Source organism: Dasypus novemcinctus, chromosome 9, assembly GCF_030445035.2.
Source record: "Dasypus novemcinctus isolate mDasNov1 chromosome 9, mDasNov1.1.hap2, whole genome shotgun sequence".
In the NCBI taxonomy this organism is placed as follows: Eukaryota; Metazoa; Chordata; class Mammalia; order Cingulata; family Dasypodidae; genus Dasypus; species Dasypus novemcinctus.
Window position 1 is genome coordinate 430,985 of NC_080681.1, and position 72,089 is coordinate 503,073.

A 72,089-nucleotide genomic window follows, 5' to 3' on the forward strand; every position below is an offset into this window, starting at 1 on the left:
ATAACTTCTGAAGCAAGAAAATCTACCAAATAAATCAAAATATTTCATGCACAGAAATAATTTTCAGGTCATCATATATTCCCATATTTTAAATCAACATCTTATAGTCTTAGAACCATATTCCAAAATCATTTTCCATAAATCTTTAACTACATCCAAGATCTAGGGTTTATAAGAGAAAAAACATCGTCAATACTTTGTTTCTAGAGAAACTTGAAGGACATTTTTAAAATGTAGAATAAAAGGGCCTTAAAGGTTATTTTTGTTGAATGAATTTTTTTTGCTTTGTTGTAGGGTGCATTTATTTTCACTTTTCCCAGTAAAGAAAACTTTAGAAATAACATAAATTAAAATACATTTTTAAGCCTTAAAATATTAGCTTATTTAATCAATGAGTTTCCTTACATGCTTTACTTCCAAAAAGGTCTTCAGGAAATGCCAGTATTAATCAATATAATGAAAACAGGAAGAGAAGAGTGAAAGTATCTTACATAATATAGGACAAGAGAATAACTGAGAAGTATTTAAAATGACTAAATTCATTTACAGACGCTGAAACATAGAAATATAGACTAGATCTTCTATTCTTTCAATCCCCAAAGGCAATATATCCACACACACCAATTCAAGTAAACCTCATACATCAAATCTCTAATCTCTGTGAAAGATACAACAGGAGATATCTGGATTCTTAAAATCCACAAAAAATCATTAATAAAGACTACTTGATTTATTAAAAAACTTACAGAAAAAGGAAGGAAGTATAGTCTCTGAACTGGTAAGGTCATAACTATCCATTTAATTACCAATGATTAGCAGTAATTCATGAAATTTAGTTTTTTTTTTTTAAAGATTTATTTTTTTATTTATTTAATTCCCCTCCCCTCCCCCAGTTGTTTGTTTTCTGTGTCTTTTTTTTGCTGCGTCTTTTTTTTTTTTTTTTTCTTTGTCCGCTTGTTGTCGTCAGCGGCACGGGAAGTGTGGGCGGCGCCATTCCTCGGCAGGCTGCTCCCTCCTTCGCGCTGGGCGGCTCTCCTTATGGGTGCACTCCTTGCGCGTGGGGCTCCCCTACGCGGGGGACACCCCTGTGTAGCACGACACTCCTTGCGCGCATCAGCACTGCACATGGGCCAGCTCCACACGGGTCAGGGAGGCCCGGGGCTTGAACCACGGACCTCCCATGTGGTAGACGGACGCCCTAACCACTGGGCCAAAGTCCGTTTCCCTGAAGTTTAGTTTTAATAAATAATTAGGGTATTAGTTAAGAGCACTTTACTTTCTGACTTGGGATAATTGTGGGACAGGTCAATTATCTATCTTCTCTCAAGCATACCAGTATTTTATGTCACAATATTTATCTATTTAAATCTACACAGATAAAACACAAATGGATAAAAAATTTGGTACAGTCTTTTTAATAACATTTGCCACCACTTATGCAACAGTTCCTAAGTGTTAGATACTATGCTAAGTACTTGACACACGAATCTCAGTTATTCTAGAGACAAGGAAAATGGAATTTAGAGAAATGTAGTAACTTTCCTAAAGATGCACAAGTATTACATTAAGGAACTTGGATTCAAAACCAGGCTTTGTGATTTCAAAGCCCCTGCTTGTAACTACTCACTCTGCTTAAAATTTTCTTACCAAAAATCCCGAAGTTTGGTCATCTAGTTGCTTTCTACCTCTTTAAATAGATTGTTTATAATTGGAATTACTCAATATTTATTTATTTATTTAGGATATGTCTCCTTTGCAGGCAAAGTTCTGGGGTCATGCCTCTGTCATTGAGAAGCTCACCGTCTATCTGGAAAGACAGATAATAGAACTGCTTGGCTTTGTTTATTGAAGGAAGAATAAGATGACATATAAACTAAGTTTAATGCATTTTAACAATTTTTTTTCAAAACTATTATAACTTGGAAGCTTTTAGTAGTTGTCAACTGTAAAGACTGAAATGAGTTTATGACATCTTATACTCTATACATAGGTACATGTAGGAACTGTGAAAGCTACTATTAAAATAAGAAAAGCCAAGAGTTTCGAATGAATTTAGCAAGTGGATGGCTAAGAATTGAGAGAATATAAATTTAGGTTACCATGACTGTTATTAACGCTTTAATAGTTTTTACTTAGGTATTTCCCTAAGCATTGATTTAATCTGAATTCTTCAGTCCATTTGTGATAATGATAAATAATGAAACTTAAATGTCACTTCCTCAAAGGAGTTATCCCAGATTCCCAGACAGGGTCAAATTAAATATTTTCACAACGTTCCCTATTTGTTTTGGACTCACTACAAAATAGTGCTTTAAACATCCACTGTGTAATTTTTTGCTTTCTATGTTTCCCTTGATAAACGATAATCTTCATAAGGGTAGGGACAGTATATCTTGTTCATAACTATACCCTCAGCATCTACTAAGACTTGCAAGGAGTAAATACTCAATAAATGTTATTCAATGAATTAATGAACAAATATTATAAACAGTTACCTTTTTCTAAATACAATTCAACTAAGAGAAACTTAGATCTCTAAATTAGGGGTCACAAATAAGAGTTCTTGTTCTTCCTCCATTATTATTTATCACCCTTATGTCTTACATACCTTATCTCAATTTCATCATGGAGGTACTCTGGTAAGCCTTCATAAAATTTGAGTCTCAGCAGAAAAATATGGTTGTTCCTGAAGATAATTTCTAAGGAACAGATAGAAAGGCTTACAATTCATAAGACAATCATTCATTTTGTTACCAAACTAACAATTTAATGTAAACCCAAAACTGATTCCATGAGTGTTTATCCAAAATATCAAATTAGGGAAGGAGACTTGGCCCAGTGGTTAGGGCATCCATCTACCACATGGGAGGTCTGCAGTTCAAACCCTGGGCCTCCTTGACCCGTGTGGAACTGGCCCATGTGCAGTGCTGATGCATGCAAGGAGTGTCCTGCCATGCAGGAGTGTCCCCCGCATAGGGGAGTCCCACATGCAAGGAGTGCACCCCATAAGGAGAGCCACCCAGCATGAAAGAAAGTGAAGCCTGCCCAGGAATGGTGCTACGCACAGAGAGAGCTGACACAACAAGATGACACAACAGAAAGAAACACAGATTCCCATCCCACTGACAACAACGGAAGCAGACAAAGAGCATGAAGCAAACAGACACAGAGAACAGACAACCGGGGTGGGGGGAAAGGGGAGAGAAATAAATAAATAAATAAATCTTTAAAAAAATACCTAATTATTCTTAGGTCAATGGAAAATAAATAGCAAATAGAACAGTCTCAAATAATGCCCTAAATGGAGGAAACAGAAAAATGTAATTTGTCTTCTTGGTCCTAGGTAGAATGAGGGAAGGAGGGAGAGAGTGAAAGAGGAGAGGAAGAGAGGAAGGAAGGGAGGAAGGGTGAGAGGGGAGTGAGGGAGGGAAATAAAGGAGAAAAGACGCACTCTCTACTAGGCTTTCAAATTATATGTTCACCATCATTTGTTACTATCCTCTTTCCAATGTAAATTTGGGTTGCACAGGAACCTACCACTTCTTTTCAACATCTTTTCTCTTCTCTTGAAAAAGAAACTTTAAATTTGTCATAATTAGTATCTTTAATTTTGTGATTATCAATTGCTGGCTATTTTTCAGAGGTAAAGCACATTTTTAAATCCCAAAAATACATATTGAGTATTTTGTAGACTTTCTACAATACTCATAAATTTGTTCATTATTCTTGTCTTCTTATATGCCTTTTCTTATCATTCAAAATTAGATTGGCAAGATTCTTCCACGTTGTTGTGAGTGGTTATAATTTTTGTAGCAGTCATTGTTGCATAGAATTCAAAGAATTTCTTTTACAATTCCTTTTTCTACTCTTTTATGAACATCTTGGTCATTTTTCAGTTTTTTTGTGATACAAGAGTAATTTTTTAAAAAAGTCTTTTAAACAGGCTATTCCATGTATCCTTGGGCACATGTGCAATGCCCCAGGGTGCATATCTAGTAGTGGAATTGCTGGGTCAAACTTCAATGCACTGTTTCTGCACCAATGTACAATTTCAGCATCAGTATAGGAAAATGCTCTTTGTTCTATTTGCTTGCAAACACTGTCTCTATTTTATAGAAATATAAAATATATTTTAGTCTTTAATTTTCATCAACCAATAATGATGAGCAGTTTCTCCTTTCTCCGGTATCCCAATTCCCTTTATCCCTTCTAATTGTTTTCACACTCAGGATAAAGGCCAAAAGAGTCTCCTACCCCAGGCTGTTAACATGTTGTCACACTTTTAGGGAAGGGGTTTTAGTTGTGAACTCAGGCTGTTGCCTTCCTCTTAGAAAAAAGAACTTGGATGTCTTTCTGAGATCTACTTCCTCCACATCTTCTCCCCTGCTTTTCCTACATCTATGTACAATTTTCCACTAACTTATGGATCACCTTTCCAGATGCTTTTAGTTGAAGTGAGGAAGGCATTCCATTTGTCTCCAATTTTCCTGGTTGATTTCACTAATTTGGGGGAAAAAGTGGTTTCAAGTACAGAGTGAGAATTAAACTAAGGAAGTTTTAAATAACTAAAGTTCACATACATACAAAACAGTGTAGTATATTTTGTGAATATAAACTAATTTTCAATTCATTAAAATATGAGAGTAACAACATTTTCTAATTAGTAAAGAATCAATTCACAGCTAAAAATAGCAGGGACAATTAGATTTAAGTATTAAACAAGCATTGTAGTACAGTGCAAGATGGCTTGGCTTCCTATCAGAATCAGTTAGGGACTAAGAAAAAAGTAAATGACTTCTTTGACTATTTTATGTATTTGCATTTTACCCCCACAGCAAATAAAGGACAACATGAGTTCATCTGATCATAATTAAGTTTATATGTTTACTGGAACTGTTTTATCTGGAAAACAGCTATACTCTCTAAATGAAATTACTTAGGAAACAAATTCATCCTTGATAGGATTTAAAAAATAATGTGATGATAAAATGAATAGAAAATAAAAATCCTTCACATAACATTAACATTTATTTGATTTACACTTATTTACAAAAATCTACATTTCTATCTTTACACTGACCTCTAAACTAATGGCAAAAATTGGACATGATCATGTATTTTCTATGTCCACCTCTGCAAAAACATGCAGTTGTGAATCTGAATTCCCTTTTACTGACCCCTAATGGTGTTTGGTGTAGATCATGAGCTCTGGCAGCTAGGGCTTGTTGTTTAGACCCATTCCTGACTCAGGCAGATGCTAAATAAACAGATTCTCTCATGAGAGCTGTGCCCAGGAGCACTGCACAGACACCAACCAAAACTGCCCACAGCTGTTTTTCTTTCAAAATCACAAAGGCAGAAAGTGGCCTATTATAAAGGTCATGATTCACTTTTAAGCACAGATTTTTAAAAAGAGTCACTGTACCCAAGGTGAAACTATGTACAATCATAGAGTATTGAGTATCAAGGATCTCCCCAAACATGGTGTTTAGTCAGTCTTTAAACACTGTGCACTAATAGTTTGTCCTCAGCATACAATGAGTACACATTCCATTTATAATTAAAAAGCTATTTTTATAAACATTCTTTCATGTTCTCAGTCTTGGATTATAGCATCCCTACTATTTAATCTCTATAACTTTTAATCTATATTCATTTAATACAATTTAAAATAAAAGGAAAGAAAGAACACTGAAATAAAATCTGAATATGAATAAAAGGGGGAAATGTTAGATTGTATATATGGTAACAATTTTTTAATGAAATTTTTAAAAAAATCCAAAGTAGTACACTACATAAATAGTGAACCTTAAGTTATATTCATGAACTTTAATAGTACAATCATGGATGATGGATGCAATTCTCCTGCTTGCAGTTGTAGGCACTCTCGGCTGCTTTGTGTGGTGGTTGACCATCTTCACCTGCCTCTTAGCTCGCCAGGTAAGTCCAATAAACTAGAGGGTAGGAGTTGCAAGTCTGTTGAGGCTCAGGGCCTGCCTGTCACATGGACAGTCCAGAGATTCAGGTCTCCTGAGTATACACCAACTCCAGTGCCAACCACAGGTCCTGTAAAAGTAACAGAAAAGGCATGTGTAGAAAGGTCATATCTGAGTCCAACTCCATCACACTCAGGAACACAAACTCCAAAGTAGAGCCAACTGGCATGTAGAATCTAAGCCCCCTCTTGATATAGAGGGGGACTGGACATAACCATCCCAGGGTCCACAGGATGGAGGAACGGATTATGCATTAGAGTGCACTTACTGATATTCTACTATGGAACTACTGTGATTAGTAATGGAAAAAATTGTATCATTGATGCAGAGAAAGTGACCACAGTAGCTGCTCAGGGTAGGGAGAGGGAAGAAGAGATATGATGTGGGGGCACTTTCAGGACTTGGAGTTGTCCCGGGTGGTACTGCAGGGAGAGATGCTGGACTTTGTATGTCCTGTCATGGCCCACTGAGTGGACTGGGGGAGAATGTAAACTACAATGTAAACCACTATCCACGTGGTGCAGCAGTGCTCCAAAATGTATTCAAAAATGTATTCCAAAATGCAATCAATGTGCCACGATGAAGAAAGGGTTGTTAATGTAGAAGTGGGGTGAGTGGGGTGGGGGTATTATATGGGGACCTCATTTTTTTAGTGTAAGAAAAAAAATAAAAAATACTACAATCATAAAAAGGTACTTTCCTCAATTGTAACAAATGTCTCATATCACATCAAGGAGTTGGTGGGGTGGTAGTGAGAATCCTGTATTTCATGCATGATTGTTCTGAAAACCCATAAAATCCCTAATAAAGGGGAAAAAAACAATCTCTCTGGACAGAAAGACATGCACATGTATGCACACAAACAACACGAGCTGAAGACACCTGGACACACAGAAACCCAGCTATGCATGATGCATGCACACACATGGATACACACACACACCTCCTCCTTTTTCCCTCCCTTCTACCCATAGACCATGTCCTCTTCTGATCCTACTTGCCCCCTTCCCTACTGCCTTGCAGAGAGCCCTTGCTGCTGAGCCCATTGGGTAGAGGAAGCTGCTCTCATTGCCACTCCCTGCGCAGAGCAGCTCCATCCTCTCCTCCTACTACTCTCTGGACCAAGGTGCCCGGCTGGGCCTTCACCAGGACTGCAGAAGTTTATGCTATTGACAGGGGGGCCAGATGGCCAAGCCACGTGGGGGCTGAGAGGCACAAGTGAGAGGCAGGGACAGAATTCAGGGAAGAAAAGCAGGCTAAAAAAGAGGAGAGGCCTGAACACTGTGTGTGTGAACTGCCCAGGTCCCTCTGGAGGCCACTTAGGCCCTGGACCAACATGGGCATAGTTGGCATCTCCTCAGCATTCACTGGGCTGTTCTTATTGTCCCAGCCCATCAGCCTAGACCCCTGCATGAGTTTTAGAATGGAAGGGGGTCTTAAACACCTGATTGTCAGAAACATCATTGTTATAGAAGCTCATTGTTTCCTAAACAGAGGGGGGCATTAGACAACCACTCATGGCCTAATTCTTCCACCAAACCTGCTGGTTAGCATCTGCATCTGTAGGGATTGGGGACCATGTCTTGATCACTCAAAACAATGCCAATGCCAAAAACCCAATCAGCATCTGCCTTTGGGGATGTGATGATGCTAAAATGGACACATCTTAGCAGAAAATTTTCTGTTAGACTTTATATAAAGCAGCTCTTCCTAGTGGTCATTGTCAGATGGATGTAGGGGGAATATATCTTTTGGCCTGTTTATCTGTTATAGAATAATAAATCAAATGGATGTATAGAATCTGTCCAGCTAGGATGGAAATATGAAAGGGCCTTAAAAAGGAATAAAGTTCTGATACATGTGACAACATGGATGAGTCCTGAAGACATGTTATGTGAAAAAAGCCAGACACAAAAGCACAAATATTATATTATCTCAGTGATATGAAATAATTAGAATAAGCAAAGTCAAAGTCAGAACCTAGAATACTGGTTATCAGGGGATGGGGTGGGGAGAGGGAATAGGAAGATAAGGCTTAAACTGCACAAAACGTTCCTGTTTGGGTTGAATGTAAAGTTTTGGTAGTAGGTGGTGCTGATGGTAGCACTACATTGTGGATGTAAGTAACATCTCTAAAATATAGATCCAACTTTGGTTATGAAGGGAAATGTCAGCTTGTATAGAGAGCAATAAAATAATATTTTTAAAAAATCCATTGCACTGCATGACACAAAGAATGAACCCTAAGTTAAAGCATGAAATATAATCTATAGTTCAATTTTATAAAATTGCCATCCTTTAACAAATACCCCATACCAATGCTAGGTGTCAATAACAGGGTGGCATATGGGAATGTTGTATTTCATGCATGACTGCTTTGGAAACCAAACATTTCTCTATTTAAAACATATATGAATAGAGAGTAGGTTCACACATAGGAAGATATTTTCTGTCTAGATTTTGAAATTTCACTCAGGAGAAGTCCATTGAAAAGCCTGTATAAGTTTGTTCTTTAAGATTTTTTTTTTTTTTTAATTTCTCTCCTCTTACCCTCCTCCCTGGCTGTCTGCTCTCTGTGTTCATTCACTGTGTGTTCTTCTGTGACCACTTCTATCCTTACCAGTGGCACTGAGAACCTGTGTTTCTTTTTTGTTGCATCATCTTGTGTCAGCTCTCCATGTGTGTGGTGCCATTCTTGGGCAAGCTGCACTTTCTTTCATGCTGGGCAGCTCTCTTATGCCAGATAGCAAGTTACCACCAATCCAGGAGTTTCTTTGGGTCAGGAGTCTGCTAGTGTAGCTGGGTTGTCTGCTCAGGGTCTTACCAGGTAGAAATCAAGTGGTCCCCAGGGCTGTTTTTACCTGAGATTCTAGGGGCAGTTCACTTCCATCATTCAGGGGCTTGGCAAACTGGGTGTTTCTTTCTCTTGCTCTCCACATCTCCCTCCATCTTCAGGGGAGCAGTGGCACCTGGAGTCCTTCTCATGCTTCCCATCTCCCTGACATCCTCTTCCTCACTTCTTAGCATTTCAGGCTCATGTGACTGCACTGGATGCCTCCTCCTCCTTAGAGTTTTCAAGTACACAGAGCCTCATCACCCTGCAGCAGTTTGACTGACAATTGCCCCTTCCCAGCTGAATGTCCTATGCCTCCTGCCTTCCAGTCCACAGCTCACCAAGTGTCTTAAGATCTCAGTCTGTGAGCCCACCATGACCTTTACCTCCACTTTTTTCCTTGGAAATTTCCAAAAATCTACTTGCTGCCAAATTCAGGGCAAAACCAGCCCAGGTCTCCTAAGCTGGAGATATCTGTCACCCCCTACTTCTTATTTTTTTGACACTTTTATTGAAGTATATAATTCATACATGAACATACACAATAATGCATAGTAAAAGTTGTAAACTTACAAATAAACATGCATAACATCATACAAGAGTCACATGCATCATCCCAATACCTTGCATTGTTGTGATACATTTGTTACAAACCATGGAAGAGCATCACCAAATACCATCACTATTGTCTATATCCTAAACCAACACATTCTTCCCCCAACCCACCTCATTTTTAAGAATATATTTTTATAACAGATGTTGTGAACTTACAAAGCAGTCAGGCACATGAGTAATATTCCCATACAACACCCCTTCACCAACACACCACACCATGGTGGAATGTTTGTTAGATTATGAAATAGTATCATCAGATTATTACCACCAACCATGGTGCACAGCATACATTTGACACATTTTTTCCATTCCCCATTATCAACACAGTATATCTTTGACATTGATGAAGAATATTACAGTATTGCTGTTAACCACAGTCCATAGGTCACACAAACTGTATTTTTCCCATGCTTCTCCAAATCCAAACACCCTGCAACAGTGATTTACATTCACTCTATCTCACAGGACACTCTTGTATCTATACCATCAACCACAATTCTCATCCACCTCTGAATTGACTATGTTATTCAGTCCCAAGATTATTCTCTGGCTTTCTTTCAACTGGCATTTACTTCCCCAGACTGTCCTTTTCAGTCACAATCACATTTGTAGACCAGCTGCTACTCACTATGTGTTACCTTCAACTCTATCCATTTCCACACTTTTACAGTCAAGTTAACTGAAACTTCTATATGAATTAAGCATCAGAAGTTTGTCTCAGCCCTCCTCTTATCTCCTAATAACCTATACTCCAGATTTTAACTGAATGCATTTATTATTCATATTTAGTTCATATTAATGAGACCATACAATATTTGTCCTTTTGTGTCTGGCTTACTTCACTTAGCATAATGTCTTCAAGATTCATCCATGTTATCATAAGTCTCCCAATTTCATTTCTTATTGCAGCATAGTCTTCCATCAAATGTCTATACATTTTCTTTATCTATTCATTGGTTGATGGACATTTGGGTTGTTCCCATCTTTTGGCAACTGTTCATAACACCACTATGTGGTGATGCAACTAGAAAAAGACATTGAATAAAAGGGGGAAATGGTAGACACAAATGAGTTAATATGGCTAAGAGGCTTCAAAGTGAGTCGGGAGGTCATCAGAAGGGGTGCACTTACACACATCTCAGCAAGAATTCAGAGACAGCCAAAGTAGATACAATCCCAAGTAGTGGTGTTCCTGAGGGCTATGGAGACACCCAGGTCCTACGGTCATGACAAATGTCTCTGGAGTTCAGTGCCTCGCCAGTGGGCCCTACTTTGAATTTGTGCTCCTGAGTGTGACAGAGTTGGACTCAGGTGTGTCCTCTCTGCACATGCCTCTTCTGTCACTTTTACTGAACCCGTGGATGGCGCTGGGGTTGGTGTATGCTCAAGAGACTTGAGTCTCTGGACTGGTCATGTGCCAGCTGTGCCCTGAGCCTCAGCAGAGTTGTAGCACCTTTTCTATGATTCATTGGACTTGCCTATGTTGGCTAACAAGGAGGTGGGGATGGTCAACCACCACACCAGGGAACCAAGAGAGTACAACTACAAGCAGGAAAATTCCATTCATCAGCTATGTGGGATCTAAGTCCCCTCTTGAGTTAGAGGTGGGGTGGGCATCACCATCCCAGGGTCCTCAGGATTCAGGAATAAAACATGGATTAGGGGGGATGTACTGGTATTCTATTATAGAATCACTGTGACTCTAGCAATGGAAGAAACTGTATCATTGATGTGGAGACAGTGGCTATGGTAGTTGCTGAGGGTAGGGAGAGGGAAGAAGAGGTGTGATATGGGGGCATTTTCAGGACTTGGAGTTGCCCTGAATGATATTGCAGGGACAGATGCAGGACATCATATATTCTGCCATAACCCACTGAATGGACTGGGAGAGAATGCAAACAACAATGTAAACTATAATCCATGCTGTGTGGTAGTGCTCCAAAATGTATTCATCAAATGCAATGAATGTGCCACACTGATGAAAGAATTTGGTGATGTAGGAGGAATGGGGGGTGGGGATTGGGGGTACATGGGATCCTTTTTTAATGTAACATTTTGTATGCTCTATGTATCTTTAAAAAAATTTTTAAAAATCTATTAAAAAAAACTAACACCACTATAAACATTGGTGTGTAGATGCCTGTTTGTGTCATAAATGTTTTAGTTCCTTTGGATATATTCCTAGTAGAGGAATTGCTGGATCATATGACAGTTCTATAGTTTGCTTTCTGAGGAACCACTAAACTGTCTTCCACAGAGGTTGCACCATTTTACAATCCCACCAACAGTGAAGGAGTGTTCCTACTTCTTCACATCCTCTCCAGCACTTACTGTTGTCTGTCTTTTAAATAATGGATATTCTACGCGGTGTGAGATGATCCTCACTGCTGTTTTGATTTGTATTTCCCTAATAGCTATGACTATGGGATTTTTTTCATGCCCTTTGTGGCCATTTATATTTCCTCTTTGAAGAAATGCCTATTTAAATCTTTTCCTCATTTTTAAATTCAGTTACTTGCCCTTTTATTGTTGAGTTGTATGATCTCTTTATATAAAATGGAAATCAAACGCTTATTGGATATTTGGTTTCCAAATATTTTTTCCTATTGAGTGGGCTGCCTTTTCACCTTCTTGATGAAGTCCTTTGAATCACAGAAGTGTTTAAGTTTGAGGAGGTCCCATCTTTCCATGTTTTCTTTCATTGCTCATGCTTTCAGTGTACGATTTATGAATCTCCCACTAACATCAGGTCTTGGAGATGTTTCCCTACATTTTCTTCTAGGAGCTTTATGGTTCTTCCTTTAATATTTAGGTCTTTGATACATTTTGAGTTATTTTTGTATAAGGTGCAAGATATGGCTCCTCTTTCTTTCTTTTCGCCACATATCCAGTTCTCCCAGCACCATTGGTGAATAGGCTGTTCTTCCCCAGCTAGGTGGGTTTGACAGGCTTGTTAAAAATCACTGGGTCACAGATGAGTGGGTCTGTTTTTAAAGCATCAGTTCAGTTCCACTCGTCTATGTTTCTATCTTTATACCAGTGCCATGCTGTTGTTGTTGTGTTTTTTTTTAACCAGCGTACCTAGGTAATATGATTTAAAGTTCAGAAGTAAGAGTCCTCCAACTTTGCTTTTCCATTTTAAGATGTTTCTGGCTATTCAAGTCCTCTTACTTTTCCAAGTAAATTTGATAATTGTGTTTTCCATTTGTTTAGTAAATGGTCGTGTAATTTTGGGGGGGATTTCATTCAATCTGGATATCAATTTGGGTAGAATTGACATCTTAATGACAGATAGACTTCCAATCTATGAGTGTGAATGTTCTTATAATTATCAAGGTCTTGTTAAATTTCTTTTAGCAATTCATTGTAGTTTTCTGAAAACAAGTGCTTTATATCCTCAATTAAGTTTATTACTAAATATTTGATTCTTTTAGTTGCTATTATAAATGGAATTTTCCTGACTTCCTCCTCATATTGTGCATTACAATTGTATAGAAACACCACTGATTTTTGCATATCAATCTTGTATCCTGACACTGTAATGAAATCATTTATTAGCTCTAGGTATGTTGTAGATTTTTCAGGACTTTCTAGGTTTAGGATCATATCATCTGCAAATGGTGAAAATTTGACTTCTTCCTTTCTGATTTGGATGCCTTTTATTTCTTTCTCTTGCCTGACTGCTCTAGCTAGAACCTCTAGCACTATACTGAACAACAGTGGTGACTGTGGGCATCCTTATACTGTCCCTGATCTCAATGGGAATGCTTTCAGTATTTTAACATTGAGTACATTGTTAGCTGATGGTTTTTCACATATGGCCTTTATCAAGTTGAGAACGTTTCCTTCAATTATCATCTTTTGTAGTATTTTTATCAAGAACGGATGCTGTATTTTGTCAAATGCCTTTTCTGCATCAATCAATAAGATCATGTGATTTTTCTTTGATTTACTTATGCGGTGTATTATGCTGATTGATTTTCTTGTGTTACACCACCCTTCCATGCCTGATACAAAACCTACTTGATCATGATAATTCTTTTAATGTGTTGTTGGATTCAATTAGCAAGTACTTATTGAGGATTTCTGTATCCATGTTCATTAGAGAAATGGATCTGTAATTTTCTTTTTAAAATATCTTTATCTGGCTTTGGTATTAGGGTGATACTGGCATCACAGACTGAGTTTGATAGTATTCCTTCTTGTTCAATTTTTTTGGAAGAGTTGAGTAAGACTGGTATTAAATTTTCTTTGAATGCTTGGTAGAACTCACCTGTGAATTCATGTGGTCCTGGACTTTTCATTTGGGGGAGTTGTTTGATGACTGTTTCCATTCCTTTGCTTGTGACTGGATTGTTGAGATTTTCTATTTCTTCTAGGATCAGTGGAGGATGTTCAGATGTTCCTAGGAATTTTTCCACTTCATTTACATTGTCCAGCTTTTTGGCACACAGTTGTTCAAAGTATACTCTTATTATCTCTTTTATTTCTATGGGGTCAGTAGTAATGCTGCCATTTTCATTTTTTATTTCATTTCTTTGCACCTTTTTTTTTGTCAGTCTAGCTAAGTGTTTCTCAATTTTGTTACTCTTATCAAACAACCAATCTTTGGTTTTTGTTAATTCTATTTTTTTTTTATGTCAAATTATTTCTGCTCTCATCTTTGTTATTTCATTCCTTCTATTTGCTTTGGGATTAGTTTGCTGTTCTTTTTCTAGGTCTTCCAGTTGTGTAGTTAGGTCATTGCTTTTATCTCCTTTTTCTTTTTTACTGTAAGCTTTGAGGGCTATAAGTTTCTCTCTCAGCACTGCCTTCATTGCATCCCATAGGTTTTGATGTATTCTCATTGTCATTTGTCTTGTGATATTTATTGATTTCTCTCAAAATTTCTTCCTCACACTATTTAAATTTATGTTAGCTAATCTCCATACATACATGAATTTTCCATTTTCCTGCCTCTTATTGATTCACCCCCTTACCCCCAATAGTTTTTAAAGCTTCTGCTCACTGGCTCCTGGCTTCCTCCTCCCATGGAGTTCATTTCCTGTTTCATTCCCAGGCCCCTGCCTCCTGTCTCCCCAATTTTTTCAGACTCAAGCCTGAAACACACCTCACACTCTTCTCTCTGTTCCTCCCTTGAAGACATTGTCATGTGCAGAGTAAGTCACTTCACCACTTATAAATGTGCATGCTGACAGGATGTCCAATGAGGCAGCAGTGAAGGGTGATAAGGATATGAGGAGACATCTTTTTGCTGCATCTCATGATGTGAGCAGTCACATGAAGTTTTGCCTAAGCATTTTATGTGCTGTAGGAAACTCACTAAGGCCCAAGCAGGTTCCCAGGAACTTACAGTTTCTGAGGTTCTGTAGATAAAAGGGACACCATAATAATGATACTTGTAAGATGCTTTACAGGCTTCAGAGACTGTTTTTGAGCTCTTTGCCCAAAGCAAGAGTTCTTTACTGATATAGGTGCACTTTTTCTCCTCCTAGCAGAGAGAACTCCAAGAAGTTATTGCCCTGTCTTTGGAGCTTAATTCTGAGCTCTTCCTATACTGTGCACCCTCAGAGCTACTCATCACTGCTGGTGAGCAGAGGACTGGTGCGATGTAAAAACACAGGTGGGTAGGTGGGTGGACAGACACAGGCTTAATGCTTTCAAAGTACAGACTTAGAGTAGTGCTCTAATTGCTTGACTAACTAATGTCAAACATTTATAGGAGGCTCAAGGATGGTGCTCAAACTAAATGTTTTATGGGATAGAGAGGAAAATTAAAAGAAGAGGCACTTTATTTTCATTGTGGGCCTGTATGTGTGTGAGAGGAAAAGAGACATGGCATAGAGTGGGTATTATGTATGGAGTCACAGGTCAAAATTACTTCAGCACAGTGTGCTGATATCTGCACTGGATTTGGAATGCACAAAACATGAATTGGTGGGCAGAGAATTACAGGAAAAGGGTGCAGGGAAAAATTTTGTAGGATTCACAGGTCCACAGACAGAGGGCAATTGTGCTATAAAACCAACTACACCTTTCTTAGTTTGCCAAAGTGCTGTGGGTGCAAGGTACTGGAAATGGGTTGGCATATAATGAGAATTTTATTTGGGGTAAAAGCTTACAATTCCACAGTCATGAAATGTCCAGATCCAGGCACTATCAGAGAGAGAGACTTTCTCACAAATGCAGCTACTGGTGATCCTGGCATGCTGCCATGTGGAAATCAGGCATCTGGCAGGGCTTGTCTCCTCAGACTGGAGCTGCTCCATGGGCCCGTCCCCCCAGGGACCTTGTTCTGTACCTCTGTGTTCTGCTGATTCCTGACTCTGAAATCTCTCCCAGCCTCTCAGGCCTTCTCTGTGCATCTGCAGCTGTAGAAGAACCTGGAGTCCTCCTCTCTCTACTTTCTCCTTCTCTCACATAGGAGGATCAAAAGTGTCCTTTTTCTTTGTGTCTCTTCCTCTGAGTCTCCACTTACCTAAGGCCAAGCAGGAGGGTGGCAAAGTGACATGTGTCAGGCCTCACTGAAGCAGTGCAATTAGAGGCGATCCTGTCTGGGCAGCCTCACAGCAGTTCTCCTTCCCAGACTTTGTGTGTGTAGAGGGGAGGGGTATCAGGTGGTCAGGCCCTGGTCAGGAGTAGGCTCTTGGTGGGATGCAGTCCTGGTGGGCCTCTATGTTAAGACCCAGATCATGGTTGGCAGGGAGGGGAGTGCTGGAGTGGCCGTCATCTGCCCAGATGTTAATCAGCAGCTGTCACCTCCTTTCCTCATGGGCTGGAATTCTCTGGATGTAGGGTTGTGTGTCAAATATGGGGAGATGAATACCATGTGGGATCACTCCCTGTGGTGAGGGCCAGGGAAGGACCTGATGCCTCGAGGCCTGGCACCTGGGCACTCTCTTTGCAGAGCTCCACCCAGGAAATTGCTGAGGTGCTGGACAAGAGAGTCACCTACACCATGTCACCATGCAAGGAGCTGGGGCACCACACTGGCAGCAAGGGTGAGTACATGGAGACATGAGAGAGGGTGCACAGCGGTCTCCACACTCAGGGTTCAAGGCCAGTACAGGAGGGCTCCAGGACCCCAGCCTGGCAACTCCCCAGGCTCCTTCCCAGGGTTTCCTGATTATTGGTCCAGGGACCGAGTCCCAAAAGTATCTGACCATACCGCTTTCCCATCACCCAGTCCTTCCATTGGTCAGGAGGAGCCACTTTCCCTGCATTTGTAGTAACACAGAAAAGACACATTTATAATGTTTCTACTGCAGACACCCTTTTGACCTGCACCCCATGGAGCCCCCGCCGTGGCAGCCTGCACACCTCCATCCTCCACTGGAGGAAGTATGCCTCGCGTGGCATGCTGCACACACACAGAAGTCCATGGTGCCTCGTAAGGTCCCACTCATAGCCAAGTACACCAAGCACCCAGCAGATCTCCCACATCATCTCATGGGACTCCAGAGAGCTCATCATCTTCATCCTCCACTTCAGGTCACGTGACCATGGCTGGGTCCCCTGAGGGCCCACTTGGTCATTCCTCCCCCACTGGTGCTGCTGCTTGCAGGTGCACCCTAGGCACAGGTGATGCTGGATGAAAGCCAAAAAAAAAAAAAAAAGCCTCCAGGTGCTCAGCTTGCCCTGGCTGTTGGCAGAAGGGGAGGTGGGCCTCCCCCTGCAGGGCAAGTTCTGCTGCTTGCCCCTGGGGAGGCCTTACCCTTGCAAACAGTGGGCAGAGAAGTGCTTCCTTCAGGGCCTCCATCCCCACTGCAGCTGATGTGGGAAGAGGTGGTGACCACAGGGCCAAGCAGGGGACCCTCCTGATGATGCTCCTTGGGGCAGGGCCTGGTGGCCTGGCTGGGCTTCACCCAGGCCATCCAGGGCTGCTGCTACACATGAGGCAGCCCTGTGGGTGAAGTCAACATCTTGGAGGCTCCTGTCTGTGGTGTGTGCTGGCTTTCCGGGTCCTCATCCACGAAGGCCTGGCTGAGGTTGGTCATCTGCAGGAGAGGAGAACTGCAGGGCTGACCGGGACAGGGGAGGAAGCTCTGCAGGGAGGGCACAGAGGTGGGCTTCTCCCACTCCTGGCCTGGCAGGGGGCTGGCCCACGTGTTGCTCAGGCTCCAAGCCTCCCTCCCTGAATTCTGGTCCTTCTCCCTGTATTGAAGGGCTGTAGACAAGCAATCGGGGGGGAAACCGCAGGTTCGCTGCCTCTTTGCCACCTGGACTGGGCAGACACGATGTGCTGCTCCATATGTTGTGTGGAAGGAGGGTGGCTGGGCATCTGGCCATGTGAGGGCTGGGTCTGTGGGGCACTGGTAGAGGTCTCCTGCTCCCATCTGCTGTGGTCCAGCAAGGGATAGATGGCCATGATCTCATCATGTTTCACATTTCTCAAGGACTCCTGTATCTCTTCCATTTTGTAGCCCATGGTTACGATCATTGCTGTCTGATGGGGGTCCTGGCAATCTGGGAGGGGCTCCACATATGGCTTCAATTCTTTGTGCTCACAGCCCCTATTTACTCACAGGTTGCTCATCACATTCTGGTGGCTTGTCCTCTTACAGGGACCCACTATAAGGCACTTTCTGGGGAGATTCCCACAATCCACAGCCAGGTGGTATGGAATGGGGAGCTCCCACTGAGCACCTGTTCCCACAGGGTCTGGAAGCTCTGGCAGCAAATGGGAGATCCCTGCTGACCATGGTGTACAGAATCACCACCAGCCTCTTGACATTGACAGCAGGCCCATCGTATGTGTACTCCTTAAATATTTCAGGGGCAGTATAATAGGGAGTGCTGCACAGGGTTGTCAGCTTCTGGTCGATGTTAAATATATTATTCAAGCCAAAATCAGCAACTTTGACATTCCCAGCAGCATCCAAAAGCAAGTTGTCTGCTTTCAAGTCCCTGTGGGAAATAAATTTCTGTTGACAGTACTGGATGGCAGATATGATTTGGTGACATTTCCCTTGGGCTTCCTGTTCTAATAGTGGGCCCTGGGCCACCAGGTAGTTAAAGAGATCACCTCCACTGGCATACTCCATCATGAGGTAGAATTCCTTGTTCTCAATCATTTCAAACAGCTGGATGATGATGGGATGGCTCAACGTCCTCATTTTGCTGACCTCTCAGGAGAGCATGAGGAGCCTGCTGGGGTCTTCATCTTTCTGTATGATTTTCACAGCCACCTCATGGTCAGTGAGGATGTGTCATGCTAATTTTATCATAGAAAAGGCCCCCTTTCCTATGGTTCTCAGGAACCAATAGTTCTTGAAGTGGGTCTCCTCCTCAGCACTCATGGCTGCAAGAACCTGCAGCATGCTGGAGTTTATGCTGAGCTGGAGGACTGGTGACTCTAGGCAGACTTTCCAAGGGGAAGAGGTGGTGACAAGGTGGTCAAAATCACCAAAACCACAAACTCTTCCAAAGTATACCTGAATAACTGATCTAACAACAACAACAACAAAAGAAATCAAATGCTGGAAAAAAATAAACAATATAACAAAATAAATAAGAAAATAAAAAATAAACAGGAGTAAAAGAAAAAGGAAAAGATTTTTAAAAAACAGGCAAAAGAAAAAAGCAAAAGTTTTTTTAAAAAAGGAAAGAATAAAGAAAACAAAATCTGGAAAAAAGAATTAGGACAAAAAGAAAAAAATAAGAAACAAGATAAACAGAAGAATCCACAAATGAGAAATAAACTGGCTAAGAGCAGTTCTAGCCCCACAGGTCACCAAAAACAGCTTCCTGGGTAAGTGGACCCTGAGCTTCAGGTGCAGGGCCTTATAAAGGGGCACAGAGTTCCAGCACAATGGCTCCTTGTGAGGTCATCACAAGAAATGGACCAATCCAGGCTGTGGTCATCCTCTGGTGTTTCTCCTCATATTCTGGTCTCAGAAACCCTCTACACTTTTCACAAAATTACTGAGGATCCCACAGAGCTATAGGCTTATGTGGCTTACAGCTCTCTCTAGTTCCTTATCAGAAATTATAATCTAGAATGCCACAGTGGCTTCTACACTTCTACTTTGGAAATCTTAATGATATATGGTTTTGAAAGAGCTCAGTATATCTATATTGCAAATATCCAAGTCCTTTTTCTATAACTCTACATGCTCTGACTCACAGTGATCCACAACTAAAGCGATAGCATGGTTCTCTCTGAAAATGTTCTGCTGCTTAAAGCATAATAAAGTACATTATTGGTATCTATAATGCTGAGGGAGATTGCTTTCATCCTATTTTCATTCCTTACTTTCAGTTTTCCCCAGTTCTTTGTTGTAGCTGTCTCCTTTCCACAAGCCAGAAAACTCACTGGAAGGTCCTTTTTCCTGTCCTTACAAGTAGAGAGTGAAGCTGTGCATGAAGAAAGTAAGTCTTCTACCCTTTCTTGTCCAAGTCAACAATCTCTGCTCTGTGTCCCTCTTACTCAGCAGGGTGGTGGTGTCTGGGAGGTGGACATGGCACTGACACCTCATGGAAGAGAATGGTAAATCCTACATGATTGTTAAAAACTCCTTTGAAATATAACATAGCTATGCCATTTTGTTTTGCAAGTCTTCAATCTTTTTTATACCTCAAATCTTTCATTATTGCCTACTTTCATATTGATTTGATTCATGAAGTGAACCACTTTTAATCCCTTCTCAATTCTTTCTGTGTAAATTTTTCAGGTGATTGTTTTGTGGATATAGGGGGCTTAAATTCAACATTCTTATTTGATAACAATAGTTTGATCTGATGAAAACTGCAACCATTTATTAGTCAGGGTTTTCTATTCATGTGTCCAAATTCCATAAGGCATGCACTGTGTTTTGTCTGTGGAGTACAATAGTGTAGTGGAGCTGAGGAGATGCACACATTATGCAAGTCTGCCATTCTTTGCCACCCATTAGCATGTCACATTCACAACATTCCAGGAGCACAAAATTACAATGACTCCATGATGGGTGGAAGTTCAGGAAGTCTCAACACAAATACAAGGTAACCATGTTAACCTCAATCACTTGAGCAGAGGCTGACTACTCCAAAAGGCCACACTTTCCTTTCAAACTAGAGCTATTTCCAAAGGAGGAGGTAAAAAATAGCCTTCTAAGAAATACAATACAACCAAGGATTCCTATCAGATCCTTTTTCCTCCTGTAAGTCAACCTCTTACAGTGAAAATGATGAGAAAAGGAAAGGGAAAGATAGAGCAACTAATAGCTCCTTTCCCTCTAGCCCTTTCTGATTAAGCATAGGAGGAGTGTTGGTCAAATGTGTGCATATCAAAAAGTAAAACAATTTGTGCTTCCAAAGACTTTGACAAGAAGGTGAAAAGGCAGCACACTCAATGGGAGAAAATATTTGGAAACAAATATTCATTAAGGGCTTGATTGCCATGCTATATAAAAAGACCCTATGACTCAAAAAATAAAAAAAGACTCCAATTTAAAAATGGAGAAAAGACTTAAATGGCCATTTCTCAAGAGGAAATACAAATGCAAAAAAGCACATGAAAAAAATGTTCCATATCACTAGCTTTTAGGGAACTGCAAATCAAAACTACAACGAGAGGGAAGAAGATGTGGTTCAGCTGATGGAGTGTCTGCCTACCATATGGGAGGGTCCAGGTTTTGATCCCCAGACCCTCCTGACTGTGTAGTGAGCAAACCCATGCACAGAGCTGCCACACATAAGGAGTGACAGGCCACACAGGGGCACCCCCATGGGTGCCCTACACACAAGGAGTGCACCCTGCATGGAGAGCCTTCCCACGTGAAAAAAGCACAGCACACCCAGGAGTGGTGCAGCACACAGGGAGAGCTGGTGCAGCAAGATGACATAACTAAAAAGAGACTGCAGTTTCCTGGTAACACTGAGGGTGCAAGCAGGCACAATAGAACACAGAGTGAGTTGACACAGAGAGCAGACAACAGGGAGGGGGAGATGGGAGAGAAATAAATAAAAATGAATCGCTAAAAAAAAAAAAAACTACAATGAGATATAATCTCACACCTCATAGAATGGCCATTACTAAAAAAGAGAGAAAACAGTACATGCTGGAGAGGATGTGGAGAAATAGCATGCCTTCACTGTTTTTGGGATTGTAAAATGGTGCAGCCTCTGTGGAAGACACTTTGGCAGTTTCCCAGGAAGCTAAATATGGAACTGCCATATGATCCAGCTATTCCTCTACTAAGAATATACCCAGAAGAACTGAAAACTGTGATGCACACAGACAGCTGCCCACTGATGTTCATAGTAGCATTATTCACAATTGCCAAAGGATGGAAACAACCCAAGTGTCCATCAACCAAATAATGGATAAACGAAGGTCATATGATGGAATACTATGCTGCTGTAAGAAGAAGTGAACTTGGAAAACATGACAATATGGATGAAACTTGAGGACATTATACTGAGTGAAATCAGTCAGACACAGAAGGATACATATTGTATGTATTACTAATATAAACTATGAAAAATAAACACAGGGAGTTAAAAACTAGAGTATACATTACTAGGAGATAGGATGGGGGATGAGGTGTACTGATGCTTAATGTATGTAGAATTTTTAATTAGCTTGACTGTAAAAGTATGGAAATTGATAGAGTCGATGGTAACACATTATAGAAAGAATAGCTCAGCCAATTTATAAATGGGATTGTGGCTAAAGGGGGTAGTCTAGGGATATAAATGTCAGTTGAAAGTAATGCAGAGAATACTCTAGAGTCTGAAATTATACCCAGAGGTAGATGAGGATTGTGGTTAATTGTACAAATACAAGAATGTTCTCCAATGAACTAGAACAAAGGCTCATCACAATTATAAAGTGGGAAGAATATAGTGATGCATGGAAAAACACAGTTAAGGTAAATTATTGACTATAGTTAGCAGCAAGATTGTAATCTTGAATCATTGTGAAAGCAGATATAATGTCAGGTTCAATAATAGGGGTGGTATGGGAATATTCTTTTGCACTAGGGAAAATGCTCAAAAATTTACTGAGGTGATGAATGCACAACTATGTGATGACAGTGAGAGTCACTAAGTATACATTTTGGATAGACTGTTCAAGACATGGGATTGTATTACACAGTGAACCATGTAGTGGAAGTTGGACTGAGGTTAGCAGTACAAATATGTGATGGTTCTCTCATGAACTATAACAAATGTACCATACTAATAGCTTGTGCTAATGGTATGTGGTATATAGAAAAAATATACCAAATGTACACTATGGATCATAGTGGTAAGATGATGTTCTTTCATAATCTGTAACAAATATTCCACAACAATGCAAGTTGTCGATCAAGGTGTGATGTATAGGAATTCTGCACATTCATGCATGATTGTTTTGCAAACTCACAACTTCTCTAATAAAAAATATACATATTTTAAAAAGGAAAACAAAAGAGTTGAGGGAAGCAAATGTGGCTCAAGCAATTGAATTCTCATCTACTACATGGGAGGTCCTGGGATCGGTTCTTAAAGAAGGCAACCAAGACAATGAGCCAATGTGATGGGCTGGCTTGGTGAGCTGATGCAACAAGATGATGCCACAAGAGACACAATGAGAGAAAACATAATGAGAGATATAACAAAGATGGGAGTAGAGGTGACTCAAGTGATTAGGCACATCCCTCCCACATGGGATGTCCTGGGTTCAGTTCCCATGACTCCTAAAAGAAAGATGAGAACAAAATAAACAGATACAGCAAGTGCAAACAAGAGGGTGGGGAAAAATAAAATAAAATAGTTTTGTTTAGGGTTTCCACTAGTCTGGTAAGAACTAAATACCTGTATGGTGAAATAGAGCTTTGAACCAAGAATTGTGTAACTTTTGTGATTCCACATTCAAGATAAATGCTCTTGTATTTGTATTTATAAGTGATATTGCACAATATAAAGAGCAACAGTATGATTCATGGTAATAATTTAAATTTTAAAATTTTCTTTACTTAGAATGGTATTAAGTAGTAAGTAAAACATACCATGAGAAGTAGAGATATTGGGGGAGAAAGAAAAAAGCTTTATATTTTAAAATCTTTAAGGTCACTGTTTTCTCCTTTTAGAACAAGGGTCCTGCTATCATTTTGTACTGGGACCTGCCAATTTAGTAGTTGGTCTATGGGTGAATTTGTAGTTTTCACTATATATAGGGATAGAAATAGAGATGTTACATTCTTTACTTACCCACTTACATACATACATATAGACATATATACAGTATAAATATTCATATATTCCTTAGCTCTGTCTACCAAGAACTATAAATAGAGACAACACAATAGCAGTGAGCTCCCTATCACCTAGATCTTAGTATCTAAATACCAATCTCCGCTAAAAGCACACAGCTCTTTTAGAAAAATAGCTGGATCCAGGCTATGGCAGGGAAAGTATTTCTTGAGCCTTGAAAACTTGCTTTTGCCATAAATTAATGATGGAGTTCTGTCAAGAGGACATAGAAGACAGTTTGAAGTGGATCCCACTGATCAAATCTGAAACATTTTGAGAATCAAAATAAATAATTATAACCCATTGAATATAATAGGAATTCAGGAATCCATACCAAAAGAAATAAATTAATGGGTCATTTGAAAGTTTGATGAAGAACATGATATTTGCATAGTTTCTGTATTAGTCAGCCAAAGGGGTGCTGATGCAAAATATCAGAAACTGGTTGACTTTTATAAGGGGTATTTATTTCGGGTAGGAGCTTACAGATACCAGGTCATAAAGCATAAGTTACTTCCCTCACCAAAGTCTGTTTTCACTTCTTGGAGCAAGATGGCTGCCAAAATCTGTGAGGATTCAGACCTCCTGTGTTCCTCTGGGCTCAATTCCTCTGTTTTCTCCACAAAGTCACCTGTAGACTATGAGACTCTCTAGGCTTTGCCTCTCTCCCTGGGCCTCCAGCTTCAGCATCAAACTCCAACATCAAACCTCCAACAAAGCCCTCAACTCTCTCTTTGCCATGAGGTTTACATGATTACTTAATCAAGGAAACCTATGAATTCAATATTACGCTCAGAGGAAAAGATCTGTTTACAAACATAATCCAATTATTTCTTTCTGGAACTCATCAATAATATCAAACTGCTATATTCTCAAAGTAACTACCCACAAAATTCTTGTTAATTACAAAAAGGAGAAGAACAATTCTACAATGGGGGAGCCTGGCAGACACCAATGCAATTGAATGATGGAAGCACACACACCACTAATGGGGCAAATTGAACCAAGGTGCTCACTGACAGGATGTGATGATAAGAATACAACATCACTTTTTGATTTTCCTATCCAAGATGCATAACTTGATCTAATAGAAGGAAGAAGTAAAATCTCAAATTGGGGGTTAGTCTATAATCAGCTGGATTGTATTCTCCAAAGTACCAAGGTCATGGAATTCTAGAAATATTGTGGAACATGAGCAGCTTGAAAGACAGTAAGACATGACAACTAAATACAACAGATAATGCTCTACTACATCCTTTTGATAAAAAGGACATTATTGGAGCAATTAGTGAAATTTGAATGATATCAGAGTATTGCAGGTTATTAATTTGACAATGTTCATTTCCAGATGTTGACTACTGTGGCCATGTGTAAGAATGTCCTGATTTGTAAAAAATAGACATCGACAACTTATTCTCAAATGAGTTTGGATAAATGAAGTCCCTGTACTGAAACTGCATCTTTTATGTAATTTTCACTGGTTCAAAATATGAAGAATAAAAAAGATTTACAGGTGGGGCAAGATGGCATCTGAGTGAGTGCACTTCACAGTCTCTCCTGCAAAGAGGCGGCCGAGTGGGTTTGGGCTGTTTTGGGGGCTTGCAAGCAGGCAGGAGGTGTGTGGACGTCGATGTGGAGAGACAGCGACAGAGGTAGTGCTTGCTAAAGGTAGAATTGTGGGTTGTGAGTATGGAGGTCGGAGTCTGTGGGGAGGCGGGAACCTTCACCCTAGCGCTGGCTGCTGCAGTGTTGCCTGAGAACTGCTGTTTGTGTCATGGCACTCCTGGGTCCGGTGATCCTCAGATGCATAGTCCCCAGGTCCGTGTTCCCTAAGCCCCTGTAGCCCATATTCCACAGATATACATACCCTGAGTCTTCAGTGTCCCGGACTTCCCTTGCCCAAGGTCAGCACATACCCTGAGTCTTCAGTGTCCCAGACTTCCCTTGCCCAAGGTCAGCACTCCAAGAAATCTGGAAATTCCCTAGTCGTCTGGTTTAGGACTGACTGTGAGTGGGAGGGATTCGGTGTGAGGTAGAGCAGTGGGGCTGGGCGAGTATGAGTTCAATTTTCTTGTCTCCTCCCACTTTTCTTTTTGTGTGTGTGTGCTTGGAGGAGCATACCAGCTGACTTGGGGAGAGTCTGGTAAGAAAGGAGTGTGGTGAATCTGTTGAGAAAGCCTAATTCACCTAAACACCCTGGGATAGGAAACTTGGTCTGGGAGAAGGTGCAGTCAGAAAATCAACTTGCTCTCCAGTAGCACACCAAAAGGAGAGGGACTGTAAAAGGTGATTTCCAAGCTTTCAATAGTATACTTGGGGTTCCCAGTGAGGTGTGGGTGCTCTCTCTCTGGAAATTAAAGAGTCATTATTTTCTGTGCAGAGCTGGTTCAACAAGGACCCACTTGAATCTCCTACTGGACCACTCATGCAGCTTTCCTGCTGCCCTGGGAGAGAGAAATGAGGAAGGGAGAAAGGGAGAATGTCAGATCCCTAAGTGTTTTATTTAACTGCAAAGAGGATTCCTTGTTTGAAACTTTGTCTAGTATTTTGTTAGTTTATCTTATTTTCTTTCCTCTTTATTCCCCCAAGGCCTTTTCTTATTCTTTTTTTTTTCTCTTTTTTCTGCTTCTTTCTTTTTTCTTTTCTTTTCTTCCTTCCTTTCTTTTCTTTCTCTTCTTTTTTATTCTTTTTACATTAGGTGCTGCAGGGAGCTCTTGACATTTGCTGTATTTCCTCATCCCCCGTTTCCTCTTTTCTGTATTGATTTTGGCCATTAACACTATCCCCTCTCCTCTACATCTTACTATCCTCCATCATTTCTTGTTTCTCTTACATTACACCTCTCTTTGTTTGCCTGCCTATTTTTCTGACTTTTTATTTCTAATACCTTTGTTCTGTATTCTTATATTCAGTCTTTATACTACTGTACTTTCTCTTCTCTTTCCCTCTCTCCTGAACACATTGGCCTTTTAATTCACACTGTATTCCTCCCCATATTCAGTTCACTGTCTCATTATACATACACTATTTTCTTAATGTTATTACTCTAGGTACTTTACATGACTTTAATATCCATTCTCCTAGATCTCACATGGCTCCTCTGTAATATTTACTATCAATACTACCATTATTCATTTTATTTTCTTACTCCTTTTACTTTCTCTGGCCCTAACATTTTCCTTCAAAGTAACTAATCAATGACAGAGGAATAAAATAAGAAGAACAAAGTTACAAAAAGACTTAACATGCATGCAAAAACAACAACCAAGTAAACCCCAAACTAGACAAAGAAGGTAAGGAACTGATTAAAATCATCCAGATAAAATGATGACCAGACAGCAACAAAAAACTACAAACCAAACCAATAATCAGGAAAATATGGCCCAATCCAATGAAAATAGTAAAAATCAGGAAGAGGAGCAGAACATCGAACAACTAATTAAAGATCTCAAAACATATATTAGGGACCAATTTGATGACATGAAGGAAGAGATTAAGAATATGAAGAAAACACTTGGAAAGAATACAGAAGAAATTGCAATCATACTAAAAAAGATAACAGGTATGATGGTGATGAACAGCACAGTTGAAGAAATAAAAATACACTCTCAGCTAATAACAGCAGATTCGAAGCAGCAGAGGATGGATTTAGTGATGTGGAAGACAGGACATCTGAAATCAAACAAATAGTAGAACTAATCATTAAAAAGAAAAAATCCAGCATGGACTTAGGAACCTGAATGACAATGAAAAATACACAAACATATGCATTATAGGCATCCCAGAAGGAGAAGAGAAGGGAAAGGACAGAAGGGGTGTTGGAGGAAATAATGGCTGAAAACTTCCCAAATATATTGAGGGAGATGGATGTACATGTCCAGGAAGCATGATGCAACCCAAACAGCATAAATCCCACCAGGCCTACCCCAAGACATATACTTGTCAAATTATGCAATGCTCAAGACAAAGAGAAAATACAAAAAGAGAAAAGAGAACCATCACATACAAAGGAGGCTCCAAAAGCTTAAGTGCTGGTTTCTCATGTGAAACCATCTCATCTGAGGCAAGTAGGCAGTGGTATGACATAGTAAATGTACTAAAAAAAAAATTTCCTACCAAGAATACTATATCCAGCAAAGTTAGCATTCAAAAATGATGGAGAGTTCAAAATATTCACAGATAAACAGAAACTTAGAGAGCATGTCAACAAGAATCCTGCCCTTCAAGAAATACTAAAAGGAGTTCTGCAGGAAGAAAGAAAAAAACAAGAGAGACAGAGTTGGAGGAGAGTGTAAGAGCCACTAAAAAGACAAAAACAGAAAAAGAAAATCAAACAGAATATGACAAACACAAATCCAAAGAAAATAAGGCTAATCTAAGTAATTGCTTGAAAGTAATAACACTGAATATCAATGGATTAAACTTACTTGTCAAGAGACTCAGACTGGAAGATTGAATAAGGAAATAGGACCCATCTATATGCTGTCTACAAGAAACACATCTTAGACACAGGGATTCAAGGAGGTTTAAAGTAAATGGCTGGAAAACAATCTTACAAGCAAACAATAACCACAAAGAGGCAAGAGGAGCTATATTAATATCAGACAAAATAGACTTTAAATGGGAAAAAATTGTGAGAGACAAAGATGGACACTACATATTAGTGAAAGGGATACTCTTTCAAGAAGAAAGAACAATCATAAATACATATGCTCCTAACAAGGGTGCCTCCAAATATGTGAGGCAAACACTGGAAAAACTAAGTGAAGGAATAGATGCCTCTACAATTATAGTGGGGTACTTTAATACACCACTATCAACTTTGGACTGAACATCTCAAAAGAGAATCAATAAGGAAACCAAGACTTTGAACAACATATTAGAGGAGCTGGACCTAACAGACATATACAGAACATTACACCCAACCACAGCAGGATATACATTCTTTTCAAGTGCACATGGATCATTCTCCAAGATGGACCACATGCTAGGCCACAGAAAAAGTCTCAATGAATTCAGAAAGATTGCAATCATACAAAATAATTTCTCTGACCACAGCAGAAAGAAGCTGGAAATCTGCAAGGGTCAGAGACCCAGATATGGCAACAAGATATGGAAGTTAAAGAACACACTCTTAGAAAAACAGTGGGTCAAGGAGGTAATCTCAAAAGAAATTAATGACTACCTTGAAACTAATGAAAATGATAACATAACATATCAAAGCCTATGGGATGAAGCAAAAGCAGTACTGAGAGGAAAATTTATAGCCATAAATTCATACATCAAAAAAGAAGAGCTAAAAATTGAAGAACTGCACACTTAGAGGAATTAGTAAAAAAAAAAAAAACTAACTAAACGGAAAGGAAGAAGAAAGAAGGAAATAACAAAGATAAGAGTAGAACTAAATGAAATAGAAAATAAGAAAGCACTTGAAAAGATAAACAAAAGCAAGAGCTGGTTCTTTGGGAAGATCAATAAAATTGACAAAACCTTAGCTAGATTAAAAAGAAGATATCACCACTAAAGCCTCTCATAAGAGGATACATTGAAAAATTATATGCCAAAAAAAAAAAAAAAAGACAATTTAGAGGAATTGGACAAATTCCTAGAAACACACAAGCAGCCTACATTGACAAAAGAACAAACTGACCATCTCAACAATCCAATTACAAGGAAAGAGATAGAATTGGTTAGTAAAAACCTCCCAACTAAGAAGAGCCCTGGGCAAGATGGCTTCACAGGTGAATTCTACCAAACATTCCAGAAAGAACTAACACCAATCTTGCATAAACTCTTCCAAAAACTCGAAACAGAAGGAATATTGCCTCACTCATGCTATGATGCCATCATTCCTCTAGTACCAAACCCAAAGATACCACAAGAAAGGAAAATTACATAACAATCTCTCTAGTGAACCTAGCCACAAAAATCCTCAACAAAATACTTGCTAATCATATTCAACAACACATTAAACAAATTATATACCATGACCAAGTGGGATTCATTCCTGGCATGCAAGTATGGATCAACATAAGAAAATCAATTAATGTAATACACCATAGAAACAGATTAAAGGACAAAAATCATGTGATCATATCTATAGATGCAGAAAAAGCATTTGACAAAATGCGGCACCCTCTCTTGATAAAAACACTGCAAAAGATAGGAATAGAAGGAAAATTTCTGAACATCTTTTCAAAGAGATATGAAAAACCCACAGCTAACATCATTTACAATGGTAAAATCCTAAAAATCTTTCAATCTAAGATCAGGAACAAGACAAGGATGCCCACTATCACCCCCCCTATTTAACATAGTCTTCAAAGTACTTGCTCGAGCACTGAGACAAGAACCAGACATAAAAGGCATCCAAATTGAAAAGGAAGAAGTCAAAATTTCACTATTTGCTGATGGTAAGATCCTAATCACAGAAAAGCAGGAGAAGTCTACGACAAAGTTTCTAGAACTTATGAGTTCAGTGAAGTCACAGGTTACAAGGTCAATGTGCAAAAATCAGTAGCATTTCTGGATACCAATAATAAGCAATCTGAGAAGGAAGTCAGGAATCAAATATCATTCACAATAGTAAGTAAAAAAAATCAAATACCTAGGAATAAATTTAACTAAAGAGGTAAAAGACTTATACACAGAAAACTACACAACACTGTTCAAGGAAACCAAATAAGACCTAAATAAATGGAACAATATTGCCTGTTCATGGATAAGAAGACTAAACATTATGATTTCTATGCTATCAAAACTGATGTACACATTCAATGCAAACCCAACAAAATTCAACACAGTATTTTTTAATGAACTAGAGAAACTATGGTATTTATTTGGAAAGGAATGAGGCTCCGAATAGCCGAAGACATATTGAAAAAGGAAAATGAAATTGGAGGAATCACACTACCTGACTTCAAAACATACTACAAAGCTACAGTAGTGAAAATGGCATGATATTGGCATGAGGATAGGCACACTGGCCAACGGAACTGAATTGAGAGTTCAGATATAGATCATCACATATACAGCCATAAGGTATTTGACAAGGCCACCAAACCCTCTCAACTGGGAGAGAATGGCCTCTTCAACAAATAGTGCCTGGAGAACTGAATATCCATATATAAAAGAATGAAAGAGGATCACTAACTCACAACTTAAACAAAAATCAACCCAAGATGGATCAAAGACATAAATATAAAAGCCAAGACTAAAGACCTTGGAAAGCAATGGAGGGAAGCATGTACAGGAACTTTTAATAGGAAATGCCTTCATGAACTTCACACCAAAAGCATGAGCAGCAGAAGAACAAATGATAAAAGGGACTTCCACAAAATTAAAGCCTTCTGCACCTCAAAGGAGTTTGTCAAGAAAGTGAAAAGAGAGCCTACACAATGGGAGAAAAAATTTGGTAACCATATATCTGATAGGAGACTTGTATCTTGCATATCTAAAGAATCCCGATATCTTGAAAATAAAAAGACAAACAACCCATTTTAAAAATGGAAAAAGATATGAACAGACACTTCTACAAAGATGATATACAAATGGCTAAAAAACATATACAAAGATGCCCAAAATCACTAGCTATTGGGGAAAAGCAAATCAAATCAACAATGAGATGCCATCTTACTCCCATAAGACTGGCAGCTATCAAAAAATCAGAACCTTACAATTGTTGGAGAGGATGTGGAGGAATGGGAACACTCATCCACTGCTGGTGGGAATGCAAAAGGATCCAGCCATTCTGGAGGACAGTTTGGCAGTTTCTCAAAAAACTAGCTATAGATTTGCCATATGACCCAGCAATTCCACTGTTTCAGTAGAACTGAAAACAAGGACACAAACGGATATATGCACACCAATGTTCATAGCAGCACTGTGCACTATTGCCAAAGGCTGGAATCAACCCAAATACCCAAAACAGATGAATGGATAAATAAAATGTGGTATATACATACAATGGAATACTACTCAACTATAAGAATATAGTACAAACACATGATAACATGGCTGAATCTTGAGAAACTTATGTTGAGTGAAGCAACCCAGGCATTGAAGGACAAATACTACATGACCTCACTGACATGAAATAAGTAAACCAAGCTGTCTCAGAGAGCTAGAGACTGGATGATAAACTTAAAGGAAACTGGGGGGTAGAGGAAGGTTGTGAGCTGACACCTATATGGGTGAAATCTACAATAAGCTAGAGGTAAGTATTTGTACAGGGAAGGGATAAAATGGTGGCATAGGGGTACCTTTGGGTGGGGCTTTTGTGGGCTTCAGGGGGGCTAGGGATGGGAGGATGGGTCAGATGGCCCAAGATATTGGGGGGAGGGTAGGGGGAACATTTGAACATAGGAGATTCTCAGGTAAGTGGTTGAAATTATAACGTAGAGAAAATTCTTTAGAAAATATAATAAGGAAGGTCACCTGTTTAAGATGCTTAAGGTAGGGGGGCATCTGACACAGGGCAAACTTCTAGGGAGTGTGTGAGTGCTCATTTTGTCATAGTGGGTTATATCATTGGGTGGTGGCCCATACAATGAGAGTGAAGGTATACCAACATCCTGGGGAAGACTGATGTTCTCAAACAGAGGGAACTGAATCTCTTGAGAGCATTGGTGGCTCCCAATGGGTTAGGGCAGTCGAGTATGTCAAGCCCTCAACATTGTTGCAAGTATCTCTGAATATGGTCCTTCAAGTAATGAAGATTGACTGTCATGGTGGGCCCTGAGGGGAGGCGGAAAGAGGTGTTGAATACACGGAATCAGTGTAACTGTGGGGCAATGGAAGTGTTCCACAAGATCATGCAATGATGGATAAAGGACATGTTAAATTACACCAAAATGTATAAAAGTCTATAGGCTAAAATATAAACCATAACGTAAAATATAAGGTAACTAAAAATTTAGAACATTGTATTCTCTAAAATATAAACTGGGAAGTGGACTTGGTCCAGCGGTTAGGGCATCTGTCTACCACATGGGAGGTCCACAGTTCAAACCCCGGGCCTCCCTGACCCATGTGGAGCTGGCCCATGTGCAGTGCTGATGTGCACAAGGAGTGCCCTGCCACCCAGGGGTATCCCCCGCATAGGGGAGCCCCATGCGCAAGGAGTGCGCCCCGTAAGGAGTGCTGCCCAGCGTCAAAGAAAGTGTAGCCTGCCCGAGAATGTCACCGCACACACGGAGAGCTGACACAACAAGATGACGCAACAAAAAGAAACAGAGATTCCTGTGCCGCTGACAACAACAGAAGCGGACAAAAAGAACATGCAGCAAATGGAGACAGAGAACAGACAACTGGGGCAGGGCGGGACAGGGTGGGACGGGGGTGGGGAAGGGGAAAGAAATAAATAAAACTTAAAAAATAAAATAAAATAAAATAAAATAAAATATAAACCATAATGTAAATCCAAATGGAATCATGTTTGAAAGCTATTGTTCCAATAGCTGTACATTAGCTACAGCAAATATAATATGAACATGTAAAAGGATCATTGCTGGGGAAGGGATGAAGGGTTTGATGTTGGATATGTGAGAGTGCCATATATTGTATATGTGAATTATTGTGAATTAAAACTTATGTGAAGACAAAATAATAAGAAACAAAAGAAAGGATGTAGACAGGAAGAAATGGAAGAAATTGCCTCGCCACTGTACATACAGGGCAATACTTATAGCAGTGATGAAGGGCAAAATGTCAAAAACAAAGCTCTTTCATTTTTTCATATTTTGATACCCCAATTTATTTTTCCTTTATTTAATTTTTCTAAATTACTATGTATTCTATATCTAACCTTTAAACCCATCACTATATTCCGTTTTACTCTTAAGGGAACCTGGTAATATATTGGGCTTCCTTTTTGAAGAAGTTTTGGACCAGAGAGAGGGTCAACTATGATGGGGGAGGAGCACTCATGTGGGGTGTTATTGGTGGGAGGCACATGGTTGGGAGTTCTCCAGGGCATGTATGGAGGGTATATAGAAAGGTTTGGATATTTTCATAGTGGTTTCAAATGGAAACAACAGCTGAGAGAGTGCTGAATTCCTGGCCAGGGGAGCTCTATCACATTCCCCAATGGAACAGCAACAATCCCCCAAGTGCAACGGCAAAGACCGACAAAGGTGGATGGTCCAATGATGAGCCCTTGATACAGATGGCTTCAATTAATGAGTCTGTGTGCCTGAAATATGAACTAGGCCTAGAATTGTGGGGTGCCTAAGACTGACCTCCTGAGAGCCTCCATGTTGCTCAAAGGTGGCCACTCTCTAAGTCAAACTCAGCATGTAGATGTATTGCCTTCCCCACAGCATGGTACATACCTCCGGTGGATAAGCCTCCCTGGAGCTGAGGGATTACTACCAAGCATCAGCTGATGATGTAACTAGAAAAAGACCTTGAATAAAGGGTTCAACTCAGTCTGGCAGAATATCTCAGACTACATGTAATATCAGGTGTTAAAAACTGCTTTTTGACATTGGATAAAAGGGGAAAATGGAAAGGACAAGTGAGTTTATATGGCTATGAGTCTCCAAAGAAGAGTCGGGAGGGAAACAGACTTGGCCCAGTGGTTAGGGCATCCGTCTACCACAAGGGAGGTCTGCGGTTCAAACCCCGGGCCTCCTTGACGTGTGGAGCTGGCCCATGTGCAGTGCTGATGTGTGCAAGGAGTGCCGTGCCATGCAGGGGTGTCCACCGCATAGGGGAGCCCCACACGCAAGGAGTGCACCCCGTATGGAGAGTCGCCCAGCGCAAAAGAAAGTGCAGCCTGCCCAGGAATGGCGCCACCCACACTTCCCAAGCTGCTGACGACAACAGAAGCAGACAAAAGAAACAAGACGCAGCAAATAGACACAGAGAACAGACAACCAGGGGAGGGGGAAGAATTAAATAAATAAATAAATCTTAAAAAAAAAAAAAAGAGTCGGGAGGTTATCAGTGGGGTGATGCTTATGCACACCTCAGCAGGTACCAGAGACAGCCAAGGTAGATGGAAACCCAGGTGCTGGTTCTCCTAAGGGCTGCAGAGACCCACAGATTCTATGGTCATAGCAGATGGCTCCAGAGTTCAGGGCCACGTCAGTTGGCCCTACTTTGGAGTTTGTGTTCCTGAGTGTGATGGAGTTGGACTCAGATAGGAACTTTCTACATATGTCTCTTCTGTTACTTTTACTGGACCTGTGGTTGGCATTTGGGTTGATGTATACTCAGGAGACCTGAATCTCTGGACTGTCCATGTGATAGCCAGGCCCTGGGCCTCAGCAGACTTGCAGCTCCTACCCTCTGGTTTTTTGGACTTACCCTGGCCAGCTGTCAGGGAGGTGAAGAGGGTCAACCACCACACCAGGGAGCCAAGAGCGCCTACAGCTGCAATCAGGAGAACTGCATCCATCATTCATTTGTAATCTAAGGCCCCTCTTGATGTAAAGGGGGACTGGACATAACCATCCCAGGGTCCACAGGATGGATGAATAGAGTATGCATTAGAGTGGACTTACTGGTGTTCTGCAGGGGAACTATTGTGATAAGTAAGGGAAGAAATTATAATAGTGATGTGGAGAGGGTGGCCACAGTAGCTGCTGATGGTAGGGAGACAGAAGAAGAGATATGGCATGGGGGCATTTTCAGGATTTGGAGTCATCCTAGTTGGTGCTGCATGGATGGACACTGGACATTGTGTGTCCTGCCATGGCCCACTGGGTGGACTGGGGAAGAGTGTGGACTACAATGTGGACCACTGTCCATGTGGTACAGCGGTACTCCAGAACGTATTCGCCAGATGCAGTTGTGCCGGGATGATGGAAGAGGTTGTTGATGGGGTGGGTGGATTGGGGAGTATATGGGGTCCTCATATTTTCTGAATGTAACATATAAAAGAAAATAAAGAAGAAAAAAAAAAAATTTTTTTTTTAATTTACAAAATGAAAAAAAGCATTATTTTATTAAATTAACTGTTAGTGTCCTTGTTGAACAAAGCCAAAAAAAAAGGTATAGATGGGGAAGTGGGGTAGTAGTGCTGCTTTAATTCTGTTCAAAAACCTAAACTGACTCTGCCTTTTGCATAAATCTCAATTTCTAGTATTGAGTACGTTGAAGGTAAAACTGTACACCTACTGCCATCTACTGGTCACAGAGAAGATATTTGTAGGGAAATAGTGAACACTGTTACACTTTAAAATGTTCTGTGGGCAAACTTTTCTTAAAAGGAGACCAGGTATTTGCGCATGTATCATGAGATTTTCAACAAAGTGTCAATAATAGGGTGATATATGGGAATCCTGTAATTAAGCATAATTGTTCTGTAAACCAAACATTTCTCTAGTAAAAAAAATGGGGAGTAAGTTCATACATATGAAGATATTTCCTATTTTAAGTTTCACTCAGTGAAACTCTACAAAGAAGCTTCGTGGGGTTTTAGTTTCTTTTTTGTTTGGTTTTTTGGTTTGGTTTTTTGGTGTTTTTTTTTTTTTTTTTTTGCTACATACCAAGTCATCACAAATGTAATGACTTTAAACAACACCCATTTTTCACTCAGTAGGTTCTGTGGGTCAGAAGTCTGGGCAAGCTCAGCTGGGGCCTGTGCTCAGGGTCTTACCAGGTAGAAATCCCCAGTCCCCGGGGCTGCTTTTCCTGGAGGTTCTAGGGAAAGTCCACTTCTAAGGCCATTCAGGAGGTTGGCAAATTCTGTTTCTTTCTCTTGCTCTCCACTTCTCCCTCCATCTTCAGGGCAGCAGTGGCACCTGGAGTCCTTCTCATGCTTCCAAGCTTTCTGGCTGCCTCTTCTCCCTGCTCCCCTGCAATTGGAGGCTCATGTGATTACACTGGCCCTTGCCTCCTCTTTAGAGTTTTTGAGCACACAAAGCTCCATCAGCCTGCAGCAGTTTAACTGACAACTGCCTCTTCCCAGCTGCCTGTCCTGCCTCCTGCCTTCCAGTCCACAGCTTCCTGTGTCTATGACTTGTCTATGACCCCACCATGACCTGTACCCCCAATTTTGTTCTTGGCAATCCCCAGCAATTTACTGCCAAATCCAGGGTCAAGCCTGGCCCAATTCTCCTAATCTGGAGGCACCTGGTACCCCCTGTCAACCATCCCAAGGATGAGGCCCTGTTCTCAGCTGAGGCTCCCGTGGGGAAGGATCCACCTCCAAGGTCACTCATGTTATTGGCAGGATTGTCAGTTGAGGGCCTGTGTCCCTTTCTGTTTTCAGGCACTGCCTCTGTTTTATTCCATGTGGGCCTCTGCACAGGGCAGCCCATAACACTGCAGCTTGTTTCCCAGAGGAAGGCATTGAGGGAGAGTAAGAGAAAGAGATAGAGATAGAAAGATTGATAAATATAGATACATACATACAAACAAAAGAGAACTAGCAGGACAAAAGTCTCAAATGTTTACAAATCTTGGAAGATATATTATTTCTTTGCCCATATTCTATTGATTAGAAGGGCCACTAATTCCTCACAAGGATGCATATACCAGAAGCAGAGATCCTTGGAAGCCATTTTTTGGCTGCACACCACATAAACAAAGAGGAGGAATTTAATCTGCTTTAAGTATTATGGGGAGCCATTGAAGTGTTTTAAGCCAAAGCATGAAGATAACTGATTTTCATTGAATTTCAAGACCATCATGATGTAGATTGGAAAATGAAGCCAACAACTGAAGTTGTATTCCCAAGATCACATCCAGAAACCAAACCTGTTCTGGGTTGAACTTCCTGCTGCCTCCATTCTTTCTTGTAATTCTTCCACCTCTAAGCTCATGTATTAGGTACCTGGGGCACCATTCCACAAATTTTAGAGAGACTATTGCATATACCTCTGCTAAACTCCCTAGGGAGTACATTCTAGAAGATCCTCAAGGTGCAGATGGGGAGTCAGTGGCAGTTTGATATTATTTATGAATTCCAAAAACAAATATACATTGTTTGTAAACTGGCCTGTTCCACTGGGTGTATAACCCTTTGATTCTATTATATTGATTCAGCTGAGATGTCTGATTGGCTTATATTAAGATTAGGATATTGATCCAACCACATCATTAGAGTGTGACTCAGCATCAAGTCCCAGCCCCCTTGAGCTGATAAAACAGTCTCACAAGGAAGTAGACATAGAGAAGATACACAGAGGATCCTGCAGCCCAGGAAGAGTGATGAGCCTGATAGTTAGCAGCTGAAGAGAACAGAGCAGCTAAGCCCAGATAGAAATGAGCCCCAGGAAGAGAGGCGAGCCCTATGCCAGCCTCCAGCTGAGATCAGCAACTGGGACCACAGAGCCTGAAGAGGAAGAGGGAGGTTGAGCCCTCACAGACACTGGCAGCCATCCTGCTCCAAAACAGAGCAGCAGACTTTGGTGAGAGAGGTAACTTACTCTTTATGGTCTTGTGACTGTAAGCTTCTACCCAAATAAATACCCTTTATAAAAGCCAGCAGAGTTCTCAGACTTGGCATCTGCACTGCTGACTTATAAAGATGAGGAGACTGGGAAGACCCAAGAGGCCCAGTCACTTTCCAGGGTGACAGAACTAGGAGGAGGAGTGAGGTCTGGCCAAGCTCCATGCCCTCAATACTGGGGTCTTGAATTTCCCAGGCCTCCATTGACCATAGGGATGACTGAGTTGCTGTAAGTGTACGTCTTTCTGGCCATTTAGCAGGAGACACCCCGAGATAACACAGGATGATTCAGGACAGGGCAGTGGAGACCAGGTGGCAGTTGTGACCATCTGGACACCCTCCCAGCAGTTTCCCTCCCAGCATGTGTGTGGCCTGGAGGATATTGCATGGGCAAGCCCTGGCAGGAGCAGGTTTTTGGTGGGATGGATACTGGTGGGCCTCTATGTCCACACCCAGGGTATGGCTGGAAGGGTGGGAAGGGAGTGCTGGGATGGCTTCATCAACAGCTGTCACCTCCTTACCTCAAGGGCTGCACGTCTGTGAAGTCAGGGTTCTGTTTCTAATCTGGAGAGATGAACATCACGGGATGGGCAGGCAGGGACCAGATGCCTCCAGGCCTGGCTGCTGAGCACTGTCTTAGCAGAGCTGCCCCAAGAAATGGGTGAGAGGCTGGACAAGACTGTCATCTACACTATGTCATCATGCAGGGAGCAGGCACAGCACACTGCCCAAAGGGCCAGTGCAGGTAGAGGTGAGAGCAGCTGCACAGCAGTCTCCACACTCAGGGTCAAAGCCAGGAAAGGCTTTCAATCTTTCTTAAAACAAAGAAAGAATAAATGACTCAGAAGGCAGAAAAGCTGAAATTGGAGAGACAAAAGAACGCAGAGAGAAAAGAATGGAAGGATTTGAGCAAGAGCTCAGGGAACTGAATGATAACATGAAATGCAACATCATACATGCCATGGCTGTTCCAGAAGAAGATAAGGGGAAAGGAGCAGAAAGGGTATTTGAGGAGGAGCTGAAAATTTCCCAACTCTCATGAAAGAAATGAACTTACATGTCAGAAAGCATAGGCTACCCCAATAAGAATAAATATGAATAGACTTACTCCAAGACACATACTCCTCAGAGTGTCAAATATCCAAGATTGAGAAGTTTCTGAGGGCAGCAAGGGAAAAGCAAACCATCACATAAAAGTTATGCCCAGTAAGTTATATATGCAGAAAACTATGCGGCAATGCTAAAAGAAATCAGTGAAGACCCAAAGAAATGGAAAAACATTGCATGTTCCTGGGTTGGAAGACTAAATATCATGATGATGTCAATCCTACCCAACCCGATTTATAGATTCAATGCAATACCAATAAAAATTCCAACAGCCTACTTTTACAGAAATAGAAAAGGCAAATACCAAATTCTTTTGGAAGGGAACTGCCAAAAGCATTCTATAAAAGAAGAGCCACATGGGAGGAATTTCACTGCTTGACACTGAAACATATTACATGGCTACAGTCTTTGAAACAGCATGCTACTGGCATTGATCAGTGGAATAGATTGAGAGTTCAGAAATAAACCCTCACCTCTACAGTCAACTGGCTTTTGACAATCCTACCAAAGCCATGCTAATGGGACAAAACAGTCTCTTCAACAAATGGTGCTGGGAAAACTTGGATATCCATAACCAAAAGAATGAAAGAGAACTCCTATATCACTCCCTGTACAAGAAGCAACTCAAAATGGATCAAAGGCCTAAACAGAAAAGCTAGGACCATAAAACTATTAGAAGAAAATGTAAGGCAGCATATTAAAGACCTTGTAGTAGGTGGTTTTTCTTGGATCTTGCACCTGAAGAACACACAACAAAAGAATAAATAAATGGGACCACCCCAAAATTAAATACATTTACATCTCACAAGAATTTGTGGAAAGGGTAAAAGGCAACCACCTCAATGGAAGAAAATATTTGGCTATCACATATCTGATAAGGATTTAATATCCATGATATATAGAGATGCTAAAACTTAACAATAAAAAGACAACCCAATTAAAAAATGGGCAAAAGACTTGACTAGATATTTGCCCAAAGAGGAAATAAAAATGGCAGAAAAAAAAACAGATGAAAAAATATTCAACAACACTAGCTATGAGGGAAATGAAAATCAAAACTACAATGAGATACCATTTCACACCTATTAGAATGGCCGCTATTAAAAAGACAGGAAAACAAGTGGAGAGGATGTGGAGAGATCAGAACACTTATTTCTTCTTGGTGGGAATGTAGAATGGTATAGCCATAGTGCAGGACTGTTTGGCAGTTCCTAAAGAAGTTGAATTTGCCATGTAACCCAGCAATATTACTATTGGGTATATACCCAGAAGAATTGACAGCAGACATTTGCACACCAATGTTCAGAGCAGCATTATTCACAATTCCCAAAAGTTGGAAACAACCCCGATGTCATCAACTGATGAATGGATAAACAAACTGGTGTATTCACATAATGGAATATTATGCAGCTGTAAGAAGAAATGAATTTGGAGGAACTGTGGGAACAGGCCATTGGATTAGGTAGGTAAGACAGAGCTCTCACTAAAACAACAGGGAAAGGGCCAAAGGCTGCCTTGAAGACTGCTTTGGGGTACTGCAGACCGGACACTACTTCACACTGCCTGGAAAGTGGGCAACAGAAAGACTAAGAAGCAGAAACAACAAAGTGTGAGTTATTAAACATCTCAGCTGCTGAGAAGGGCTCCCCTCTCCCACCCCTGAAATATTAAGCAAGGGTAAAACTCCTGGTGAACTGCATCTAACTGAGAGGAGAGCAGACGTCTTCCTCCCTGCCAGCTGCTTCGGAGGGTCCTGGAAAGACAAAGATGCCAAAGGAAAACTGTGAGATGCTCATCCTTGTGGTGGGCAAACAGCCAAGCTTCCTGGGAGGAAGAGGGGTCTGGGAGTGTGGTGAGTGGTTTCTTGGTGGTGAGTTTGGCCACCTGAGCCCCCTTTGAATACTGGAAGGGATGCCAAATCCACAGGGAAAAAGGAGTGGATATCCACAGCAGGCTGGCATGCCCAGGCACCCAGGGAAAGAGAGGAATTAGATTAGAGAGGAGGCAGGAACAGACAGGTGCCTCATCAGCAGGACTCTGGCAAACTGCAAGGAATCTACCCTGCCCAAGGGAAAGGGGACAGACAGCCTTCTGAGAGGCTAACTACCCTAAGGAGGCAGGTCATCTCACTTGAAGAATTCCTGCCTTATATATACGAGGTCCCTGGTTTGAATCCTGGCTCTTCTTAGGGAAGCAACCCACTGGGTTACCAGGTATCCAACTGAAATGTCGTGACGGGGATCATATAGACATTCCTTTTATATTAGTGTTTCTTGGATCTCTCTTTTTTAAGTTCTTCTTAAAATTTTCCTTATTTTATTCACTAAAACCTGGTTCAGAACTTGCAGAGGGCAGATTGCAGGGTGATTGATGAACACCAGCAGCCTGAGAAGATCCTTAGAGGTCTAAGAGGGAAGGCTGTTTTTCTATGCTAGTTTTTGTTTGTTTTTGCTTCCTTTCTCCTTTTTAAAAATGAGTTGCTCCTGTGTTGTTTCTTGTTTTCTGTGTTTCTCCTTCCTTTGTTACCCTGTTTCTTTTTCATTTACTGAATTTTTTAACCTACACTATTTCTTTTCTCTCCTTCATCTTGCTGTCTTCTCTTTTCTGTTGTTCTTTCATTCCAATTCTTTTTGTTTGGTCTTCAAGTGTTTTTTTGTTTTTATTTCTCCTTTTTTTCTGTTTTCTTTTTTACTTTTTTATTTCTCTCTTTTCTTTATTCTTTTCTTCTCTTCTCATCCCAGTCTTTTACTTCATTCTACAACTTTTTCTCTATTCTGTTTCTCATTTCATTGTTTCTATTCTACTTCTTTATTCCTTTTCCTCTGTACTTCTTACTCATGTTAATTACTCATTTTCCTAGGTCTTGTATGGTTCCTCTCTTACCTTTCACTATTATTATTACTATTATTCTTTTTCTCTTCCTACCTCTTTCATTTTCACTGGTCCTATTTTTTTTTCAAGGGAACATAGGCAACAGCAAGGAAACACAATAAGAATGAAGTGTCAAAGGGAAAACTTACAATACACACACAAACAACAACAAATAAAACCCTACAGTAGAGAGAAATGCTAATCAACTAAATAAACCCATCAAGATAAACAGATACCTAGAAGACAACAAAAAATTACAAGCCATATTAAGAAACAGGAAGACATGGCCCAGTGAAATGAACAAAGTAAAATCCAGGAGGAGATGCAGAACATGGAACAACAATCAGACATGTCCAAATAAGTATCGTGATCAGCTTAATGAAGTGAAGGAAGAGATTAAGGATATTAAGAGGACACTGGGAAAACATACTGAAGAAATTGTAAATATACATTAAATAGATAACAAATATGATGATGATGAATGACACAACTGAAGAAATAAAAAATATACTGGAAGTACATCAGATTTGAACAAGCAGAGCAATGAATTGATGATGTGGAAGACAGTACATCTGAAATCAAGCAGATACTAGAACAGATAGATAAAAAGATAGAAAAAAAAATCCAACAGGGATGTAGGGATTTAAATGACAACATGAAATGCATTATAGGCATCCCGGATGGAAAAAAAGACCAGAAAGGGGACAGAAGGAGTTTTGGAGGAAATAATGACTGAAAAGTTCCTAAACCTCTTGAGGGAGATGGATGTACATGTTCAGGAAGTGCAGCACACACAAACAGTATAAATCATAACAGTCCTACTCTGAGACATACTTGTCATATTGTCCAATGCTAAAGACAGAGAATACTGAAAGCATCAAGAGAAGAGAGATCCATTACATACAAGGGAAGCTCGATAAGATTAAGTGCAAAGTCTCATCTGAAACCATGGAGGCAAGAAAGCAGCAGTATGGCATAGTAAACATGCTAAAAGAAAAAAAAATTGTCAGACAAGAATACTTTAAACAGCAAAGCTGGTATTCAAAACTGAGGGAAAGTTCAGAATATTCACAGATAAACAGAAATTAAGAGACTATGTCAATAAGAAACCTGCCTTTCAAGAAATACTAAAGGCTGTTCTGCAGGTTGAAAGGAAAAAACAGGAGAGAGAGAGTTGGAGGAGAGTGTAAAAACAACTAAAAATATAAAAAGAGAAATAAAAACAATATGTAGCATACATAAACCTAAAGAAAATATGGCTAATATAATTCCTTGACAGTAATACAACTGAATACAAATGGATTAAATTCCCCCAGGAAGAGACACAGATTGGCAGAATGGACAAGGAAATATGACCTCTCAATATGCTGTCTACAAGAAATGCACCTTAGACCCAGGGATGAAAGGAGGCTGAAAGTGAATGGTTGGAAAACTATTTTACAAGCAAATAATAACCAAAAAACAGTGGGAGTAGCTATACTAATATCTGACAATTAGACTTTAAATGCAAACTATTGTAAGAGACAAAGAAGGACACTATATATTAATAAAAGGGACACTATCAAGAACAAAGAAAAATCATAAACATTTTTGCACCTAACCAGGGTGCCTCAAAATACATGAGTCAAACACTGGAAAAACTAAATGGAGAAATAGATGCTTCTACAATTATAGTGGGGGATTTTTTTAAAAAAATATTTTATTTATTTATTTCTCTCCCCTTCCCCCTACACCCCAGTTGTCTGTTCTCTGTGTCTGTTTGCTGCATCGTCTTTGTCTGTTTCTTTTGTTGTCAGTGGCATGGGAATCTGTTTCTTTTTACTGTGTCATCTTGTTGTATCATTTCTCCATGTGGGTGGCACCATTCCTGGGCAGGCTGCACTTTCTTTGGCGCTGGGCGGCTCTCCTTATGGGGCGCACTCCTTGCATGTGGGGCTCTCCTATGTGTGGACACCCCTGCGTGGCACAGCACTCCTTGTGCGCATCAGCACTGTGCATGGGCCAGCTCCACACGGGTCAAGGAGGCGCAGGGTTTGAACTGCGGACCTCCCATGTGGTAGACGGATGCCCGAACCACTGGGCCAAGTCCGCTTCCCAATATAGTGGGGGATTTTAATACACCATTATCACCATTAGACAGAACACCATGACAGAGAATCAATAAAGAAACAAAGACTTTGAGTAATACATTAGTGGATCTGGACCTAATAGACATATAAAGAACATTACACCCAAATACAGCAGAATATATATTCTTCTCGAGTGCACATGGATCATTTTGCAGGATAGACCATACGCTAGCTCACATAACAACTCTCAATGAATTCAGAAAGACTGAAGTTATACAGAATAACTTCTCTGGCCACAATGGAATGAAGGTGGAAATCAGTTACAGGCAGAGAACCAGATCAGGCACAAAGATAGATAAGTTAAAGAGCGCATTCTTAGACAAGCAGTGGGTCAAGCAGGAAATCACAAAAGTAATTAGTAACTACTTGAAAGAATGAAAATGACAACAAAATGAATCAAAACCTATGGTTTTGCAGCAAAAGGTGTACCAAGAAGGAAATTCATAGCCATAAATCCCTATATTAAAAAAGAAGAAATGGTTAAGTTGCAAAACAATAGAGGAACACCTGAGGAGGTCTGAAAACCAGTGAATGGAGTTTGGACTTGATCCAATAAGCAATGATGAAGCTACTAACTAAAGACTTTGGGCCAAAAGGAAAGTCATGAGGAGTAAATGGTCCACACTGAACACAACAGGAACAGAGTGAAGAAGGAAAAAACTGAGAAGTGAAAAGATCACTCATTTTTGTTAATGTACAGTGATGGTAACACAACATCGTGTATATAATTAACACCAGTGTATTATATATCTAAATGTGGATAAAAGGGGAAATTTGGTGTGGTATGTACACTGATAGCATAAAAATTAAAAGTAAACAACCATAAGACTATACAATACAGTGAACCCTAAAAGAAAATATGGACTATAATAGGACAATTATATTATTTGCAATTGCTAAAAGATGGAAACAACCTAAGTATCCATCAACTAGTGAATTGATAAGCAAAATGTGGTATATTCATACAGTGGGATATAATTCAGAAGAAAAAATCAATTAGGGAAGCAAAGACAATGTGGAAGAACACTGAGGATATTAGGTTGAGTAAAAGAACCAGACACAAAAGGACAAATACTTTATGGTCTCACTAATATGATCTAAATACAGTGAGTAGATTTATGGAGTTGGACTATGAAATGAAGTTTGGTGGGAGATGGAATGTGGATGAAAAGGGGAAGATGATGTTGGGTATATATAGAATGCTTAATCAGGTAAAATGTAAATATAGGGTGATGCTTCAACTAGATGGCAACACATTATAATGAATGTAACAAATGCTGATGATTTACAAATGGGAATGTGGCCAAAAACAGCAGTCTAGGAAAATTAATGTTAGTTGGAGAACAGTTGAAGAATAATATTGGCAATGTAGAACAATGATTTTGGCAGGAGATTGTGGTTAATAAGATAAATAGAGGAATGGACTTCTACTACATGTTAAGAATGTGCTGATACAATGGAAAAATATTAAGAAGACCATAGTAATGATTTTCTAGCAAAAGCAAGGTTAATACTATATTAATACTTAAGAGTTAAAAAAAAGGAGTTTGGTTTTGTGAAATCTGAATATGATAAAGCAGTTTCTCTCTTCATTATTTTTTAATTAATACAGCATAATTATGTTATTTAATCACTGTATCTTTCTGAACATTAGAGGAACAACTGTGTTAGAATTTGCAATTAGATTAGATAAAGATGAGAAAGAACTTTTCAGGTGAAATGTTTCCATAACTTGTTGAGCTGCGTTTTTCTGTTATTTTTTTCTGAATTTGAAATAAAGTTACAAAAAATAGTACAACAATAATAATATTTACTCACTGATTGTAACAAAGGTACTACACTAATGTGACGTGTTTAAAATGGGAACACTTCATGCATCTTTCTGGAAATCTACAACCTCTCTAATAAAAAAATCTTTAAGGCAAAAGACAAAGATCTCTTAATACATGGAGCAATGAAGTGGTACTAAGAATTTTTAAAAGGACAGAATTTGCAGAACTCAAGTGAATGTCTACATTTTTCAAGGCAGGGGTAAAGAGAAGGATGACATATGAGTTTCCAATCCTAGGTGAGACTTCAAGATCAGTTCCAAAAGGCAATCAGTTTAACAAAAAGATAAGAAATTGCATTTTAGACATGTTACATCAGAACCAAAGAGGGGACATTCATGTAAAGCTACCAAAGGAAAAAGGTAGATGCTGGATTTTAAAAAATTGATGAAAAACCAACGCTTAAGTTGCAGATTTGGGGGTAATTGTATAAAAAGCAAAAGTAAATATGGGTAAATAAGACATCTTCAAAGGGAAAAAGATTGGAGGGGGTAAAAATCAAAAGTAAAAAGGCTCGACCACTAATATTAAACTGAGAATATGAAAGAAGTATAAAGGAGAGAGAACTAAGTTCCCAAGAGGACCGGAACAATGGGGCTGCAGAAATAAAAAAAAAAGCAACAGTTCAGGAAGAATCTATGTCATAGCAATGGAAGGGGCTTTTTATGACTTTCAAACTCTTTGACTTTCTAACCATTTTGAGAAACAATGTGATAGAGTAATAAGAAACATTGGGTTTTGAATCGCTGTTTTGACTCTTCTTAGTCAATTAGTATTACAGAATATTTTCACCAAAAAAATTATGTAGGTAGATGTAGATAAATGGATGACCAAAACTTACAAGTGCATGTAGAAAGATTCACTGGATCATATCAAGGCTCAATATTGTAGCCAAGGGTTACTTATTTATTCTACCACAATTTTTCCAATAGAAAAATTCCAAGTCCTCTAAACTCATTCTAAGCATCAAAAAAAAACCTTCAAAAATCATATTACCAGAAACAATAAGACAAGTATGGTCCTTCAACTATAACAAAAGAAGGGTGTCATAATAAAATGTATCACTAATTCAGAATTAAAAGCATTTATTTGAAACTATAAAACTATAATTAGCACTGCACTTTTAAATATATGTCCCAGAGACTTAAATCTTTGGTCTGTTCATGTGCTGGTTGAGCCCTGAATCTCAGCAGAGTTGTAACACCTACTCATCAGTTCATTGGACTCACCGGGGACAACTGAGGAGGTGATGATTGACAACACCCATCTCAAGGAACAGAGAGTGTGTGCAGCTGCAAGCAAGATGGTTCTATCCATCTGCCCCATGGGATCTAAGCCTCTCTCAATTAGAGACAAGAGTGGGCATCACCATCCCCAAATCCTCAGGATTGGGGAGTGAGCAATGGACTAAAGTAGACTTAGTGTTATACAATTACAGACTTATTGTTATTTCATTCTAGCGATGGAATTACTTTTATCATTGTAAAGGCAGGAGCCACCAGAGGTTCTGAGGGGGCGGGAAAGAGAAGAATAGGTTCAACATGGGGGCATTTTTAGGACATTGGAATTGTCCTGAATAACACTGCAATGACAGATACAGTCTTCTACACATTTTGTCATAACCTCTAAAGTTGTGTGGAGCAGAGTGTAAACTATAATGTAAACTACAGTCCATGCTTAGTAGCAATGCTTCAGTGTGTGTTCAACCACTGGAACCAATGGACCACACTAATGAAAGATTTTGTTAATGGAGGAAAGCGGGGGGTGGGGCGGGGAGAGTTTCAGACTCTTGCTGCAGCCAACGATGGCTCAAAATGGCCAGATGTACAATGGATAGCACCTCCAGACTGGCGCACGGTATCATGGTGCTGAAGGGCACTATGCACCAGGCTGGTGTAATACAGGAGCCTACCTTCCCAGCTTTTCTCTAGGGTCAATGGTGCTGCAACATGCTGGCGGTATGAAGGGCATACCAAGTGGAGCAGTGATTACCAGAGAGATGTAAGCAGAACTTAAACATGATTGGCAGTATGGCCTGATCCCATGGAGAGATAACATGTATGGTATTGCAAACCTGGAGCTTAGATCTATTAACTGCCACTCAAAGAGAAACTTATGTATTAGTTGGTGCATTAATTAGTATTAAGTACAGTACCTATATGCCTAATGATTATAATGATACATCTCTGTTCTAGATCATATGCAGAGGGATATTGAACATGTTAAAAGGTCCTGGTAAATTTCATTATTTCTAGGTAGTTAATGAAAGGCATGCTTAACCCAGGTCTCTTCCTAGCCCTTATTCCAAAACCTGCCCCACTCATATTCTGGGACTGACTGGCAAACCCACATGCCATCCTACCAGGGCTAATAAGCCTTTTTACACCAGGAAGGAAATGGCAACAGGTGGCTGCCACAGCAGGGGTTCCACAGGGTACAGGTCAAAAGGCTGTCTGGGAGCTCCAGGGCCTTTAGAGACATTGCAGTCACACTAACAAAACTGCTTCAGCTTTAAAGCAATTTCATGTTCCATCTATTCTTTCCTAGTCCTTCTCGCATGACCTTTGGTAACCACTATTTTATATCAATTTTACAAGTTCTTCAGTTACCACATGATAATAACTACAATAGCAATAAATCTACAGTGGTCCATGGTTGCACTCCTTACTTAGGTTTATTTATCCCTCAATCTTGAGGAACTGGGGATGATATCCACTCTGCTTCAGAATGAGAGGGGGCTTAGATCATAATGAGTGGAAAGGAGGCCTGATATGTTCTCAAACAGAGAGGAGGGTGTCTCCAGAGTATAGGTGGTTCCTAACAGGGGAGGACAGACTAGTGTGTCAAGCCTTCAGCATTGTTCCAAGTATTTACTAATCTCGTCCTTCAAGGAGTGAAGCCTGGTGGTCACAGTGGGTCCTGAGGAGAGGGAGAGGGAGGAATGGGATCAACACAAGAGTGGATATTTAGGGGGCAAAGGAAGTGTTCTGCATGATCTTGCAATGATGGATACAGGCCATGTTAAATTTCATCAAAAATTTATGAAAGTATACGGTCTAAAATGTAAACCATAATATAAACCACTGACCATAATTTGCACCGATGTTTTAATATTTGTACATCAGTTTTAACAATTGTACCATCCATACGGAAGAAGGTGATTAACAGGGTAAGGGGGAAAGGGAAGGATGTTGCGTATATGGGAGTCCCCTTTATTCTCTATGTGACTTTACTGTGACCTAAAATTTCTTGGAAGACAAAATGAAAAAGTAAAATATTAGGGAAGTAATGGAAGAAAATGCAACTGTACATATAGGACAATACAGTTATCAAAGGCAAAACTACTCTCCAGTTCATTGAACTCACCCAGGACAACTAACAAGGAAGTCAGAATGGACAACCACCACACCAAGGAACTAAGAAAGTCTACAACTACAAGCAAGAAAGTCCAATCTATCAGCCAAATAGGATCAAAGTCCCCTCTCTGGAAGAGTAGGCATCACCATTCCAAAATGCTCAGGATTGGGGAATAAAATACAGACAATGTGGACTTACTGGTGTTCTACTATAGACTTACTGTGGTTCTATCAATGGAAAAGCTATCATCGATGTGGACACAATGGCCACTGGAAGTGGTGAAGTCAGGGAGAGGGAAAAAGACGTATAATATTGGGGGCATTTTCAGGACTTGGAATAGACCTAAATGACACTGCAATGACAGATGCAGGCTGTAGTGTTGTAGAATTTGAGAGAAGTTCAATTATTTGAGTATAGAGAGGCCAGGACTCAGGAATGATTTTGAGAAGGAAAAATGGTTTATTGATGGCCGGCCAGACTCGGGAGCTTTCTGTTTGAATCCCGAGCCCTGAACAAGATTTTCAAATGTCTTTTATACCACGAGGAAAGGCCAAATGGTCACTTTGTTTCAGTTCTCAATAGGCTTCAATTAGCATATATATCTTCCACATCTTAGGTAAGCTTTTAGCATGGACTCCAGACATTCTAGATAAGCCTTTAACATATTTGGTTTGCATTTCCCCTGAATACTTAAAGTTTATAGACCTTGCATTGTTAAACTGTTTCCTGCTCCCCAAGGGCAGGACTGCAGCCTTTCATCATCCCACACCCACAAGTCACAGATAGTTTAGATTATCTCTGAAGAGACAAAGAGCCTGCCACCCATAGCCCACATCAGTAGGAGTTTGATATTACTGATGAATTCCAGAAAGAAATATTACATTATATTTGTAAACTTATCTTTTCCTCTGGGCATACTAGATTATACTGAATTCACAGATTTACTTGATTAGGTAATTATGTTAACCACTTGTGCCGGAAGGGCATTGAGTCCCCACCCTTTGGTGGGCAGGGACACACAGATAAAAGGCATGGCAAAGGGCAGAATGAAGGTTTTTTAATGTTGGAGCTTTGATGTTGGAGTTTGATGCTGAAGCTGGGGCCCTGGGAAGCAAATAACTCTGAACCCACAGAGAAGCAAGATCCTGGAAGGGAGGAAACCCAGGAAGCCTGAACCTTGCAGACATCAGCAGACATCTTGCTCCAAGACATGAAAACAGACGTTGTTGAGGGAAGTAACTTATGCTTTATGGTCTAGTATCTGTAAGCTCCTACCACAAACAAATACCCTTTATAAAAAACCAACCAATCTCTGGTATTTTGCATCAGTACCCCTTTGGCTGACCAATACACAGGCCCTTATATAGTCTGCCATAACCTAGAGAATTGAGGCAAGAGAGTATAAACTACAATGTAAACTAAAAACCATGCTTAGTTGCAATGCTCCAAAATCTGTTCATCGGTTGTAATGGATGTAGCACACTAATGAAAGAAGTTAATGTTGGGAACCAGTAGGAGTTGTGGGGCATATGAGAATCTCCTATTTTTTTATGTAACATTTTATGTAATCTAAGTATCTTTTAAAAATAATTTTAAAAAGGATACAAAGGCCTCTTATCTGATTACAAAGGCATATCCAGGGATCTGCCATCCCCAGAAAGGGGAGCGAGAGGGACAGCCTAAGGCTGACAGCTTCTCACCCACAATTCTGGTCTGCTGTGTTCCACCAGCCTTTCAGGGCTAAGTGGGATCACACTGTTGTCTACCTTGGGACACTAAGCAGGACTGGAGAAATCTAACACTCTCAATCTCCCTCTCTTATAGGTGGGACTGATTGTTGAGGATGCACCTTCCCAGGAAACAGGAGAGAGAGGGACACAATCTAAGGCTGACTCAGCTTTGGACCCACACATTTGGTCTGTTGTGTCCCAAGGGCCTTCCAGGTCAGGTAGCCCTTGCCATTGTTTGCCTTGGGAGGCTACAAGGGAGTAAAGAAATCTGACCCTCTCAATCTCCTCTATAAACTGGGACTGACTGTGGGGGATGCAGAAGGAAGTGGAATTATTTCTTATCCAGGAAATAGGAGGGGGCTGCCAGAGAAGGCTAGAGAATTTTTTATAAGAAAGTTCAAATTACAAGGCTCTTAGCCTCCAGGCAGGACCCACTCACATTGATCCAGGCTGTGTTACAGCAAAAACACTCTAAACAGGCATTGAACTGAGAGGGCTGCCAAATAGTGCCATCTGCTGGCAGAACTAGGAAGTACATATGAGAAAATTAAAAATAAATGAGTCTTTTTCTGACCTTTATAGCTTTCCTCCCACACCCCTAGGAAGTAGGTCTGCAACCCATTACTGGGGGCAGAGCACACTTTTGAGCAAATAACAGGGACAACCCTAATGATCCAGGTTGAATCAAGAATTAAAGAGCAACAATAACACACAGCCTCTTGCCACTAAATCCCAAACAAAAGACAAAGAAATTGAGCATCTGAGTAAACTACATACTAATCACCAAAAATTTACAAGCCAGAATAAGAAAATGGAAGACATAGCCCAGGAAAAGGAATATCTCAAAGTCCCAGAAGAGATGCAAGATTTGAGAGAACTAATTAACGAGATGCGTAAATTAAATTCATGAGATGAAAGACAACATGGCTAAAGAGATGAATGACATCAAGAAGACACTGAGCAAGCACAAAGAGAATTTGAAATGTGGAATAGAAAAGCAACAGAGATCATGGGAAAGAAAGACACAATAGGTGAAAACAAAAACACATTAAAGGTATACAACAATTTCAAGCAGACTTGAAAGGATAGAAGAAAGAATAAATGACACCAAAGACAGAACAGTTGAAATTGAAGAGAAAAGAACAGAGGGAGAAAAATTGGAAAAAAGTTGAGCAGAGGCTCAGGGAGATGAATGACAACAGAAAACACAACACCATGCATGTCAGGGGAGTTCCAGAAGGAGATGAGAAGGGAAAAGGGTTATAAAGAGTATTTAAGGGAACAGCTAAAAATTTCCCAACTCTCACAAAAGAAATGACCCTACATGTCCAAGAAGCCCACCGTATCCTAATAGGAATAAATCCGAATAGATGTACTACAAAACATATATTATTCAGAATGTCAAACATCAAAGATAAAGTTCTGAGAGCAGTAAGGGAAGCAAACCATCACATACAAGGAATGCCCAGTAACAGTGTCAATTTCTCATCAGAAACTATGGCGGCAAGAAGACAGTGGTATGATGCATTTAAGAGACTGAAAGAGAAAAACTGCCAGCAAAGAATTCTGCACTCAGCAAAACTGTCCTCAAAATATGAAGGTGAGTATAAAATATTCACAAATAAACAGAAACTAAGACAGTTTGTAAAAAAAGAATCCAAATTGCAGAAAATAAGAAGGAAACCTTAGAGCCTGAAAGAAAAGGACAGAAGAGAGAGGCTTAGAGGAGAGTATGAAAGAAAAAGACAGAAGAGAGAGACCTGGAGGACAATATAGAGAAAAGAATAGCAGAAAAGGGAAGCAGTCTTGGCCCGGCAGTTAGGGCATCCATCTACCACATGGGAGGTCCACGGTTCAAACCCTGGGCCTCCTTGACCCATGTGGAGCTGGCCCATGAGCAGTAATGATGCACACAAGGAGTGCCGTGCCATGCAAGGGTGTCCCCATGTAGGGGAGCCCCACACGCAAGGAGTGCGCCCCGAAAGGAGAGCTGCCCAGCATGAAAGAAAGTTCAGCCTGCCCAGGAATGGTACCACCCACATGGAGGGCTGACACAAGATGACACAACAAAAAGACACACAGATTCCCGTGCCGCTGACGACAACAGAAGCGGACAAAGAACATGCAGCAAATAGACACAGAGAACAGACAACTGAGGGGGCGGGGAGAAGGGGAGAGAAATAAATAAATAAATATTTTTAAAAAAATAGCATAAAGGATAATCCAGAGTAAAAAGACAGACCAAAATATGATATGACACATGAAAATCAAAGAATAAAATGTTGGAAGTATATAATGCATTTACAGTAATATCATTGATTGTGAATAGATTAAACGCACCAAACAAAAGATACAGCTTGACAGAATGGATAATAAACACATGAGCCATCCATATTCTGCATACAAGAGACCCACTTTAGACTCAGTGATACAAACTGGCTCAAAGTAAAAGGTTGGAAAAAGATACTCCATGCTAATAGTAACCAAAAAAGAGCAGCGATAACTATACTACTATTGGACAAAACAGACTTGAAGTGAAAAAAAGTTAGAAGACAGAGAAGGCCATTATATATTAATAAAAAGTACGACCCACCAGGAAGATATATTTATGCACCTAACCACAGTGTCCCAAAATATGTAAGACAAACTATGGCAGAAATGAAGGGAGAAACAGGCATCTCTACAATAATAGTTGGAGACTCTAATATACCACTCACATCATGAGACAGAACAACTCAACAGAAGATCAACAAGGAAACAGAGAACTTAAAGAATAGGTTAGACCTAACAGACATACAGAATGCTGCATCCACACGTAGCAGGGTATACATTCTTCTCACGTGCCCATGGATTCTTCACCAGGATACACCACATGCAGGGCACAATGCATGTCTCAATAAATATGAAAACACTGAAATTATAAAAAGCACCTTCTTGATCATAAAGAAATGATGGAAATCAACATACACAGGAAAAAGGTAACTTCACAACTGTGTGGAATCTAAAGAACACACTCCTAAATGATCAGTGGGTCAAAGAAGAAATAGCAAGTGAAATAAGTAAATGTATTGGCATGAATGAAAACAAGAACACAAATTACCAAAACTTATGGGTTACAGCAAAGCAAGTCTTGATAGGGAAATTTATAGCCCTATGCCTATATTAAAAAAGAAGAAAGTGCTAAACTCAAAGACTTAACTCTAACCCTAGAGAAATTAGAAGGAAAAAAAAACACTAAACCAATCCTCAAAGCAAGCAGAAAGAAAAAAACAATAAAGATAAGAGCAGAAATAAATGAAACCACAACAACAACAAAATAGAGAATATCAAAACCAAAAGCTAGGTCTTTGAGAAGATCTATAAAATTGACAAATTGCTAGCAAGATTAACAAAGGAGAAAAAGGGGCAAATACATACAATCAGAAATAAAAGGAGGAAAGTAATGACTGACCCCACAGAAATAAAAGATTCGAAAGAGGATATTATGGGGAAGCAGATTTGGCTTAACTGATAGAGCGTTCACCTACCACATGGGAGTTCCAGGGTTCGAACTCCAGTTCGATCCCCAAGGCCTCCTGACCCATGTGGTGAGCTGGCCCATGTGCACTGCTGATGTGCGCAAGGAGTGCCATGCCACACAGGGGTGACCCACACGCAGGGGAGCCCCACATGCAAGGAGTGCACCCCATAAGGGGAGCTGTCCTGGGCAAATAAAAGTGCAGCCCGCCCAGCAGTGGAACCGCATACATGGAAATCTGATGCAGCAAGATGGCTCAACAAAAAGAGACACAGATTCCCAGGGCCACTGGCAAGAATACAAGCAGACACAGAAGAACACACGGCAAACAGATACAGATAGTAGACAACTGGCGAGGGGGGCAGGGGGGAAGGGGAGAGAAATAAATAAAAAATAAATCTTTAAAAAACAAAAGAGGATATTATGAGAAACTGTATGCCAACAATCTAGACAACCCAACAATGGGAAAATTCCTAGAAATTGCCAAACAACCTACACTGACACTACAAGAAATACAAGAACTTAACAAACCAATCACATTAAAAGAGACTGAATCCATCATCAAAAATCTCCCAACAAAGTAAAGCTCAGGACCAGATGACTTCAGAGATGAATTCTACCAAGCATCTCAAAAAGAATTAACATCAATCCTGTTTAAACTCTTCCAAAATGATCAAGAGGAGGGAAAATTACCCAATACTTTTCATGAAGCCAACATCACCCTAATACCAAAGCCAGATAAAGACTCTATAAGGAAAGAAAATTACAGACCAATCTCTCTAATGAACAGAGAGATGCAAAAAGTCTCAACAAAATATTGACAAATTGAACCCAGCAGCATTATCAAAGACTTACATACATCACGACCAAGTTAGACTTATTCCTGGTATGCAAGGTAACTAAACATAAGAAAATCAATCAACATAATTAACCACATTAACAAACTGAAGGGAAAAAAACACATGATCATCACTATAGACAAAGAAAAGGCATTTGACAAAATCCAGCATTCTTTCTTGATAGAAAACACTTCAAAAGATGAGTAGAAGGAAAATGCCACAATATGATAAAAGGCGTATATGAAAAACTAATAGCCAACAGTATACTCAGTGGGAAAATGTTCAAAGCTTTCCATCTAAGATCAGAAACAAGACAGGGATGCCCACTTATCACCACTGTTGTCCAACATTGTACTAGATGTTCTAGTTAGAGCAATTAGAGGAGGAAAAAAAAAAATTAAAGCCATCCAAATAGGAAAAGAGGAAGTAAAACTCACACTATTTGCAGATGACGTGATCCAATATTTAGAACATTCTGAAATGTCTACAACAAAGCTACTTGAGCTAATAAGTGAGCTCAGCAAAGCAGCAGAATAAAAGATCAACATGCAGAAATCACTGTTTTTGTACACTAGTACTGCACAATCTGAGGAGAAATCAGTGGGAAAATTCCATTTACAACAGCAACAAAAAGACTCAAATACATAGGGATCAATTTAACCAAAGAAGTACAGGACCTATACATGGAAAACTACAAAACAGTGGTAAAAGAAATGTAAAATGACATAAACAAATGGAATGACATTCCGTGCTCATGTCCCGAAAGACTAAATACCATAAAGAGGTCACTCCAACCTAAATTGATTTATAGACTCAATGTAATGCCAATCAAAATTCCGACAGCCTACTTTACAGAAATAGAAAAGGCAATTACCAAATTCCTTTGAAAGGGAAGGTGCACCCAAATAGGCAAAAACATTCTAAAAAAGAATAGGAACATGGGAGAAATTTCACTGCCAGAGCTTGAAACATATTACAAAGCTATGGTGGTCAAAACCACATGGTACTGGCATAAAGAGAGACTCATCTATCAGTGGAATAGAATTTAGAGTCTAGAAATAAACCCTCAACTCCTTGGTCAATTAGTTTTTGACACACCAACAAAGTCCATGTTAACAGGAAAAAAGTCTCTTCAATAAATGGTGCTGGGAGAACTAGATATCCATAAGCAAAAGAATGAACCAGGACCCCTACCTCACATTCTATACAAGAATTAACTTAAAATGGATCAGAGACCTAAATATAAAGGTAAAAACCATAAAACTACTTGAAGAAAATATAGGGTAACATCATAAAGACCTTGTCAAACATGGTGGTTTCTTGGATCTTACACTCAAAGCACACAAAATGAAAGAAAAAAGATAAATGGGAACTCCTCAAAATTAAACACTTGTGCGCTTCACAGGACTTTGTCAAAAGGGTGAAAAGGTAGCTGCCTCAGTGGAAGGAGATAATTGGAAATCACAGATCTGATAAGGATTTAATATCCATGATATATAAAGAGCGGTTACAACTCAACAATAAAAAAACAAATGACTCAATTAAAAAATGGGCAAAAGACATGAATAGACATTTGTCCGAAGAAGAGATACAAATGACAAGAAAACACAGGAAAAAATGTTCAATATGAGTAATGACTAGGGAAATGCAAATCATAATTAAGAGATATCATTTTAGACTTATCAGAATGGCCACTACTAAAAAGTCAGAGAACTACAAATGTTGGAGAGGAGGATGTGGAGAGATAGGAACACTTATTCACTATTAGTGGGAATGCACTGTGGAGGACTGTTGGGCAGTTCCTAAAGAAGTTGAATATAGATTTGCCAGTGACCCAACAATACCAATATTGGGTCTACACCCAGAAATGAAAGCAATGATACAAATAGACATCTGCACACCTATGTTCATAGCAGTGCTAGTCGCAATTGTCAAAAGCTGGAAAGAACCCAGGTGTCCATCAACAAGGAATGGATAAACAATAGTATATTCCCATGATGGAATATTATGCAGCTGTAAGAAGAAATGAAGTTGTAAAACATTTGACAACATGGATGAACCTGGAGGACATTATGTTGAGTGAAGTAAGCCAGATACAAAAGGACAAATACAGTAAGAGTGCATTAGTATGAACTAAATATATTGCATAACATACTATATGATTCCATTTATATAAAATGTAAAGATAAGTCAATTTATAGAGGGGAAAATAAAGGATTCATGCAAGAGTAGCCAAAAACGGAAGCTGTGAACAGTACGGGAAGCAAAGATGGAAAAGTGATGAATTTTCTTGTTTTTTCATTATTATTATGGAAATAATGAAAATGATCTAATAGTGATTGAGGTGATGAATACACAACTATGTGATGGTGCCAAATACCAGTGACTGTGCACTTTGGATGAATTGAATGCTTTGTTGATATGTATGGATAAAATTGATTTGTTAAAAAAAAAGACAAACAGCACCTCAAAATGGGAAAATACATAAATACACTTTCACCAAAGAAGAAACATTCACTTCTTTTCATCACTAGGGAAATACAAATTAAAATCTGTTTTGAGTTATCATATAGACATACTAAAATGGCTAAAATCAAAAAAGATAATACCAACTATTAAAGAAGATGTGGAAAACCTGGAACCCTCATACATTTCTGGTGAGAATGCCAAATGGTCCTGCCACTTTGGCAAACATTTTGTCAGTTTCTTAAAAATATAAACTTACATCATTGTTGCTAGTTCCACTCTGAGAAATCGATCCAAGACAAACTGCTGTACAATGAATCCTACAGCAAGTTCATGGCAGCCAAAACTGGAGAAAAAATACCAATACCTATCAACTGGGGCTTGGATAACAAAAGGCGGTACATCGTAAATAGCTGTGCAACTCAAATAGGTAAGTTCATTAAATTAACTTTCACAGAAAGTTATCCGTGTCTGGAAAATGCCAAAGATTGAAGCAGGCCGCGGGCCCCCCGCCCCCCCCCCCCCCCCCCCCCCGCGAAGGCAGCCCCCAACACCTCGGCCCCAAACCGCAGAGACAGGGGAGGCCCGGCGGGGCGCGCGCACCACCGTCCAGCGAGCAGGAGCCTAGCGGCGGCGCGGGCCCGCGCTCCCGGAACGCAGCACTGGCAGAGCCGCTCGCCGCTTTTCCGCGCTTCCGGGGCCCCCGCAGCCCGCCCCCCGCCGCCGCCAGGTTGGGTCCCACACGCGCCGGTCACGGAACCGGGAGCAGGCGGGCGTCTGAGGGGGCGCCGCGCGCTCCCCCTGAGGGTTCCGGTCCTGCGCCCGCCGCCCGCCCGCCCGCGGGCCAGACGCGCCCCTCACCGCACACCTTGAGGCCCGCGCGTCGTCTCGGCCTGGCCCGAGCACCAGCTCACCGCGACCGGATCCCGAACACCACGAGCTGCGAGAGATGCCGCCGCCGCCGGGCCGCGTGCTGGAGGGGGCTCAGGGGGCGGGGCTGAGCGGGAGCGGGGATGAACGCCGGGGGGCGGGGCTGAACGGCCAGGGGCAGGGCTGAGCCCGGGGGACGTGGCTGAATGGCCAGGGGCGGGGCTGAGAGTGGGGCTGAGGGGCGGAACTGAATGGCCAGGGCGGGGCTGAGCGGCGGGGGCGGGACTAAAGCCCGGCAGCACCCCTGCGGCAGCACCGCCCCTACGCGGCCGCAGGCGATCTCGCGGGCCCTCGGGCTCCTCGGCGCCCAGGTCCCACGCGTCTACCTGCGTTCACCCTGCAGAGCGTCTTCCCGCCCCCCGAGACCCAACCGGCGCCTGGCTTCCACGGTGGATCCCCTGGCCTGGAGTGGGGACGCCTCCCTGGAGGCGGTGATGGCCCCTCCTGCTATGAGATAAATATTCTACAAAACAGAAGGCCAAAGCTAAGATTGTAGAGCAATAAAGTGCAGTGCATCATTGTTAGCCGATGGTTACTGATTCCTTTTCAACTAACAGGTCATGATTCTAGGACCCAAGATGATAAAAATAGTTAAAACGGACAGAATTATTATAGTTTCTAATGATATACAGGGATTTTTAAAGCGGAAAATCTTAAAGGCAAATTAAGACCTATGAAATGCTATGGTTGTAAATGAATCAACACTTGGAATATTTTAGAGCAGTACTTGGGACAAACTGTCAGTAATTCATCTTTTAGGGCTTGTGTAATCACTCCAAACAGATTATTCCTGTGATGTCCAAAAACTATCATATAAATTGAAACTTTAAAAAACAAATTTTTTACAGCTACATAAATCACAAAAAATGTTACATTAAAAAATATAAGTGGCTCCCACGCACCCCACCCCCAAAATATGCAAATAAAGAGTAACAAATAATTAATGGTTGACAGGGTTGAGGGGAGTGGGGAAGGTGGAGTAACTCCTTTTCAGTCTATGAGGTTTCCTTTGGAGTGGATAAAAATGTTCTGAAATTAGATAAATTTGATGCACAGCATAGTAAAGGTACTAAATGCCACTGAATGTACTGTTAAAATTGTTAGTTTTATGTTATGTGAATTTCACCTAACAAAAAAATATACAGATAATGTGAAAAGTGGAGGAACAAAAGCTATTATGATGATAATTCTCTTTGGTACTTGAACAGATTCTTTCTACTATATCTCTCACCTACCAAGTTCTGAGTTGTCACCTGCTGATGGTACAGTTCCATGCCATCCAAAAGGACAAGGTGTGCCTACATAGGAAAGGAGCCACAAAAATCCTTATTGGTTCCTATTCAAGGAATACGTTTCTCTAGTTCTAAATATGGCTAAAAGCTGGGGTTTTAAGCTAAACAAGCATTATCAACACAGACATAATCAAGAGTGAATTAGGACGAAAAAGGAATTTTGCAATTGAGCAAGTCTCTTGCTAGTTTTCATTACTAGAACCAATTAAATCATTTTTTCTTTTCTGCTCTAGTACAGACCCTGGTCAGAGGGTTTTTCTCCTAGCTCACTTAAGCTTCCCCTGTTCTATTAGTGCCTTTGCAGGGTCCTCTCTGACCACATGAACCTTCCCTGCCATTCTTTTGTTTTTGTTTTTGTTTTCATACTTTTTTCTTTATTTTTTTAATTAATTAATTAGTTAATTTTTATTACATTCAGAAAATATGAGGTCCCCTTATACCTCCCACCCCTCTCTCCCCACCCCTCCCCCCACAGCAACAGTCTCCTCCATCATCATGAGACATTCATTGCATTTGGTAAGTACATCTCTGAGCTGTTTGCACCTCATGGCCAATGGTCCACATCATAGCCCACACTCTCCCACGTTCCATCCAGTGGGCCATGGGAGGACATACAATATCTGGCAATTGTCCCTGCAGCACCACCCAGGACAACTCCAAGTCCCGAAAATGCCCCCACATCTCATCTCTTCCTTCCATTCCCCACACAAACCAGCCACCATGGCCACTTTCTCCACACCAATGCCACATTTTCTTCGATTACTAATCACAATAGTTCGTGAAGAGAATATCATTAAGTATATTCTAATCCATATTCTCTTCCTCTATCCTGTGGACCTTGGATTGGTAGTGTTCACTCCATATCTATATCAAGAGGGGGCTTAGATTCCATGTGGATGCTGGATGCAATCCTCCTGTTTCACTTCTAGCCACACTTGGCTGCATGGTGTGGTGGTTGACTTTCTTCAACTCCATGTTGGCTGAGTGGGGTAAGTCCAATAAACCAGAGTGTAGGAGCTGAAGTCTGTTGAGGCTCAGGGCCTGGCTATCATATGGTCAGTCCAGAGATTCAGATCCTCTGGGTATATATTAAACCCCAGCACCAACTACAGTTCTGGTAAACATAACAGAAGAGCCCTGTGAAAAATGATCATGTCTGAGTCCAGCTCCATCACACAGAAACACAAACTCCAAAGAAGGGCCAGCTGACATGGCAATGAACTCGATCTGCCATGACCATAGAACCTGTGGGTCTCTGGAGCCCTCAGAAGAACCAATACCCGGGGTTGTAGGTACTTTATCTGTCTCTGGGACTCTGCTGAGGTGTGCATAAGGGCGACCCCTCTGATAACCTCCTGCCTCTTTTTTGGAGACTCATAACCATATAAACTCATTTGTCCTTTCCATTTCCCCCTTGATTCAGGTCAAAAAGCATTTTTAACTCCAGGTATTATATGTAGACTGAGATATTCTGCTGGTCCAAGTTGACCCTTGTATTCAAGGTCATTTTCTAGGTACATCATCAGCTGGTACTTGGTAGTAATCCCTTGGCACCAGGGAGGCTCATCCTCGGGAGTCATGTCTCATGCTGGGGGAAAGGCAATACATTTACATGCTGAGTTTGGCTTTGACACTGGCCACATTTGAGGAACACGGAGGCTCTCAGGAGGTAATTCTTAGGCACCCTGCAGCTCTAGGCCTTGTTCTTATTTCAGGTGCACAGGCTCACAAGCATAGTCATTAGTATCAAGGGCTCATTGTTGGACCTTCATTCTGTTTTGGTCTTTGCCGTTGCACTTGGGGGATTGCTGTTGTTCTTTTAGGGACTGTGATAGAGCACCCCTGGCTAGGAACTCAGCACTCCCTCAGTTGTTTTTAATTGTATCCACTATGAAAATATCCAAACATTTTTATGTATCCTGGATATATACCCTGGAGAACTCCCTGCCAACCATGTGTCCTCTGTCAGTAACATCCCACACCAGTATTTCTCCGCTGCCATTGTTGAAACTCTCTGTGATCCAAAACCTCCTGAAAAGTGAAGCCCAATATATTGTCAGGTTCCCTTATTAGTAAAATGCAATATAGTGATGAGTTTAAAGGTTAGATATAGAATACATATTAACTTGGAAAAATTAAGGTAAAAATAAATTGGGGTATCAAAAAATTAAAAAATGCAAAAGCTTTGTTTTTGATGTTTTGCCCTCCATCACTGCAATAAGTGTTGTTCTGTATGCAAATTGGCAAGGCAACTTCTTCCGTCTTTTTCTCAGTGTCTACACCCCATCCTTTTCCTTTCTTTTTTCTAATTATTAAGCTTATCTTCATAAGAGTTTTAGATTAAAGTAATTCACATATACAATATACAGTACTCCCACATATCCACCATAAAACCTTTTCCCTTCCACAGCAATAATCTTTTTACATATTCATACTATATTTACTGAAACTGATGTACAGATATTGAACAATAGCTTTCAAACAAGGCAACATTTGTGTTTACATTGTGGTTTATATTTTAGACTATACAATTTTCTAAATTTTTAGTTATCTTCTGTTTAGTTATCTTATGTTGTTAGTTATCTTATGCCTTTTAGTTATCTTATGATTTACATTTTAGCCTATCAGTCCCTATATATTTTGGTGTAATTTTACATGTCTTATATCCATCCATGCGTACTTTTGTGAAACACTTCTATTGCCCACACAGTTACATTGGTTCCCTCTATTCAATACCTCTTTCCCCCTCCCCTTAGGGCCCACAGTGACAGTCAATCTTCATTGCTTGAAGGGCCATGTTCACAGATACTTGTAACAGTGCTGAGGGCTTGATATGCTCAACTGCCCTAATGCCCTGGGAGCCACCCTTTCTCTTGAGAGATACAGTTCCCTCTATTTGATGGCATCAGTCCTCCCCGGGATGTGGATATACCTTCACTCTCATTATATGGGTCTCTATCCAATGATATAACCCAGTATGGCAAAATTAGCATTCACATCTTCCCTAGGAGCCTGTCCTGCATCAGATTGTCCCCTTTAAGCTTCAAAAACAGGTAACTTTCCTTATTATATTATTGAAAATGTTTTCTCAGAATTATACTCTCAACCAAATAGCTAACAATCTCCTATGTTCATATGTTGCCCCACCCTCCTACCAATTTCTTGGGCAATATTACCCATCCTCCCATCCCTAGCCCCCTCAAGCCCGCATAGCCCCACTCAAAGGTAACCCTATGTATGTCCCCATTTTATCTCTTCCTTGTACAAATACTTACATCTAGCTTATCATAGATTTCATCCATGTGGGAGTCAGTTTATATCCTTCCTCTATGCCCCAATTTCCTTTAAGCCTATCATCCAGTCTCTAGCTCACTGAGGCAGCTTGATTTACTTATTTCATATCATTGAGGTCATTTAGTATTTGTCCTTCAGTGCCTGGGTTGCTTCACTCAACATAAGTTTCTCAAGATTCATCCATGTTATCACATGTGTTTGTAGTGTATTTGTTCTTAAAGCCGAGTAGTATTCCATTGTATGTATATACCACATTTTATTTATCCATTCATCTGTTGATGGGCATTTGGGTTGATTCCAAATTTTGGCGATAGTGAACAATGCTGCTATGAACATTGGTGTGCATATATCAGTTTGTGTCCTTGTTTTCAGTTCTGCTGGGTGTATATCCACCAGTGGAATTGCTGGGTCATATGGCAAATCTATGGTTAGTTTTTTGAGAAACCACCAAACTGTCCTCCAGAATGGTTGGATCCTTCTGCGTTCCCACCAGCAGTGGATGAGTGTTCCGATTCTTCCACATCCTCTCCAGCATTTGTAGTCTTCTGTTTTTTTCATAGCTTCCAATCTTATGGAAGTAAGATAGTATCTCATTGTGGTTTTGATTTGCATCTCCCTGATAGCTAGAGATTTGGAGCATTTTTTCTTGTGCATTTTAGCCATTTGTATTTATTCGGAGAAGTGTCTGTTTAAATCTTTTTCGCATTTTTAAAATGGGTTGTTTATCTTTTTATTTTCAAGATATAGGAGTTCTTTATATATGCAAGTTATAAGTCTCCTATCTGATATACAGTTACCAAATATTTTCTCCCATTGTGTAGGCTCTCTTTTCACTTTCTTGACAAAATCCTTTGAGGTGCAGAAGACTTTAATTTTGAGGAGGTCCCATTTATCTATTTGTTCTTTTGCTGCTCATGTTTTTGGTGTGAAGTTCATGAAGCCATTTCCTATTACAAGGTCTTGTATATGCTTCCCTTCACTGCTTTCCAAAGTCTTTATGGTCTTGGCTCTTATATTTAGGTCTTTGATCCATCTTGAGTTGATTTTTGTATAAGATGTGAGAAGGTAATCCTCTTTCATTCTTTTACATATGGCTATCCACTTCTCCAGGGACCATTTGTTGAATAGGCCACTCTCTCCCAGTTGAGAGGGTTTGGTGGCTTTATCAAATATTGTATGGCTATATATATGAGGATCTATATCAGAACTCTCAATTTGGTTCCATTGTTCTGTGTCTCTCCTTGTCCCAATACCATGCTGTTTTCACTACTGTAGCTTTGTAGTATGTTTTGAAGTCAGTTAGTGTAATTCCTCCAATTTCATTTTTGTTTTTCAATATGTCTTTGGCCATTTGGGGCTTCTTTCCTTTCCAAATAAATTTCATAGATAATTTTTCTAGTTCCTTAAAGTATGCTGTGTTGATTTTTATTGGGATTGCATTACATGTGTAGATCAGTTTTGGTAGGATAGACATCTTAATAATATTTATTCTTCCTGTCCATGAACAGGGAATATTCTTCCATTTATTTGAGTCTTCTTTGATTTCCCTGAACAGTCTTGTGTAGTTTCTAGTATAAGTTTTTTACATCATTAGTTAATTTTATTCCTATGTACTTGATTTTTTAATTTACTATTGTAAATGGTATTTGTTTCTTGATTTCCTCCTGAGCTTGCTCATTATTGGTGTACAGAAATGCTACTGACGTTTGCGCATTGATCTTACAACCTGAGCCTTTACTAAACTCATTTATGAGTTCTAGAAACTTTGTTGTAGACCTCTCAGGGTTTTCTATGTAAAGGATCATGTCATCTGCAAATAATGAAATTTTGACTTCTTCCTTTACAATTTGAATGCCTTTTATATCTGGTTCTTGCCTCAGTGCTCGAGCAATGTTAAAGAGAAGGGGAGAGAGGGGGCATCCTTGTGTCGTCCCTGATCTTAGAGGGAAGGATTTTAGGAATTCACCATTGTAAACGATGTTGGCTGTGGGTTTTTCATATATACTCTTTATCATGTTCAAAAAATTTCCTTGTATTCCAATCTTTTGCCATGTTTTTATCAAGAAAGTGTGTTGTATTTTGTCAAATGCTTTTTCTGCATCTATAGATATAATCATGTGATTTTTTTCTTTCAATCTGTTTATGTGGTGTATTGCATTGATTGATTTTCTTATTTTGAACCATCCTTGCATACCCGGAATGAATCCCACTTGGTCATGGTGTATAATTTGTTTAATGTGTTATTGAATATGGTTAGCAAATATTTTGTTGAGGATTTTTGTGTCTAGGTTCATTAGAGAAATTGGTCTGTAATTTTCCTTTCTTGTGGTGTCTTTGTTTGGCTTGGTACTAGGGTAATGTTGGCATCATAGAATGAGCTTGGTAATGTTCCTTCTGTTTCAATTTTTTGGAAGAGTTTCAGCAGGATTAGTGTTAGTTCTTTCTGGAATGTTTTGTAGAATTTGACTGTGAAGCCATCTCCCCTGGGATCTTCTTAGTTGGGAGGTTTTTAATGACTGATTCTATCTCTTTACTTGTGATTGGCTTGTTGAGATCATCAATTTCTTCTTTCATCAATATAGGGTGCTTATGTGTTTCTAGGAATTTGTCCATTTCCTCTGAATTGTCACTTTTGTTGGAATATAGTTTTTCAAAGTATCCTCTTATGATAGTCTTTATTTCTGTGGGGTCAGTGGTGATATCTTCATTCTCATTTCTTATTTTGTGTATTTGTATCTTCTCTCTTTTTTTCTTTGTTAGTCTCGCTAAGGGATTTTCAATTTTATTGATCTTCTCAAAGAACCAGCTCTGGGTATTTTTTATCTTTTCAAGTGATTTCTTATTTTCTATTTCATTTAGTTTTGCTCTTATCTTTGCTCTTTCTTTCTTTCTTCTTCCTGTGGGGTTACTTTGTTGTTTTTTTTACTAATTCCTCCAAATGTGCAGTTCGTTCTTCAATTTTTGCTCTTTCCTCTTTTTTGTTGTATGAATTTATGGCTATAAATTTCCCTCTTAGTACTGCTTTTGCTGCATCTCAAAAGTTTTGGTATGTTGTGTTATCATTATCATTAGTTTCAAGGTAGTTATTAATTTCTTTTTAGATTTCCTCTTTGACCCACTCTTTTTCTAAGAGTGTGCTGTTTAATTTCCATATCTTCATGTGAAATCTGGACCACTGGCCCTTGCAGATTTCTAGCTTCACTCCACTGTGGTCAGAGATATTATTTTGTATGATTTAGATCTTTCTGAATTCATTGAGCCTTTCTTTGTGGCCTAGCATATGGTCTATCTTGGAGAATGATCCAAGTGCACTTGAGAAAAATATATATCCTGCTTTATTCGAGTGTAATGATCTGTATATGTCTATTACATCCAGCTCCTTTAATATACTGTTCAAATTTTTTTTCTTTATTGATTCTCTTTTGAGATGTTCTGTCCAAAGTTGATAGTGCTGTATTAAAATCTCCCACTATAATTGTAGATGCATCTATTCTTTCACTTAGTTTTTCCAGTGTTTGCCTCATGTATTTAGAGGTGCCCTTGTTAGGAGCATAAATATTTATGATTGTTCAGTCTTCTTGAGAGATTGTCCCTTTCACTAATATGTAGTATCCTTCTTTGTCTCTCACAATCATTTCACATTTAAAATCTATTTTATCTGATATTAATATAGCTACTCCTGCTTTTTGTTGGTTATTGTTTGCTTGTAAGATTGCTTTCCAACCATTCACTTTCAACCTCCATGAATCCCTGTTTCTAAGATGTGTTTCTTGTAGACAGCATATAGATGTGTCATATTTCCTTATCCAATCTTCCAGTCTGATTCTTTTCGTAGGTGAATTTAATTCATTGATATCCAGTGTTATTACTTTCAAGGAATTATTTATGTTAGACATATTTTGATTGGACTTGTGTTTGTCATATTTTGTTTTATTTCCTTTTCTTTTTGTCTTTTTTGTTGCTCTTACACTCTCCTCCAACTCTGCCTGTCCTGTTTTTTCCTTTCTTCCTGCAGAACTCCCTTTTGTATTTCTTGAAGGGGAGGGTTCTTGATGGCATACTCTTTCAATTTCTGTTTACCTGTGAGTATTTGGACTCTCCATCATTTTTGAATCCTAGTTTAGCTGGGTGGAGTATTCTTGGTTGGAAATTTTTTCTTTTATTACCTTGACTATATCATACCACTGCCTTCTTGCCTCCATGGTTTCAGATGAGAAATCAATGCTTAATCTTATGGAGCCTCCCTTGTATGTGATGGTTCTCTTTTCTCTTGCTGCTTTTAGAATTTTCTCTTTGTCTTGAGTATTGGATAATTTGACAAGTATATGTCTTGGGGTGGGCCTGTTGGGGTTTATGATGTTTGGGGTGCATTGTGCTTCCTGGACATGTACATCCATCTCTCTCAGTAGATTTGGGAAGTTTTCAGCTGTTATTTCCTGCAACACCCCTTCTCTTCCCTTTCCCTTCTCTTCTCCTTCTGGGATGCCTATAATACGTATGTTTGTGCGTTTTGCATTGTCATTCAGGTCCCTAAGTCCTAGCTGGATTTTTTCTATCTTTTTATCAATCAGTTCTACTATCTTTTTGATTTCAGATGTACTGTCTTCCATGTCACTACTTCTCTCCTCTGCCTGTTCTAATCTGCTGCTATTTGCTGCGAGTGTATTTTTGATTTCTTGAACTGTGTTCATTCCCATCATATCTGTTACCTTTTTGCATATGTATGCAATTTCCTCTCCAAGTGTTTTCTTCATATTGTTAATCTCTTCCTTTACTTCATTAAGTTTGTCTCTAACATATGTTTTGAGATCTTTAATTACTTGTCCAATGTTCTGCTCCCCTTCCTGGTTTTTAGTTTGTTCATTGGATTGAGCCATGTTTTCTGGATTATTGGTTTAGTTTGTAGTTTTTTGTTGCTGTCTGGCCATCATTTTATCTTGATGGGTTTAATTAGTTCCTTAGCTTCTTTTTCTAATCTTGGGAATTAAATAGTTGTTGTTCTTGTGTAAGTGTTATGTCTTCTTTTTGTCACTTTGTTCTTCTTATTCTGTTTTCTTTTTGCTGGATAAGTTCACTTTGAAGGAAAATATTAGGGCCAGGGAAAGGGAAATGTGCAAGTAAAGAAAATGTGTAAAGTAGTATTGGTAATAAATGTTAACAGAGCAACAATGTGAGATCTGGGAGAATGGATATTAGACTCATGTAGGTTGTGTAGATTTATAGCAATAAGTAGAGTACCTATAATGAGATAGTCAACTGAATATGGGGAGGAATATAGTATGAATTTAAAAGCCAGTGTTTTCATGAGAGAGGGAAAGAGGAAAGAAAGACAATAATATCAAGAGTGGATAAAAGAGAGAAAATAGATAAAGGTATTAGAAATCAAAAGTTAGACAATTTGGGGGCAAAAGAAATGAAGGTGGAATATAAGAGAGACAGTAGATGATGGAGGATAGCAAGATATGGGGGAAAGGGGATAGTGTAGGTGGCCAAAATCAATTCACACAGAAATGAGGAAATGGAGGATGAGGAAACACAGCAAATGTGGAGTGCTCCCTGCAGCACCTATTATATAAATAAAATAAGAAGAGAAAGAGAAAATAAGAAAAAACAAGAGAAGAAAAAAAAGGGGGTGGGCAAGAAAAGGGAGGGAAACAAGCAAGAAAAAGAACAGGAGAACAAAAATCTGAATAAATGAAAAAGGACCTTGGGGGAAAAAATGGGAGAAAAGACCAGGAGATAATCCAATATTAGCATCCAACACAATTTAAAAAAAAAAAAAAGAGAGAAAAAAAAACCCACAAATGCCGAGGGCTAGGATAATCAAGGACCTAAGATGGAGCTCAGAGCATGGTGGATTCAGGGACGGGAAGTCTGTGATATTGCAGACTCAAGAGGTGTGAGTCTCCAGAGTGTGGGCCACCAGGGTTTAGGAGACACCGACCTGGGAACCATGCATCTGGTTAACAGGGAGCCTGGGAGCATCACAGTGCAACACAGCCTTCAGGGATCCCCACAGCTGGGCGCCAGCCCTGGGGGGAGGGGTCATGCCTTCAATCTCTCACCTCTGTGTCAGAAACCCAAAATTTCACCTCTCACAAGAATCTCCTCTGTCACTGTCTCACAAATTGACTTCCAGACAGCTCCTGCCCAGCAAGCCCCTGAAACAGCCTGCAGAGGGGTGCCGGTGCTCTACAAACAGTTCAGGAACCACTGCAGATGGGCCACCAGCCCTAGGGGGAGGGGCTCTATGCAGAAGTTCAGACCTCTGTGTCAGAAACCCAAAATTCTCCCTCTTGGGAGAATCTCCTCCATCACTGTCTCACCAAATTGACTTCTGGACACCTCACACCCTGCAAGCCCCCGAAGCAGCACGCTCTGGACTTGGGAACTCCCAAGCACAGCAAAGCCTCCAGGAATCGCCACTGCCAGGCTGCCAGCCCCAGGGGGAAGGGTCCTGCATGCAGCTCTTATCTCTGTTAAAGAGACCCAAAATTCTACCTCTTACAAGAATCTTCTCTGTCACTGTCCCACTAAATCAATGTCCAGACAACTCCTGCATTGCAAACAGTAAACAGCCCAGTGCAGCAGGACTCCAACCCTCCCTGCCATTCTTTATGTCCAATTTCTCCCTCCTCCCTCCAGTTCCTCCTTCCCCTCCTCCTCCTCCTTCCTCTTCTCTCTCTTCTCTCAGGCTTTTCTAAACCACAAGAGGCAGTGGCCTCTTTTCTCTTGTCATAGAACCCTCAAATCCCAAAGAACTGCAGAATCATTCATCAAAGTTTGCAAGTTTTTTCTTTTAGTTGTGTAGAGGACATGATCTTTTTTGGTTACTGTTAGCATGGAGTACCTTTTTCAAAGATTTCACTTTCAGCTAGTTTTTATCCCTGGGTCTAAGGTGAGTCTCTTGTAGACAGCACATGGATGGCTAATGTTTTTTAATCCATACTTTAAGAGGTATTGGCAATTGAATGCCAGACCTTATGCATTGTAAAGAGGTGCTCAAACACTGAGCTACATCTGCTCCAAGTGAGAGTGCAATATTTTTCATGTTTGTTTTTAGAAGGTGCCCAAGATCAAACCTGGGGCCTTGTACATGTGAAGTAGGTCCTCAAACACTTGAGCTACAACTGCTCCCCTCTAATTAGTTTTTTATCTCACTACTGTGTCTTTTATTCCCATGAATTCTGTTACTTTTCTATTCAGGTTTTCAAATTCTTCTTTGTGCTCACTTGGTGTCTTCTTGATATCTTTTATCTTTTTTTCCATACTGTCTTTCAATTCACTCATTTGATTTTGGGAATTTGTGTGCAACTCCTTGGTTAGTTGTCTGAAATCCTGTGTCTCTTATGGGGACTTTGATACATTCCTTTTTTGGATCATTTCTTCTATTTTCTTAAAATGACTTGTAACTTTTTCCTGATGTCTAGGCATCCGATTTGGATGGTAAGTTTACAGATGCTCACTTTCATTTCATAGGGATTAATGGCAGGAGGCTGTGTGTTACTGGTGTCCTTGATTCTTGGTTCAACTTGTTCTGGGTCTTTAGGATTGTCCCTGTTAGTTGCTCAGATCTGGGCCCTGAGCAGAGTCAAGTGTTGCAGACCTGCTGTCTAGGGCCTTGGGGGAGGAGACTGTAAAGACCAGAAAATGTCTCTCTTGCTTATTTGTATTCCTCATATGCTTTTCCTTGGTCCACCAGCAGATGGCACTCTATGTCAGCCTTCTTAATTCAAAGCCTGGTCAGAGTGTGTTTGCATCCACCAGACGAGATCACTGTGATAGAGGATCCTGCCTGGAGGCTAAGAGCCTCCTAATTCAAACAGTCAGTCCTGGTCAATAGAGAAAGCTATTGAGAGGATAAAATCTCCTTAGTCCTGGATCTCTTTAGTCGCCTGCTGGCTCACAGGCAAACAATGGCAGGGCCCCACCCAGCCTGCAGGAGCTCAGGGGCACAGCAGACCAAAGTTGTGGGTCAGAAGCAGGCAGACTTATGCTGTGGTGCTCTCACCTCACTTCTCCTGGGAGGTGGGTCCCCCTTTTAGCCAGTGGCCCTGAGGCCTGAGAATTCAAAGTGTCTTACGGTGGGGGTGGATACTGGCAGCTGCAGTATGTACTCACAGTTTTGCCACCATGGTTCTTTTCCATTGCCCCTCTCTCTGCTGGGTGGTGTCCAGCCTTCCCCCGGGGTCCTGAACCCTAGAAGTTTGTTTCCAGGCCATTTCTGCCTGTCCAATAGCTATTTTTCTGGAAGAGAAGAGAGTCCTCTGTCTTGCTAGTCTGCCATCTTCCCAGAAGAAACATTGTAAATACTCAAAGCCATTTGAGTTCATGTGATTTCAATAAAAATAATATTAATGAATATGCATTCATACTGTTTGTATCCCATCTTTCCATAATGGTTTTTTAGTATAGGAACACAAATACATATTTATAGAAATAATTGTTAAATTCTCTTGAAACTAAAACACTAAGGATTTAAAGCCATAAAGAAGGAAAAAGTAAACATGCTCACAAAGAGAGTTAATACAATATTGTATTAAATTAGATTGAATTTCTTAGTGTTCCATGCAAATGAGAATTGTGAACATTTGAAATACTGATTTCCAGAGTGATTTTTCCCTTCATGATTTTTAAATTGCTTTCTGGGTCCCATTGAAAGG

The 72,089-nt window shown here is 40.2% G+C and overlaps 1 long non-coding RNA gene across 2 annotated transcripts; it reads right to left on the reverse strand.

The window, feature by feature from the left end:
• Positions 1-5,729: 5,729 nt before the first annotated feature.
• LOC139439638 (uncharacterized) lies at positions 5,730-58,893 on the reverse strand. Of its 2 annotated transcripts, none has more exons than XR_011649572.1 (3): positions 58,779-58,893; positions 58,170-58,256; positions 5,730-6,066 (listed from the first exon to the last, which is right to left on the reverse strand). It is a non-coding gene; the product is annotated as an uncharacterized lncRNA (long non-coding RNA). The 2 variants fall into 2 exon arrangements; XR_011649573.1 differs by lacking the exon at positions 5,730-6,066 and adding an exon at positions 36,234-36,467.
• Positions 58,894-72,089: the final 13,196 nt, after the last annotated feature.